This window comes from Mustela putorius, unplaced genomic scaffold, assembly GCF_011764305.1.
Source record: "Mustela putorius furo isolate JIRA1106 unplaced genomic scaffold, ASM1176430v1.1 tig00000056_pilon_pilon_pilon, whole genome shotgun sequence".
NCBI lineage: Eukaryota > Metazoa > Chordata > Mammalia > Carnivora > Mustelidae > Mustela > Mustela putorius.
The window spans coordinates 4858647-4930735 of NW_025421263.1; the positions used below are offsets into that span (position 1 = coordinate 4858647).

The 72089-nt window shown below is 37.5% G+C and overlaps 1 protein-coding gene across 1 annotated transcript; it reads left to right on the forward strand.

The window, feature by feature from the left end:
• The first annotated feature begins 23280 nt into the window (after positions 1–23280).
• Positions 23281–32394, forward strand: NPY2R (neuropeptide Y receptor Y2). The gene is made up of 2 exons (XM_004772026.2): positions 23281–24590; positions 29233–32394. Exon 2 carries the CDS (start codon positions 29261–29263, stop codon positions 30407–30409), a length of 1149 nt encoding a protein of 382 aa, XP_004772083.1. The 5' UTR covers positions 23281–24590; positions 29233–29260; the 3' UTR covers positions 30410–32394.
• The last annotated feature ends 39695 nt before the right edge of the window (positions 32395–72089 follow it).

The following is a 72089-nucleotide window of genomic DNA, read 5'->3' on the forward strand; positions in this document are numbered from 1 at the left end:
GTTTTCATTAGCTCTGAAAAACTGCCAGATATAATTTTTTCAAATATGTATGTATGTGTATGTGTATATGTGTATTATATACATACACATATTTTTATTCCCTTTGACTAGTTTTGCTCTTTAACCTCAAATTCACTGTTCTTCTCCAACCCCGCCCTACAGGGTCTAATTTGCTGGTAATTGCACCTAGCAAATTTTTTATTTCAAACACTGTATTTTTCATATCTAGAAGTGTTCTTTTTCACATATTCCATTTTCCTCTTAATTATGAAGATTAAGATGTGTCCAGTACATCCTTGAGAATATTCAGAACACCTAAAAAAACTATTAAGTAGGTTCTTGTTTGCTAATTCTAACGTATTTGCCATTTCTGTGTCTGTTTCTATTATCTGATTTTTCTACTGGTTATGAGCCACATTTTCCTACCTCTTTGATTGTTTACTTATTTTTTACTGGATGCCTGATATTAACAATTTTTATGTTGTTGAGTGCCTGATTTTATTGTATTCCTTTTACTCCTGTTGGCATTTGTCCTAGTAGGTAGCTGAGTAACTTGTGGGACAAGCTTGTTTTTAAGTGTTTTGTTTTTGTTTTTGTTTTTCAGGGTGGCTTTTCTAGCTTTTCTAGTATCCTCTACCCTTGCGTTATTTTCCCACTTCTTAGCCATAACCATTTTTTGAATCTCAATTGATGGCCCTATATGTCAAGTGAGTCCTCTCAACTCTAGGTACTGAGAACTCAAATCATTCTCAGCCCCTGTATGAGCTCTGGGGAGTTTTTGTATTACAGTTTTCTAGTAATTCTTCTTTCCAAGAGTGTTGTTTTTCTCTAGTCTCATGAGGTCTCACCCTATGCATGCACAGATTACTGTTCAATCAAAGACCCAAAAGACAGATTATATAACTCTTTCACTTAAAGGTTCTCTTTTTTTGATATTCTGTCCTGTAAATTCTTGATCACATTACCTCCCCAAATTTCAATCACTGTCTTCTCAGGTCAGTGAGACTAATGGGCCATGTTTAGAATTTTATTTTATACCTTTCTACAGTCTTGAAGTTTTCTCTAGGAAGAAAACTGGTGGAACTATAGAGCACACCTCATGTGTTTATTTTCTACCAGGGCCAAGGTCCTGTCCTATCTTCTAATCTATAAGTACAATTGTTTTCTGTTTTGTTCAATTTTCTACTTGTTTACAGCCTCAGGGTAATTTCAAACGCTGTTACTTCCACACAAAAGTGGAAATGCTGCTATCAGTAATTTTAAAAATAACATGTCCTCCATGATTTTTCTTTTATTTTTTATAAGCCCCACATATGCAATTAGGGAAGTGTTTTTTCTTTTAACACAAAAAGTGCTCACATCCACTTGTCATAAAAATTTGCTTGAATGCAGTTCATTACACAGATGATTTTCTATGTTTTTCCTCATCTTGAAACAATATAATTGCTCAGTGGAATAGATGGAATGATTTTATTTGGATTTTTTTTCATTGTTGTATTTGTCATACAGCTGGCAAATTAATTTTTCAGCAATTTGTGTGTCTTATAAAGTTTGTGATTCTTTGCATTATTTTGTAAGAAACAATGAAAGCTTTATCCTAATGCCTAGGTTATTCTTAATATTCTAGGGAAAAAACAGTCTTCCTTTAAATCTGGGGACTCTAATACACATATTTTTTCTTTGCAAAATGAAGCTTTTTGTTTTCAGAGTTCCTATCTAAAAGTGGGAATGTAGTAACTGTCCATTTTTATATAAAATTAGAAAACCCCATATTAAATATTGACTTGAATATTAACATTTTGAAATATGTAATATAGATAGAAGCCTTTGTAGATGAATTACATTCTTGTGACATAACACCTACAAATTTGAACTAATAAAATTAGTTTATGGATAATTCAAATAAAATAAATACACTATGAGTGATGAGATTTACCAAAATGGTGAAAAACTCTTAGTAAGGTTAAGGACAGAAACAAATTACAGTATCCCCTCAATTTGTATGTCTCTGTATTGCTACAAAAATCAGAATTTTTAAAACTATACAAAAAATAATTTGTACTTCTTATATGACAAAGAGGTAATTCCCAGGCTCAACTCAATTTTCCCATACACAATTACACTCAAGAATTATATGGCACACAGGATATTTATAGTGAGGATCTGTCTTGGTACTTCAAGATGCCTAGAATCCTTTAACCTTGCTTGCTAAATGGAAGTAGTACCCTCCCAATCCCCATCCTTGTGGTCTCCAAAAAAGTCCTCACAAATTTTTTAAGTGTATCCTCTAGAACGGTGTCTCTAGCAGTGTGAAATACTATTCAAAAAGTTAAGGAGAAATAAATGTTGGCATGTATTTATAACACATCAACCATTCATTTGTTCCTTTAAGTATCTTCCCTGAAAGAGAATACAGAACATTCTCTTCACCAGGTCACTGAAGAAAATCATTGGTAAAAACAGCACAAACCTTCTTGAGAAACATGGTGGTGACTATTTGTAGAGCAGATATAAGCACGGAGAGGCTGCCATTAAAATGGGCTTCCTGATAGCCATAGGAGATGATGGGGTCCCCAGTGGAAAAAGCCAAACAATAGAATTTAACTGTTAGAGGAAAGATGAGTGTGGATTCCATAATAGACATTTTCCCTAGAAGAGCAAGCAGAATGTTTTGATCCATCTAATAACTAATGGCTAATCAGCTCTGGGATCCCTAAGACTGAAAGATTTGTCATCCCTCTAGATTATTACCTAAAATAAATTGTATAACTTCTTATTCTCTGCCACATTGCTCTGCTTCCCACTCCCATCATAAAAAGAAAAGAAGGAGAAAAAGAAAACTAGAACTTCATGGAGTTACCATGAGGGAAAGCCATGGGCTCTAACTCAACTCTTGGGTCTGAGTCAGTTCACAGACCCCTAACTGTTCAGTGAGAAGAAAGTTAGTAATTCCTGGGTCTCAGAAGCTAGAAACCATTGCTCTCCATTAATCACAGTCAAGGTTAATTAGAATGATTTGGTTTAAGGAGTTTGGGTCATAATCTTTGACTCCAGAGTGTGCAAATCATCCCAATTTCTGAACGTCTGGTTGGTGTTGATCTACTCGCCGACTCTCATGGCCTCCACATTGCTTATCTCTTCTGTGAAATGAGAAACATCGTGAAGTATCAAGTAATGTCTGTGGAGCCCTCTTTCCTTGCCAAAAATGAAGAAAACGATGTCTTAGGAAATCACAGATATTAGTGCCACCATCAAACACCAAAGCAGTGATTCTGTGTTTCAGATTCTGTGTTTCAAAATTCAGAAGCAGTGATTCTTCTATTTCCCCCACTTTCTCCTTTATTTAGTCTCTACAGACATTGTATAATTTAGTGGCAATAATTGCCACTAAAGGTGGTTAAGGTGTATTCCATTAACTATTTGGTTAACTAGAGTAAACCAAAACAGCTCTTAGGACCTGGAATTCAGCTTTGGACATCACATATTTTACAATTTAACCACAGTACGTAGGGATTACCAGAACTTTGCTTCTTTCTAGCAGCTACAGCCATATCCCATCACTCTCCTACATCTCAGGACTGTCAGGTCCCTAACTTTGTACCAAAGTAAATCAATGGAAACTTTGATTATTGCAGCATACCCAAGGATTAAGTATGTGCTCACATCATGGGACCTGCTGAGAAGAAGCATCAAGCACCCTAAATTTTCCATCAAGAATAAGAAATAAATCCTATGAAAATTCAAGATCTGTTACTTTAGTCATGCTTTGGTGGCCCCATGGTCTTAGTTATGTAGAAATACCTCTTTAGAATGTAAGATTAATTGCATTGACTACCCCTAAAAGTGATATACATTGGTCACTTGGTAGATATCTTTGGATTTTAGGAGCAACAGAAAACTACCTTTGGTCATATTCCACCAACCAACTTATCATGAATCTAGGAACTGTTACATTTGAATAGAGCCCAGAGAAAGAGAAGCATTCGTGACTGGATGACAGAAGTGTAAACTGATGTCACTTGGCCCTTTTGATCCAACTAATCTAATAAGTCTTTATATGTCTATGTTCTGCAATACCTCTCCCAGGGCTCAGCAGGGAAGTCACAAATATCTAGTCCCTCAGACTTCAAAGCAAAGTCTTCTTGGCCAAAAACATTATGTTGAGATACTGCTGTTAGTTTTCAATAGAAACTTTTAAGAGAGTGACGGCCTGTCCACGGGACACTGAGAAAACATACAATCTGAGCTTTTCCCATCATGGACTGTTTGGTTTTGACTATTCTATGAAGCCCTAAACCTGGGTACTCCTAGTGGCACTCCAACAACAAATACATGTATTAAAAACAATTCCATGGCTTGAACGAGTGAAGAATCTACAAGTTACAGAAGCAACTGGCTCGCATTAATGTGTTGTGCCTACTTTGATAATGGATGCCTCTTTTTCAGGACAGATACAAGACCTCTAGGGGGAGGACTGTGACACTCCATAGTGTCATCACTACAACAAAGTGATGAAAATATGAGTTTAATTTCCAAATCCTTCTGCATCTTAAGTTGGCTCCCTCCAGGAGTGAAAAGCCATAGGATTCATCAGCAAAGGGGTGGTCCCGAAAGATGGTCTGGAAGGAACGACTTCAAGTGGGGCATAATTTTAAATGGCACTTCTGGTTTTCACAAATTTTTCTGGAAGACAAGATGGCCAGAAGTATGGGTCCACAAACATTTATAGGAAATTTCCAGTGACTTCTTGAAGTCATTAGAGCAATAGCGGGAATGAGACTTGCAGGGGGAAGGGATTGGTGGGTATCTGAGAAAAGACCTAGAGAGATGACACTTGTGAACCACATGAATGTTTACTCAAACACTGAAAGCACTCAATGAGAAGATGGCCTGCTCTGCAGAGTGAATTCTTACTGGGTGCATGAGCAAAACTCCCACAGAGATGGGATGGAAGTTACCCAGGAACTCAACAACATGAACTGCCTTTGCAAACCACTTTACCCCTAAAGCCCCCAACTACATCCAAACTCACATTCTGAACAAGCCAACAGGCCATCTACTTCATAATTAAAATAACTCGAAGGTATATCCTTAATAAATTCCATCCTCTCCCCTACCTACAAATGTATCTATGTTAACCTTCTTCCTCCTGTGCTTCCCCTCCAGTCTCAGGTTAAAAGTCATCCCTCTAATTTAGGAATGACACCTCTCTTTGCACTTGATTATATCTTGTTCTATTTTATTTAGAGTCTGGCTTCATCCATTATCCTTTTAACGCTTTTTTTAGGTCTTCCCAGTCACAATCAAGTTCCACCTATCTTTACAAAGAATCTTCTTCTTTGACACCGCACCCCACTTCTAGCCGCCAATGAATATTTCTCCTTCCATCCCTAGCTAAGTCCCATGACAGAGTGCCCTAACCTGGCTGTTCCCACATTCTCAAGTCTCCCTTACCCAGCAAATCCAAAGGTCATCCTTAAATCTAATCTTACTGGATTAGAGCCATGCAGTATTGAGTAATGCCTGATGCCAAAGGAATAATTTCTACTTGGAAATGTGTTAGGGTATCTCACATTGGACTTTGAAAACCCCTTGCTATTTGCTTTCATTTCAAGGCTAAGGAACAAAGCCCAGGAAAATTTCTCAACCAATGAATAAATTTGAGTGACTTTCTTCCTACTATAGATCCTACAGTGCATACTTCCAGGAATGACTTTCATTAAACTGTGAAGCTTAGGGACCCCCTAAACCATAAAAGAGGTACAAGATCTGCATTACTCTATTGGTTCTGTAGGTATTGGTTCTACATACATACGTACAATCCTTACTTTAACTGTTGGCCCTGCCAAACTTGAATAAATGAGATCCATTCTCAAAGGTTGTACTGTATGATGACCTTCATTAAAGAAGCAACTTGTCCAATCGAGCCCTGGTAAAATGTGGGACAGATCGTTATTAAGCCTATGTAAATAACTGTATTGCCTTAAAGAGTAAGGAGACTTAGTCAAAATATTTGTTTCTAAATTCTGAGGGGTCAGTGAAAGTCAGATACCATTTTTAAAAATTTATTATTTATTTGAAATAGGAAGAGAGAGAGAGAGAGAGCACAGAGGCAGGGAGGAGGGTCAGAAAGATAGGGAGAAGTCACTCTCCACTGAGTAGGGAGCCTGATGTGAGACTTGATCCCACGGCTCTGGGATCATGACCTGAATCAAAGGCAGATGCTTTACCAACTGAGCCACGCAGGCTCCCTGTCAGATACAGTTTTAAAACATATTTCATTTTACCAATATTTAGTTTAAAATTCAGTCTCCAAATACATAGTCTTCTAAATTGAGGGCTAGAGAAAGCTTAAGGAGAAGGAAACAAGGCCTCTTCATGTATTCCTTAGAAGACAAAACATTAAACATGGTATCAGCAATATTCCAAATAAATAATCAAAATGAAACATCATTTATCAGGGTTTTTTTTCAGTTCTGTGCAATTTATTTTTGAATCACCATATCTTGGGTCAGTCCTCTGCTCTCATGAAGTTGTGTGCTTCTTCATTAAAAAAAATAAGCTCTGGAAATCCTAACTCAGTTCCCTGGCACAATCTCAAAGACAAACAAGGCAAATCAGCCTGGAAATCTGAATGCGAGAGCATATTCTTCTTCTTCTTCTTCTTCTTCTTCTTTTTTTTTTTTTTTTAAGATTCTATTCATTTATTTGATAGAGAGAGTGAGCACAATCAAGGGGAGCTACAGAGGGAGTGAGAGAAGCAAGCTCCCCACTGATCAGGAAGCCCAATGCAGGGCTTGAGCCCAGGACTCTGTGACCATGATCTGAGCCAAAGGCAGACACTTAACCGACTGAGACACCCAGGCACCTTGATAGCATATACCCTGAAATAGCAATTGTTGAGTATCTCTTAGGATCCTCTCCTGGAGGCTTAGAAATTGTTTTGACTAAAGACAAAGATTCTAATCTGAGTTTATATCAACACTTTAAACCTCAAAGTAAATCTCGTGCTACAAAAATGACATAATGACGATAGTTAATTTATTGTCAAACCAACAATATCAGGAGGGGAGACCATCAAATCTGCTACTATAATTTTTTATAAGAATTTCTTTGATGTTTCCCCTGAACCTGAAGACACGTGGTCAGCGAGATTGTTAAAACACCTTTGGCTTCCAGTCCATCTTTTATCTTTGAAAAATTTATATTAGTAACATTTTACCAGTACAAAATTATTCTTTAACAACTCTGCTCAGGGAAATCTTACAACTACTGTTGGAGCTAATTAAGAAACATGGAGCATAATAAAAAGACTTAATTATTTCTAGATCCTTTTTTAATAATGCAAATAAATGAATCTCATCTCCTGTTGTTTTCTTAAGTAATCGAGGGCATGAAACAGTCAATCTGGAGCACAAGAAAATTATTCCAGATTATTGGTTATCTGGGCGGATTGCATAGAAGGTAAAGCAAACAAATAATTTACGGTATCTTATTATGAGCAGACTAAGTACTCTAAGCAAAGTTATCCTACTGGAAAGAAAACCATGTTCTAGATGCATTCACGCAATATCTGGGAATAAAAAAACTGTAAGCTCCTTAAAAAAATACCATCTGAACAAGCCCATCAGTCTGGGTGAACTTTGCCAAGAGTTTAACACAAATCTTTTGTATCTCAGGTAATATAAACCAAAGCACATAAATTTTACTCCTCTCAAACCTTCAGCTTGCTGTACAAAATCAAGTTTTGCTCTTCACCATGTTCTTTCGTATTTTTCAGATAGTCTTGTATTTTATTTTAGGGCAAAACTTTTCCTTTGCAAACAAGAGAAAGCCTCATATTTCATACACTTCTGTTTCGTATACATATATGCTCCTGCCATAGGTTCAAATAACCCATAAAAACTATACCATTTAATCAAATTAGCTAACTTCTATTTAACTGGGAAATACATAATCTAGGATTGTTTATCACACACCAGTGATGGAGAAGACAAAACTCACCCACCAGAGCCTCACACATCATTTGTATGTCTCTGAAAAGTGACAAAAATAACAGGCTATATTCATTAACAAGACCTGAAGGGTAGCCACTCTATAATATAGTAGACTAATGATAAAAGTGATGTATAATAAAAAGTACATTTCATGAGCTAGGTATCAGTGTTCTTTCTTACTTAAAAAGCTATCAAGGGGGGCACCTAGGTGGCTCAGTGGGTTAAGCCTCTGTCTTCGGCTCAGGTCATGATCTCAGGGTCCTGGGATCGAGCCCTGCATTGGGCTCTCTGCTCGGCAGGGAGCCTGCTTCCCCCTCTCCCTCTGCCTTCCTCTCTGCCTACCTGTGATCTCTCTCTCTCTCTGTCAAATAAATAAATAAAATCTTAAAGAAAAAAAAAAGCTATCCAGGGATCCAAAGATTATTTATTAACTAGGTTTAATATTAGTCCAAGGTTGTAAAGTTAACCAAGGATCTTGGATATTGTATTTTAAACTGACACATTAGAAAACATGATTAGTGCTGATACAAAACAATTTGTCAGCCCTGTGATCCAGTTTAGAGTAACACAATTTTACCTTACCCATAATTATAAATATTTTGTTAGTTGAGCACTAAAACAGTGTTAGAAATCTAGGCAGTTTAGATGAGCTAGTATCAATTGGGATCAAAACAAACACAGATATGATAATCTCATCAAGGAAAAGTTGTATAGAGGTGCTTTTAAATAAAATTTATTTAAGTAATCCAAATTGTATCAGGATTTACTGTAATCATATGAACCTGGAGTCTTACATAAAAATATAACTTCACTCTCTCAGTGAAAAGGAATTTTTTTCTTAAAAGCTTAGCACATGGAAATATGAATTCCATGAATATGAGTTCACCTTCCTTATTTTGTACAAACACGGAGAAATATGAGATTTATATTAGTCTTATTAGCCTCTATAAACCAGTTACAACAAAGCTCCTTTAATCAGAGGAACTTCAAAATCTAATTAATTAGTACCTAATGGGAATAGGAAATATTTTACACTCATACAAAAGAAAAAGGCTTTGCTTTATTACAGATATGCGGGCACACAGCTTGCAACCTCATTTCCATAAACTCAGCTAGGATAATAAACACTGAAACAGAAAAATTCACTATTCCAGACCTCAAAAAGATGGTTTCCACTCTAGTGGGCACAGAATGATTCCCTTAATTGATTTGTGTACAGAAATAGAGAAATGATCACAAAATAATAAGAAAGTGAATTCCCTGTCACTTATCACTGCAACAGAGAATAGATCCTTTACCATCTTTGGAGGGGTCGTCAAATGGCCAGATCATAAAACCAGTTTTCTGGTCATTGTTGCCATTTTTTTGAGGAACAACTCTTGCTATGTACAAACTGGAACAAGAATTTAACTTGGTGATCTAACAAATCACCAAGTTCCAGATAAGAACCAGAAATGAACAAGAAATCATTATAAATAATAAAACCTAGTGAATCAGAGAGTCAGCCAAGGTAAAGTTTGATTGCAAATTAAAATAATTTCAGAAGGAGAGAAGGGGAGGGAGGGAGAGAGCGTGAAAAACCTCTTGGTTGGTTAGTACAGTGTTATGACTCACACAGATATAAACAACACGTGTCAAATATTTTAGTATATGTGCTACCGCAGTGAGCACGTGTCAAATATTTTATTCAACTTATTATAAGATGACAGAAACAGTGAGATGATAGGTGTGATTCAGAAAGAATTTGAGGATGTAGTTATTTATAGTCAACTTGATGAAGAAGTATTAACATAAGATTGTTAATTTAGTTATCAAAGTGCTTAATGTCCTACAACAAAATAAACTGCAAACTTCGGGTTATCTCTTATACCAGAAAATCATTTGCAACTCTATTGGTCAAAAATATATAAGTTAACATGTAACCTCACTAAGTCTGGGAACTTTAATCAGTTGTAAGAGTGAGTTGAACAAAGAGCATTTTCCGAGATAATAAAATAAACCTCTAGAGGATCTGCTAAACAATGCTACTCCATATCTCTGAAAACACATGGTATTCACTTCTTTCTTTCTTTCTTTCTTTCTTTCTTTCTTTCTTTCTCTTTGGCCATATTTCACAGTTGTAAATACTATTTCATAATATACCCTATATGTACATCAACTCTAACAGATCTAAAACTAACTCCATTGTCATTCTTTCAAAATGGGTGTTTTTTTTTTTTGACTTATTATTTTGGCTAAAGCCATCATTATATACTCAATCACCAAGTTCAAGGCTTGATAATCAAGCTATCCCCTCCCTAACAAAACCAGTACCTCTATAATCACCTGCTGTTGTAGATATTTCTTTTCCGAAGTTTTTGAGATCTGTCCTTGAAGTTTCATCCTTGCCATTTTTTGTATGTATTCCCTAAAGTCTCTGAGTGAGTGTTTTCAAACCCAAATGACTATCAGAATCACATGGAGTTTGTCATAAGACAGACTTAAAGGTATCCCCTAATTTCCCCTCAATCCTAGCATTCAAGATTTTGTGTGGGCACCATGTGGATTATTCCTTACCAATAGAGGAAGGCAAAGGTGATGGAAAGTCTCCTTCAAGATTATGTTACCTAAAACTGTAACTTCTGTCTTGCTAGTAGACTCTCTCCCTTGCTGGCCTTGATGAAGTAAGCCTCCTTGTAGGGAGAGCCTTATAAGAAGAGAAGTGGGGGGGCATCTTCCAGGCAACAGCTAGCAAGAAGCTATGCTCTCAGTCCATCAACCCACAAGTAACCAAATCCTACTCACAGCCATCCAAGCTTAGAAGCAGATCCTGACCCAGGAGAGCCTCAGCGGAGACCTTAGTCTTAGCCACCATCTTGATTGTAGCCTTGGGAGAGATCTGAAAGCAGAAAACCTGGTTAAAGTGCCTTACAGTTCTTTACCCACAGAAACTCTGAGATGTTTACTATTTTAGCTGAAAAGTTTGTGGTAATTTGTTATATAGCAATATGTAACTAATAAGGGGGCTTTTAAAAAAATATAGAACCTAGTCCTATGTGATTTTTTTTTAAGGTTGGGGTGGGAACAAGAATATTTTGAAATTCTTCATTTACAATCTGTCTTGATTGTAAATCACTGCTCTAGGTCATACTCCACTCCCAAAAAATTCTCTCATCACTACCAGAATATTCTTAAACAAAACTCAAAAAACAAAACTAAACTAAACACCTTTCCCATGCTTTAAATCCCTTGGTGACTATGGATTACCAATAAAATAAAATGCAACTATCTAGAGTAGAGTACAACACCTTCAATTATCTGACTATTATGTATCTCCCAGTATTATTTCCCAGCTGCTCTTGCAAAAAAGCATCCTAAACCTGCAGCTGGTTCTCACGTCAGATCCTTTCATATCTCAGTAGGCTTGCTACTGTTTCACCTGCTTAGAATTGCCACCCTCTATCCCAGCCTCCATCAAATAGAAAGCTATTCAGCTGCAGGATACAAATAAAAGGATCTCTATGAATCACATATTTGTCATAGGATTTACCACCTTGTGATATAATTAACTTCAAAACTTCTCTCTTGGGCACCAGACTGTAGGCTTTTGCATGACTTAGGCCCAATCTCATTAATCTCTGTTTACAACAACATCGTGAAAGATTAGATAGCCATCATATGCACACAGTAAATTCATGCCACAAAGTTGTTGGTCAGTGTAGTACAAAATGAATAAAAAAATCTGTGTTCAATCCTAGTTGCTCACAAACTACCATACAACCCATGTTGCTGTTGCCCTTATCTTTAACATATGTCTTTTTCCTGTTAATTCAATTTTTTATAAATCAAATAATGTGTTTCACTTTCACTGATTCTGTAGCAAATATTTTGTTAAGCAAAGAATCCTTTTGAGAGCATAAGGTAATTATTATTTACTTTATACAAAAATTTCACAGGATACATTTGAATTCAAATAAACACCTTAAAAATCCATATTTCAAGTCATAGAAAAAGCCATCTTTATAGTGCTCCTCAGAGGGAAAGTACCTAATAGATTACAGATTCTAGTCCTTACGGGGGGCTTAGATGCCCATTGTCAAAGTATGACACCCTTTAAGTGAAAGGGTCGAGAACATGGCTCTTCAGAGTTTTAAACTTTTAAGAAAAGCAACATGTTGATGACATATTTTGTAGTCATGAAGTAGACTAAATAAATGAGAGAATACTCAAGAACAAACAAGGAACAAACAGGGAACAGGTTCACTGCCACTTTCCTGTTATTTTTTGGCCTTTCCCTGCCCCTGTTTACAATTGGGGAAGAAGGGACAGATCAAGCTAAATCAAATGAGGATGCTTGTCCTATATTCTTGTTCCTTCCTTAGATACTCTTTTGTGATTTTTAAATTAAATCCCTGCAACTTGTGCTATCTGTACAAAAGAATAAACAGTTTAGGAATTGAGAAAATGTAAATAAACATTCCATGCACAATTCACCCAGAAATTAATTTAAATAACCTAAATCAGGATTGCTAAATATCAATGACAATTTACCCAGAGTTTAACCTGAATATTCAGACTTTAAGATACAAGGTTCTCTCTACGTTGATCAAATGAACAAGCAGCAGATGGCTTAATATCCAGGCCTCTTATCAGGAAGGAAATGAAGGAAAGTGGTAATTTCTTTTCCATTTCAATTCTCTTGTTTGTACACAAAAAGCACTAAAAAGTTACTGTTGTTGGATTTTGTTTCTCTTGGGGTCTGAAGTTGGGAAGAGAGGTGTTCATCAGGTAGTGAAATTGTCACACAAAATGTAAAACCGGAAATATTATGTGTTGAAGAGAGACACAGGGGGCTCACAGCTCTCTGACAGAGATATTTGACCTGCTAGGCTTGGTGCGGGACTATTTCCTATAGGAAGTAACTTCTCGTTAGTGACTTCTAACTCAAAAATTAATTAGGTGAAGAGATGTATCACCAAGAATTGATGTTGGATAATTTATACCTAAAAATCTCTATGGAAACAAGAGGTACTGTAACATTAAATCTGTGGGAGCGATGGGAAATGAATTGCTCAGCAATTTCTGAAGAACTGAAAACATTGGGATAATTCAGGTATTTTTTCTCACACCCTCTGCCATTATCCCTCATTCATTTATTTGCTCCCTTATTTATTGGTGTATTAGCAGGACACCCCCTTGATGAGCACTGGTCAAAACTAGATACACATTCACATGATCTGGGAAGCTTGCTAATGTTGCAGATGCCATCTCTCTCTCTCCTAAGAGTTTCCATGGCTTCGGACCAACCGGGGGTCTTGGAATCTGCATTACTATGAGGGACCTCAGGTGTACTTGATAATGGGAAGCCTAACACCATGGTTTGATAAATGTAGCCCTGGTTTATGGAACTGTATTCCTCATTCATATTTTCTCTGCTACACTTATCTAGATATAATCTTGTATTATACCTAGGATACAATACATAATCCACTGAACAGAAGGCAATATTTACATTTTCTGTATGCCTTCCCTGTGACAGGCAACTTAATTAATTGGCATCTCCAAACAACACAATTTCTTTATCAGATTTGATGTGTTAGCCAAGAACAAGATGAATGAATCAGTCAAAACCCTTATTAGAGCTATTTTTTTATACTGCCAAAAAAGAGAAGAAAATGGCTAGAAGAGTATCACACTTTTTAATATTTGTTTTTACTTAATAGTATTGAGAGAATTACTCAGTGATGATAAGGAAAATATAGACTAAATGCCAGGAAATGGAATTTTCATTCAAGTGTGGTCTAGATGTTAAAGGATTAAATTGAACATCTCAGTAATTATTTTGAAGAGTCAACAAAATTCCTGAGCATATCACCCATGTGTGACAATGAGGTTTTCAGAGGGTTCGGAGGTTCAGCAGCTAAAATCCCGACGTAGAAACAGAACCAGAAGTACATCCCTTCTACATAATGGCTGGTGCCAATCATTCCACAGTTAGAACCCCTCTCTCTCAGGTTCACTTTTCTGGTAAGATTCCTCCCATAGCAGGCAACTCACATGAATTACCACGAAGGCTTTCCTGAGAAGAGGCTATGATGGAAAGAAAGAGAAGGGGAAAAAAAGAGAGAGAGAGAGAACATCCACATACTTTACCTTTTAAATTTTTAAGGGCTTATTCAAAGAGGAAAGGAAGATGGTGAAGAGAATGGACATACAGTAACGTAACGATCTCGGACAGAAGTGGCATCATCGTGGACTCAAAGAATGAAACTGAGGGAGATTATAGAAAGAATTCAGTGAAAGTAAATAAGAGTCTGAGAGAAAGGTGTCTATATCCTTTGAACGTGTGATTTTACTTGTGTCTTGATTTGAATTTGGAATAATAGTTTGAATTAGGGAAGAGACAAAGGTAACCAAAAAACATACCAGTATGGGCATAGGGAAAGGTTGTAGGTGCTTCAAGGTGGGGAGACTCTGAGTTGAGAATGGGGAGGACAGAATCACATGTGGGCACTCAAGTTCCTTCCAGTGCTACAGAATCAGACCCTCTCAGTTGTGTCATGTGTAACTCTAACATGGACCCCGATTTGGAAGAGCTACCCCGGCTCTGGGGTTTGAGGAACGAACTATGTGGCTAAAACAATAAATCTCCTATTCATTTTAAGAGATTTCATGAATATCTGAATAATGGATTCAGTACACTTTTATATGATATTTATTATTTTCTTTAGTCAAAATAAAAGGTGAGCTTAAGAAAGCTTGAGAAGAAAGATGAAAGAACAAAATCACAGTTCGCAGAGCATAAATATAGTTAGCTTTAAAGGATATTTCCCTCCTGGTCATTTTTCAGAATCTTATTTAAAATTATGTGGTTATATTAAACATACAGTTTTTGCATTTAGAAATGAATATTCTATTGTACTAACATCTTCTGCATTCGATAGTTTTCCTAGTAATGATTTTAGTAGAGCTACAACACTACTACAATAAAATAGAATATATACATATTTCTGATTTATGCTAGTAAGTGTCCCCTCTCTTCTTTCCCTCATGGGCCTCTATGACCCTTCCCACCCTCCTTCCTACTTTCCAATCTAGGAGGAACTCAGTTGTCCATGCTAGGCTGGGACAAAGCAGAAGAGTTCACAGAGTTCTGTAAAATACAGGCAGTGTATGCCTGCCTATGCACACGAGATTTCATTGAATCCTCTTTCTGTAACTATTTCTAATATAGGTTCCCCAGAGTGTCTTTCACTAAAAATATATTTTCAAATCAAAAATTTCAATTCCAATTAAAAATCTCCCATGATTAACCCAATGAAACAAACTCTTCTTACGTGAACAAAATGTGATTCCCAGTTAGATATGGCCTGAGGGCATACATGTCATGATGACTTGGAGGCCAAATCATAACTAAAAAACAGTGCCATTTATCAAGGAGTTGGGTACAAATAACTTCATAAGCACGTATGTCCTTAAAGTTTAATTTCCACTTGAAAAAACGATTTCAACATAAATTGATAAATAAATAATGTAATGTGTTTTCATTCTTAAATAGAGGGCTGCTTACTAATGGGATATATGTGTGTCTCTGGGGCCCTGCACAACTCCACATGTTTTGAAATCAATTTGGAAATGACTACTCTCATTTCCTTTACTCAGTGACTTTTCACACAGTGATTGTTTCTTATCTTGGCAGCCACTAAAAACCCAGCTTCCCAAAAATATGAGGTCATTGGGAGGCTTGTAGTATAACTTAATGTTGAAACTGTGAACTAAATTCCAGTGGTACTTTGTGCAGCATCTAATAGACACCAAGTATCTAACATATTAAATATGGTTGTGATTTCTTCGAAATTTAAAATATCACACGAGCTCCCATGTGAATTTGTTGTGGCAGCCTGGGCTTCCTCGGTGTATGGTTTGGGAACAATCGGCTTAGGGGCATCTGAAAATGTTCACTTCTGTGTTTCAGAGTCTATACCTAAAGAAAACATCACATAGTATGGGCACGTGTCAATAACTCTTCTTTCAGAGAGGGCAAATCAATCACCAAATTATCAAATGTCATGATTAATTTACTACAACAAGCTGATTTTAAATCATGTAATATTCCTTTGATATGAAGTAATATAAATGATGTTTTAAAAGATTTTATTTATTTATCTGAGTGAAAGAGAGAAAGAGCGAGAGCAGGGGAGGAGGGTAGAGGGAGAGGGAGAAGCAGACTCTCTGCTGGGCAGGGAGCCCGATGGGGGATTGGACTCCAGGACCCTGAGATCATGACTTGACCTGAGGTTGGATGCTTACCTGACTTTAACTGACTGAACCATTCAGGTATCTTTGTTTTTTTTTGTTTGTTTATTTGTTTTGTTTTTAGTTGGGAAAAAGCTAAGTAATTTCATTGACTTTCACTGTCAGATGCCCTTAGAAATTTCAATACATGCTTTTTCCCACCCCTCATTTTTCTTAAAGAGTTTTCAAGATTAATCTAAAACTATTACTGTGCTGTTCAAAATACTTGAGGCCATTTAATTATGGTTCTGTTTTGAGGGCCCTTAAGAAAACAGAATATGGATAATAAATTAAGAAAAAGCTAGGGAGAGATATCAGAAGTAATGAGATACAGGAAATATTTTGAAGATTTCCAAAGCCAACCTGTGGAATTTTGAGAACTAAGACTGTGTTCTTATTCTAAAGTATTAAGAACATACTTCTTATTTTATAGTTGGAGAAACTGAGGCTCAGAAAGATCAAATGACATTTCCAAATCATACAGCAAACAAACCAGATTCCGTGCAGTGCCCCAGATCCTGTGAGACCAACTTCTGGGCATTACTCAGCAATAACACATGGATAGAGCAGATCTTTCCACTGTTCCTCCTGGGCTCTACTACTCAATGAAAGTTGTGTTGAGAATGGTGTACTTAAATATTGGAATTGGCTATCAGGCAATATTATGTTGTCATCTTACCTGGGGTTTCTAAGAACCAGTTTAAGTACTATTCACTTTAAGTAAGTCATCATGGGAGAAACCTACCTAAAGTTGTTTATTTGCACCTATCACAATCACTGTGTTCACCGAAGTGCAGATATTAGAAACACCCCTTCTATTTTCCTCATGTATTCTTGCCCCAGGGTCTCCATGGACAGCGAAGATCTTAGATTTTGCAGTCTCTGGCCCTGATAATTTTATAGATTGCAAGCCAAAGCGGAAAAATTCACTGTGGAATTTCTGAGGCTACTGTTCTTTTCCCAGAAGAGTCCCTCTTTAATGGATGTATTACACACACACACACACACACACACACACACACACAGAGATACATCCAAAATACATATAAGGCAAAGGGATGACGTTGCTCTCCGGTCACTATCAGTTCCTTTCCTCCCCCTGCACACATGCCCTACTCCCCTGCAGAGGTAGAACATATTCATCTTCTCCCATTTCATAAGCTGAGCTGAGAGTCTTGCTTCACCCAAAGAATGTAGCTGAAGAAATGTTCTGGAACTTGGGAGATTTGATCATAAGAAGCCTTGCTATCCTTGCTTGGGTGTCTTAGAATACTCTTTTGAAAATTCTTTCTAGGGGAAGCCAAAAGCCATGCAGTAAGTCTGACTGCTCTGAGTTTTCCGTGTGTGAAGAGAGATAAATACGCATCCTCCAGCTACCACGGAGAAGCCAGCCCAGACCCACGCATGTGCGTGAAGGTACATCCCAGAAGAGACTCACGCAGCTCCACCCCTCCCGCTGAGGTCACACGGATTCGAGATGAAATCACCTAACTAAGCGGTGCACACATTTCTGACCCACCATGAGCAGCATGAAATCACTGTTTTATGCTACTCATTTTGGGGATGGTTTATCAAGCAACAATTTAAAAAAAAAAAAAAAAAAAAAAAACACCAGCGTGGGCATCGTATGCTTTTCTATGTCAGATGGGAGCACTGCCTTATGAGCCTAAGTATCAGTGGACTTGCCAGGAGACGGAAGCTTACTTAATTTGGTGTATCACTTACCATTGGTGAGAACCCAGTCTCTGTAAGTTTGAAGCAAGCTTAGAGAAAATTAAGTTTGGTTATTTTCCAGGCGAGATGCAGATGGTTTCTGTAATTTATGGCTTTTTGCTTATCAAGCTATCAACCAATGTTATATGTAAGGTCTCAGTTCTATGCAAGATTCTTTCTTATGTTGACTAGCTATAGGTATCTGCCTTTGGCATCCTGCTATTGTGCCAGTGCCCTTAGTACTGAATTAAATATTGGTTATGTACTTACTATACATTTTGTTTGTAAATAATGGTTTTGACTTTGAAAAATTTACTTTGACATATGTAGATGATGGTTCTTCCCCAGAGGATTCTACATTGTCTTGCTATCACACATCCCGGTCAATGCAATGGAGAAGAAAACGGTATGCCTATGCTGGGGAAAGCCAAAAAATGGTCTCTAGCTAACTTTATACTGAGTTGTGTTACTTTCCCCAAAAAGCATTTCCCCGATTCTCCCAACACACACCACTCACAAAAAACAGACAAACAAAAAACTAACCATCTCTTCCTTGTGACCCCAAACTTATTATGTTAGAGTCCACTAGAGAATCTTAATCTGTTTGTGGTACTTCTTTACTTTGAAATGTATAAGACATTAATGGATCAGAGACAATCAGTGTCAGGTCTGTGTGTAATTCATGGTTACATGGATATTGTCTGGCACAGCACGTGTAACAAATTAGACACTGAATAAAGATTTGTTGGGAAGAGTTGTGAGCAGTAAAACATTCATATAGATTTTACACAATTCTTTTTTATAACAAAGAATAGTGAGTCCTGAATTAAATCCTACTAGCATTATTTAATTAATGTCTTAAAAAAATTTTACTTCAATAAGCTATTTTACCATCTCCAAAGTGATATGTAAAAATTATATATAAATCCTTAACTTCTCATCTCTCGAGAAGTACCCATAGTAATTTCACGAGAGAGAGCTTTGATTTCGCTTGCATTTGTTTGAGAAAAATTAAAAATTAAATTAGCTTTGAGTATGATTCAAAAAATATATATCAAATTATGTCTCTATATGCTGCAAGGATAAACACTTATTAAATAAAATTGAAATTTCTAAAAGGGTGCGTGTTTCCTCTTTAGCCATGGGCCTTCTGTGCATGTTTCAGATAATCAAATGAAAATTTGCATTGATTAAATTCTGAATTCCACATAAAAATGTCCCTTCCTTTGTTCGATGTTAAAATTTGAACTGTGAATCATTTGCATTTCAATATCGTTTTAGATTTGGTTCCTTACCAGTCTCAATATCCATTTGGATGATCACCGAAAGAGAAAAATCTCAGCAAAATGTTGCATATAGTGCTTACAATCCTGCTTAATCACTTTGAATCTGCAATTAAAAATCCAAAACAAAAATAAAAACTCCAAATCCAGAGAGAAAAATCATAGCAAATGATATTTATGCTCAATTTAGGATTTAGCATCTATTTCACTTGGAATGACTAGTTGCTTTTCCTTAGTGAGACACCTGTCTTCATAACATACTGCTGCCTACAAAATTTTAAAGAAAATCTAGCCAATCAGCTTCATGAAATGGATTATTTGATGACCGTTTTTTGCACATTCACACATTTACTGGCTCGCTTGCTATAAATGAGCCAAGGTTGCAAGGGTGTTGAAGGAAGCATTACTTTTTCATCTCAAGTGTGATTAGACCGTCCAGTTTTTAAAAACTGAGTTGATCTTAAATAAAGATTTGTTTAAAAAGTTAAAACACCTGTAGCTCCATTCATATAAACCAGTCTCTTTTTTCTGTGTCTACTTGATGCAAGTTCCACCATATCTGTTCGGATATTAACTTCCACTGTGCCTTTTCCTGCCTGAAAGGAAAGGTAGACACACATCCCATCAGAAATATACTTACAACCAACTGAGAATCAATATTATAACTAAATAGCCAAATTACCATTAGGATATCTAGGTTCTATAATTTTTACTAAAGGGAGTGCTATTGAAACTTTAACATGAATTCCTGTAAGTAGGACTTAATAAACCTAAGAATAAATAAATAATTGAATTTGTTGAACACTTAAATAAAGCAAGACAGAATCAGTTTAAATATCCTAAACACTGTAACTGTTAAGCTAATTTGATTATTAAAATTTCCTAACTAGCTATTAAGCTTCTTTTGTTTAGTCAGAGTTAAGTTCATTATTTTATTAGCATCACTGAGCTTTTCTTACATTACTGGGGTTTAGAGAATTCTTTGGGCTTGTTGCTCTCTCATTTGGTGCTCTGGAGCTTACTTTTTTCTCCTTCTGGAATCAGCTTCCACACTCCAGCTGCACTACAGTATTTTGTTTTGAACAGGATTTAATTCAGTTTGGTATGACTTGAGAGTTATTTAATAGTCTTTCAGGGAGAGCAAGGGACGCCTGGGTGACTCAGTTGGCTGAAGGTCTGACTCTTGGTTTCAGATCAGGTCATGATCTCAGGGTTGTGGGGCTGAGCCCCAAGTTGAGCTTGCTCTCCTCACTCAGCAGGGAGTCTGCTTGAGACTCTCTCTTCCCCTCCCTCTGAACCCCATGCCCCCCACCCCGGCTCTCTCACTCACTCTCTCTCTTTCCCTCAAATAAATAAATAAAAATATTTTAAAATAAAAAGTCTTTCAGGAAAACTTGACATTAAGGTGAGGAAAAAAAAAAAAAAAGCTTGCTTTCTGGCAGGAGTGACCCTAGGAAGAATTTCCATTAGGAATTAAAACACACTTTTTGTTTTTGGTGCTTTTAAAAAAGTTAAGTTTAAAATTCAGTTTCCTTTCACTAGCCATATTTCAAGTGTTCAAAAGCCAAAGGCCCAAAAGTAGCTGCGTGGTTACTTTATTGGACAATACAGATAGAGAACATTACCATCATTACAGAAAGTTCTATTGGACAGCAATGTTTTATAGATCATGTGTATTTCTTTCTATGTTTTTTTCCCCTGTTTTTGATTTTTATAATGGTTGTAAGTTACTTTAAACAATAAAATTATTTATGCCATGGGGTGGTGTATTTTGCTTTCAAAATAAATTTAGACTGAAGGAAATCCATATCATGATGTACTTCATCTAAAAAAAAAAAGCATCATAAATAGTCTTCTATACTAATGTTATCTAACTTTGTCTTTTCTAACAAAGAGTTTGTCTGAAATTTCTTCATCTTAACAACATAAAATACTGATCGTTCAGTTATTCGCCAAGTCATTTACTTTGGAGTCTCACTGAGAATACCTATTCAACCCAAAGTGGAAAAGAAAGTTACTTATTTGGCAATTAAGCTATGGTTGTATTACTTTTATATTTATGAGCACTGAGGAATGGTTTGTGGGGGAGGGGAAATGGTGATTGAGCCATGTCTGATGTGCTTGAGGAGGTCCGTCAAACATCACATGCTCATATCAGAGGCGGCACTATTGGAGGCCCACCGACAAGACTGTGGGTTATTTACCCATCTCTATTTTGGCCTCCATAGATCTGACCTGCTTAGGGACTTTACTTTTCAAGAATTAATTTCTTTCCTTGAAAATTCGAAAGATATTTAAGAACATGAATTTTTGTTCTCTTAAAATGTCAGATCTGACAATATTGAATTTAAATTTTTACAAGGAAACTCAGTGGAATTAGCAGCCTCCTCCTTCAGAAAAGGCATGTACTTTTGTGCTTTCAACGGTATTGTTAACACCCACCACTCCCCACTGTCTCCCACAGCTTAGCTGGTGTATGCATTTATGTCATTGGCCCTAGTCTGGTAGGCATCTGAATTGGAGTCCACATCCTATTTGAGGAACAGTGGACATCTATTCTTCTAAGCTGCTGAACTGCCTGAGGAGCTTAATGATTTGACACCAGAGAAATCAGGCAGCACCAATCCTGGCCTATTTCAATTTGTATTAATCTGCATTTCACTATTGCTTCCACAAACTTATATCAGCATCTCAATAGGGTTTATTGGCACTCATCAGAGTGGTTCCTGTTCCCATAGCACAGAGCATATGCACATCAAAAGGTATCAGTTAGACCTTAATGCACAAAAATATCATGACTTAACTGCCAAAACTATCCTTGATAATAAGACAAGCGATAAAGCAACTTTAACTTCAATAGATCAGTGTTTCATTCGGTTCTGTACTTTACTGGAAGAGAGTTAAAGAGATCATTTAATCTTCTCAGAGTTGCTGAGAAGATGTTTGTGGAACTATGTGTTTCCTAAAAGCGCACATGTCTGTATGGGAATAATTATGATAAATATTTGTATAAGAGTCCTAGGCAGCTTTTGAAAGCCAGTTGTAATGGAGGCAAAAATGTTCATAGAATCAATGTCAGTCAAGTCAGTTCAGCTCTCCAAAGCAATTAATCTGATTGCTTGTCTGTTTTCTTGCATGTTTTTGCGGTTGTTATTTCAAGGCATTCCTAGTCTTCCAAAATTTCAACTCCTTGGTACAGAGTTCACTCTTCACAGCAAATATATTAGGAAGTGCTGAATCTGTTGCATAAAACACATGTATGAACAAGGAATATTTCCCCAAGGTAAGTATATCTGCCAACATATTTTAAGTACAACTATGTAGAACATCCTGGATATTATTTGCAGTTCTGTTTAGTTTTGTTTCTTGGTAATTGAAAAGCCCAAATGGCTTCCTTTTATACAGAAATATGCTCCTGTGGCATAACTCTACATTAACCAGATGATCAATTTCAGATTACACAGTGTAAAGATCCTTACATACACAGTATTACTAGGATGTGAGCAAGCCCAGATAAGACTGAAAATCTAATCCTTTACAGGGGATGCCATAACTAATATTTTTGAAGAGGGTACTTTTGTCTTTTCTTTTTTCTTTTTCTCTGTTGACCATCCTCACTTCAGAAATGAAGAGACTGAGGCACAGAGGGAAAGTATTTAGTGCAAAACCTCAACACAGGATAGTTAGGAAAGACTGTGGTTTCCAATTTCTGGCTTTCCTTTTTTTAACATGGCATGCTCTGCTGCCCCCTCTAAAAATGAGCAAGGGAAAGAAAGACTGGTCGTAAATTTCTCTAAGGAATGGCTCTAAATAGAGCTTCTCGGGAGGAATCTCGAGGAAACAGACTCTGCAGCGTTGTGGACTGACGCAACCGTCCTGTTCTGCTCTGATCCGCTACCTCAGCTCATTGGGCTCAAGGCATTAGCAGAGGGCTTCTCCAAAAGAAGAATTCCAGAGGCTCGCACTCAGTGGCACAAGTGGCTTTGGTCATGATCGAAGAGCAAAGGATGTGGAAATCAACTAACTGGAGAAAGAGACTGTGATTCGTTTGTCACCCATTGTGTTCTCTTCCTATAGAGCTTTTGCCGGGAGCCGGAGCACACTGCCCCCAGATTGCCCGCGGGCTTTTGAATCTGAACCCGCAATACCTAACTTGTAAAACTGTCAGCAGACACCTGTGAAAGGAATTGCCCTCGGTGGGCAAAAGCACGTGAACTCGCTTTACCTTCTCGCGGGAGCACAGCGTCCGCCCAGTTAGAGGAGCACCAGCGCCCCGCGCTCCAGCCCCGGGCGAGGTTACCCAGGGTTTGTCCTTGGCACAACTGTGTGGCGTTTTTCTGTGGTTCTGCGCGGGTCCAGCTCCCCACCTCTGCTCCTGTGAGCAAATAAACAAACAAAAGAAGAAACAACTCCTGGTCGAAGTTGTGGGATTTTCTCAGCCCTTCCAAGGTGGAGAGCTTCTACCTCGGCATCGGCCCCCTGCAAGCCCGAGGTCTCCTCTTGCTCGCTGCACCAGGGACCGCTGCACCCTCGTCCGAGGCTGGGTGGGCGCCCCACAGTCGCTTTCGCCTTCGACTTTTCCCTGGCCAGTTTGGTGAACCCCGACTCCAGGAGCTTCTTACCGCGAAACTGAGGAGCGGAGAGCAAAGGGAGGGGTTTGTGGAAGGGAAAGGAGGTTGGGGTGCTGCACACGCCCAGAGTATCTCACTTGGGGTCACCTGGGAAGTGGGCTGAAAAGTAGAAGTTTGCAGGTGTTAGTAGGGTGGGGATCCGCGAGGGGGCGCCGCGCTGAGTAGGGTCCCGCCGCGCGGGCTTCCAAACCCGGAGGCAGAGGCTACACTGTGGACACTGTCCCCCTCTTTCGCCACGGAAACTTCCGTCCAGCCCTTGGCGCTGCGGAACTGTCGCCCCCCTCCTTCTGCACCTGTTTCTCTTCCTTCCAGGGAAGAGTTGCCGCACCCTCCACCCCCGTGCCTCCGCCCCCCACCGGCCTGGCATCCTCACTCGCTCACCCTGCTGCCGTGCGCGGCGCAGTGCGGTGCCCCAGCGCGCCTGGCCGCAGAGGTCCGCGGCAGAGCTGAGCAGCGCCAGCTCCCGGCGGCTCGGGTGCCTAGCGGACGCCGCGCTGCCGCCCCTCTCCGCGTGTCTCCCCGCGGCGCTGACGGTCCTGCACCGTCGGGAAGGACGCAGCGCAACTGGACTTGCCCCTGGGGACCTTCCAGTGGCCTCTTCGGATCCCAGGGCTGGTTAATCATCGCACGGACCGGCTGTGCACGTCTGGCTTCCACGTCTCAGCAGAAACGCCCTCGCCGGGGAAGTAAGTGTAAGTTCTAACTCTGATTCACATTCTGGGAAGAATACCCACAAAAGAGCTCTAGTCCTATGAAGAAGGTATGGGGGAGGTCCTCATTAGTGTGCGGACTCCCCCCACCCCACTCTCCTTTAGCCTGAAGGTAGGGGTTGGGGTGGTACCATCACCATTTTCTACTTTAGCTAGAATTTTCCTTTTCTGCTGAAGGTTTTTACTCTTTTTTTGACCTATTTAGAGAGAGGTCATCATCTTTCCAGAGCAGCAAGTTGTTACGGTTTCTGTTCCCCACCCCTTTTTAATCAAACACCTGTCTAAAGCAGAAGGTCATATTGGATTCGCTAAAGCTGTTCAAGAATAAGTACATTTATTTAAGCATTCATTGGTTTTGCACCAGAAGGGCTCACCCACTGGTAGGAGCATATGGTGCACGAGGAGGAGGCAAAAGTAAAAGCTTTAAGACGTTTTGTAGTGGGGCACATCATTTAAAGTCAGTGACATGAAATAGACAATGCTGTTGGCAAGCAAAGGCCAGAAGTTCAAACACAAAGAAAGTGATCCATTACCAGACCTTTAGGTGAATAGTTTCAACTTTCTGCTTATGAAGCAAAGAATCATGCCTTGTATGTAACATTCTTGGAGTCCACTCCCCTCTCTCTAGGACTAACAAGTATGGGCTGTAAGGCAGGATTCCTGGGAACTTTTTGCCTGAGAAACACTCCTGGAAGGTTTTGTGATTGACAAGATGTTAAGTTTTATTAAGCCACCTGTGGTAATAAGAGTACTGATGCAAAAAGCCCCGCAAAAAAAAAAAAAAAAAAAGAAAAGAAAAGAAAAGAAAAGAAAGAAAATTTTAAAAAGCCTTAACTCATTTTCCTATCCTATAAAGAAATATTTCTTCAACAGATACTGAAGATTCAGTTATTCAAGAAAACTCTACCATTCACAGTTCTAAAATGATTTGACCCAAGTGAATGCTTTCCATTGCCTTGTTTCAAATAAAGTGTTTTTACCCTCATCGACTCATCTTTTAATTGTTGTGCTTTTGAGTTTTGAATCAGTGAACTCCCTCTATGGACTCCGTTTTCCTCTTCCACTTTTCTGGAAGCCCAACCCTAAAATGATACATTTGTGGGAGTGCTCTGATCTGGCTGAACGCCAGATGTGTGCTTGAAAACAGTGATTAGTGCCCATATGCAAATTGCCTGTAGATCAATAACCATTTCTGTAGAGAAGCTTTAAGTAAAGGGCTCTGAAATAAAGAAAATGGAACTGAAAAGAAAAACCAAAATAAGTCAATAAACTAATATTCTTCTCTCTCAGGCTTACTCTCAATTTAGCTCATGGCAAACCTCAAACTCAGACCTCATGGAGTCTTGCTATTCCTGTTAATGAGTTGTCAGGATTGACTAATTGTGCTCTGTAAAGTCTCCTTTAGGTTCAGGGAAGTGGTGCAGCCTACCAAATACAAACTTGAAGATTTAGATAATGAGTTTCACTTTTTTCCCCCTAATTTCTAGAGAATGGAGGCAAATACAAAAGAGGGTCTAGGAACACATTATTTGAAATTTATGCAGACAGAACTAGAACATGTCAATGAAGCAAATATATATGAGTATATAGAAATCTCTCTCTCCCTCTCTCTCTGCAGTAAGACTCCAAAAGGGTGTGTGTGTGTGTGTGTGTGTGTGTGTGTGTGAGAGAGAGAGAGAGAGAGAGAGAGGCCCCTGAGATAGGAAGTTTCCTTATGGTGTATGCTGACTGGAACTTTTAATGCTCTAATCAGAGATTGATTTAAGTGGGACCTTGGAACAAGTCTTGCAGGGGTGGTTACCTGAGTGAGAGCCAGAAAATAAGCACGAGAAAGCAAAGGGATTCCGTATAAGCAATTATCTTAAGGAAAGGAAAAACATTATTACTTTGAATTTTGTTGACTTCAAGTGTTTGGTAAAATTATGCTTTCCTTTACCTTCACGTTTGTTTTACCAAATTATTGAATACCATCAATGTGTTAGGTAGTGTGCTAAGGATTAAACAATGGATGGAAAAGATCCATTTTGTGTCCTGAAAGAGATGGCTAGGTGAGGAAATAATTGCATTATGGCTTATGCTTCTTGCAGTATTAGAAGTGGACACAGATTTCTGGGGTAACTGAGAGGCTTCCCAGTTCAGAATGGAGAAAGTAGAGAGGCATGAGAAAAGCTATGCATTGCTGGAATTGGAAACAGTTTAGTATGAGTAAAGCATAACATATGCATTTTATATGTCAGGAGGGATGAAGCCAGAAGATAGGCAGGAATTCATTCAAGAAAAGTGCTGAATGTCATATAATGGAGTTAGGATTATCTTTTATAGGCCAGTGGTATCAACGTACACGTCAAGAACCATTAGTGGGAGAGCAAATTAATGACATCATATATGCATGGTAACAGCAGATTATGCAAAACAGAACCTGTTCGAGAATGTGAGGGAGGGGAAATTAAATGCAGATAATTGATTCCACAAGTGATAAGCCGAACAGAGGCTATTGAGGCCACTCAAGGATTAGCACGAGCAAAGAGTCATTATTATCCCCAGCCAGAGGGACGCAGAGAGTAGGTGGTGTGACCAAAGCCCAGGGACCAGGGCCATCCACGGGAAATAGAATCACTATGGACTAATCCTTTGGGAACCAGAGGCACAGAGGGGCTACTGAAGCACTGCCCAGAGGAGAGAGGGACAGAGAAGAAGACAGGGGCTTCTCCCTTCTTCTGTCCTCTAAATATCTGCCAGTGCCTCCTGTGATCATACTCAGCCAGCATCCCAGTGACGTGGGAGCCTGAAAATACAGTCTGCAAGAGTTAACCCTCCAGAGGAAGGGTAAGGAGTGGAGGCTGGGGGCCCACCCAGGCATTGTCTGTGGGCTGAATAAATATGACTCACCTGCCAAAGTAGGTAGATGTCATTATGATTAGTAAAAAACCAAATTTATTTGAAAGAAGTTCCGAATTAATTGTAGCAGCCTTTTTGTCATTATGACTACATTAAAAACTTACTATGATGTTGGGCTCTGGATGTTTTTATAAGCTTGAAAAGAGAATTTCACATTAGTAACCAATATGTTATTTTGTTTTAAGCAATCTGGAGACATGGGGGAAATGATATGATCACATTTGAATTTCAGAACAACACTTTTCATGTCAGAGTAGGCTCTTTCTTGTCAAAGGTAAGAGCCTGAGAGTGGAGATGCTGTCCTCTTGTCATTCCCCCCAGCACAAATCCTGGTTCCTGACATAAGTTTTCTTTTTCTTTTCTTTTCTTTTCTTTTCCTTTTTTTTTTTTTAAGGATTTTATTTATTTGACATAGAGAGATCACAAGTAGGCAGAGAGGCAAGCAGAGAGAGAGAGAGAGAGAGAGAGAGAGAGAGGAGGAAGCAGGCTGCCTGACGAGCAGAGAGCCCAATGTGGGACTCCATCCCAGGACCCTGAGATCATGACCTGAGCTGAAGGCAGAGGCTTAACCCACTGAGCCACCCAGGTGCCCCCTGACATAGGTTTTCAAATGCTAGCTGAATGGATGTTAGAGTAAGTGCAAGCATCACAAGGGTGGGTCCAGGCCTGGCATTTTGCAGATGCACAATTATTATTGTTAAGAATGAATGAATGAGTGAATGAATGAAAGTAGGAGAAGAGGAAGTGAGATAAGTCAGAAGAGTATTAGAGTAACAGTGGTAAGAACCTGAGAAGTACAAAGTCAATGTGGTAGAAATGATGAGTATTGAGAGAGATATACCAGATCAGTCTGAGGGCCTTCTTATATGTGGGGGCTAAAGGAGTTGACAAAGCCTAGAATAGTTGTCTGCTTTTTAACTGTACCTGGTGTAATCCATGGGGATAGCATTGACTGAAGTAGGGCAAGCAGAAGGAAAAGCTTTGGGTGGGGTGCGACTGGGGAAGAGAAGTGTGAAAACTTTGGTATTTAGAGGTTAGAGAGAGATTATACTTAAGATTTAGACAAATTTTCTCTGTAGATCCTGGGTGGGATTCTACTGTATGTCAGTAGGAAGTTGATTCCAAATCATCAAAAACTGCAACTATTGAAAAAAATGCAACTATTTTATACAGTCTACCTATTTTTAACACTAATCCAAACACTTGAAGTCATGGTTATGGAGTGGAATCTGCTCAGTTTATCTTAAATACGTTATACTCCCGAAGTCCAGGCACCATGCAAAGTGTTTCAATAGTCTTCTCTTTCTGTGTAATTTGTTGCTATATTTATATATTTAAAGCAGTCAAGATATTGAAGGCCATTTTCCTTGTCAGAAATTTGATGAATTTGATGAATTTGTCAGAGTTATAAAATTAATTGATAAGGTTTCTAACATTCATCCCACTTAAAATAGGTTGAATCCATTTGATAGCATTCGTGAAATTATGTCTATACTAGAGGTATTACATTTTACCACTGGTAATACATGTTTCAGGGAACTGGTTTAACACATCAGTATTTGTGAATAGACTTATTATTGGGCCTGCTTTCTTAAAATGGTATACTCTGTGAAATTTTAGGGATCAGGGGATAGGCATTTTGAGCCTCAGCAAAATAAAGCCAGTCCATTTGTGATGCGTATTTTCCTTGTTCCATATATCTTCTACATATTTTTTTTTTTTTTAGTTGTAGATTCGTTTTCTGGTAGCTGAAAATGGGCCCTGTAGGTGCAGAAGCTGATGAGAACCAGACAGTGGAAGAAATGAAGGTAGAGAAATATCATCCAAGGCAAACCACTCCCAGAGGTGAGCTGGCCCACGACCCTGAGCCAGAGCTGATAGACAGCACCATGCTGATTGAGGTACGGATTATCCTCATATTAGCCTACTGCTCCATCATCTTGCTTGGGGTCATTGGAAACTCTCTGGTGATTCATGTGGTGATCAAATTCAAGAGCATGCGCACTGTAACCAACTTTTTCATTGCCAATCTGGCGGTGGCAGATCTTCTGGTAAACACCTTGTGCTTGCCATTCACTCTGACCTACACCTTAATGGGGGAGTGGAAAATGGGTCTCGTCTTATGCCACCTGGTACCCTATGCCCAGGGCCTGGCAGTACAAGTGTCCACCATCACCTTGACAGTAATTGCCCTGGACCGACACCGTTGCATTGTCTACCACCTGGAGAGCAAGATCTCCAAGAGAATTAGCTTCCTGATTATCGGCCTGGCCTGGGGCATCAGCGCCCTGCTGGCCAGCCCCCTGGCCATCTTCCGTGAGTATTCACTGATTGAAATTATTCCCGACTTTGAGATCATGGTCTGTACAGAGAAGTGGCCCGGCGAGGAGAAGAACATCTATGGCACGGTCTACAGTCTTTCTTCCTTGTTAATCCTGTATCTTTTGCCTCTGGGCATCATCTCCTTCTCCTACACTCGTATCTGGAGTAAACTTAAGAACCACGTGAGCCCTGGAGCTGCCAATGACCACTACCACCAGCGAAGGCAGAAAACCACCAAGATGCTGGTGTGTGTGGTCGTGGTGTTTGCGGTCAGCTGGTTGCCTCTCCACGCGTTCCAGCTTGCTGTGGACATTGACAACCAAGTCCTCGACCTGAAGGAGTACAAGCTCATCTTCACCGTGTTCCACATCATTGCCATGTGCTCCACCTTTGCCAACCCCCTCCTCTATGGCTGGATGAACAGCAACTATAGAAAGGCTTTCCTCGCAGCCTTCCGCTGTGAGCAGAGGCTGGATGCCATCCACTCTGAGGTGTCCGTGACATGCAAGACTAAAAAGAATCTGGAAGTGAAAAAGAACATTGGCCCCCATGACTCTTTCACGGAGGCTACCAACGTTTAAGGAAGCTCTGATGTGAAAATCTGTAGATGAGTTCTGCCCAGAGCTATAAATCTGGTTGAGGAGGGCTCTTGGGTGCATCCTGATTTCCCACTCTAAGGAAGAAAAGGAGAATCAGAATTTCTGATGGTGCAGTGGAATTTATGGAAATCTGGTTGGCAGTGCCTGGGTAAAGATACTGATATTCAAAGATACAAGACACGGTTTGCCTAAATTGTTTGGATGGTAGGTCAAAGTCTGGGTAAAAGCAGAGGCAAACGCTTTTGACTGTTTCCCTGAATGAAGGAAACCTGAATGAGGTTGGGATTATTAGCATTGGGATTATTGGGATTATTAGCATTGCTAAAAAGTTGTGGCTGAATAATTTGTCTTTCAAATCATATTAGGGTGTTGACGGGGTTGGGGGGTGATGCTGTTCACTGTCCCCTCATCTGATGGAAAGACCACCCAAAACCACTTTCCCTAGGTTGCTGCAGGCTCTTCTTTATTGTATTTTTTTTTTTTTAAGAATTATTCTTCCTACGCACTAATCCTTCAGGGAGCATTGAACTACAGTCATTCAACTATTTGAACGACTTCCAGGAAATAAGCTGAAATTTGCTATGTAATTAGTATTTGGGCCAGTGATAGGGGAACTCTTTAACACTCAGTTAGCCTGTTGTTCTTAAGACCAAATGTACATTTAGTGAAAACTTTCTTCAACTAGGAAGGGAAGGATGAACTTCTCAGAATTATAGAAATGTAAACCATCATTCAACTTCTCATTTCAAGTTGTGCTGCTTTATATAGATGCTATTTACATAACAGATAAGCATACAACACAAAACTTTTAATCACTTCTAATTGTTATATCTTTTTGAACATCTATTATTTCTATGTTGGAACTGAGTTTGTCTCCACTAAAAATTAATTCAGATTAAGAAATAATTTTTGTGGTGTTTTGCAACATTTTATGGTTATTTGTAAATAGTTTTAGCACAGATACATAGCTCTAATGTGTTTACAGAATACTGCAGTGTTATTTTTGAAATTCATCTTCCATGGACCCATTCAGAATTAATAAAACAATATAATTTCATCAAAATGAAACCACCTAGTAAGAAATATTAAAAGCATTGCAAACATACTATTTGGACCAATTTAAACAAAAATTATCTTCCTCTCAAGATACCTAGCTTTGTATTTTGGATAACTTATGAATATATACATAATAAAATTTTACCTATAAATAATGGAGTGTAGATGTTAGAGTATATTTACTGAATAATTTTGTGAACACAATTTTTATTTCAAAGGCACCTGCCAAAGATGCTTAAAACCCTAGTATGTTTATGAAAGCTCACTGAGCTGTTAAAATATTTGTACTTCTTTGGATGCTGTTAAAGAAATTTTATTGTAATCACATTTTGTCAGTATGACTGAATTTGTGAATAGATTTCTTAAATTTTAAAAAGCTTCAATATGAATATTATGTTTAGTTACACACATTAAGTTTATAAACTGGAGAGTTTTATTTTATGGATATATTTAAAATTTATACCATGGCTCTTGTTGAATTATTTCCAGTGAAGAAGTAAAGCTTTTGATGTGGACTTGACATGGACTTCAGTGGAATACTGAAAAGAATGAAAACAGTGAAAGACTAAGAAATAAACCAAAAATAATATGTATGTAATATATCATGCAGTGAACAAATTGATTTTTCTGTTGGACTTGATGTAACTATCCAAAAAGAAGCTCTTTGTCCTGTAAACAGCAGTTTCTTTGCTTAGGATGTTAATAGATAATTGTGATTAAAAGGGTTTTCTTTTCCTCTTGGAGAATTCTTACCCTGTAGGAAATGTGTATGTTACTGTATCACAGTTGTAGTAGTATATTATTAGAATCCAATTAATGATCCAATTAACATATGTGATCTAATTAGTTCTGTTAACTCATTAGCAAAATAACCTTTTATGTAGTGATTTTATCTGTTCAAATAAAAAAATGCAGGAAATTAGAGAAAAATTGTGATATTTTATCTCAGACTTTCTGTCCAAGGTGAAATAGTAAGGTTTAACATAATTTAAAAAAAGTAATAATGATGATGATGACTCCTAGACAGTTTAGCTCTCTTTCCTTTCTGCACATGAATGTGAGTCAGTGTACTCACTCCTGTGGCTGCAACTACAATCCGTATTTTGACAGTGTTTGAATCTTTAAGACCAGAACTTTTTTCTACACTTCAAACCTATTTCCATCAGCTGACCTGACACATCTGCATGGTCAGCAGATTAAATCCAACATGTCTAAAACAGAACCTGCCATTTTGATCCACCCCTGCTTCACCTCTACTTTGTTTTCCTGTATTTCTTTTCTAATCATGATGATTCTATTCATCTAGTTCCCTAAAGCCTTACACTTTGGAGTCACCCTTCACTCTTATGTCTTTTTATCACCATGTCCAATTCCCACATTTTGTTCCCATTCCTGGATGTTGCTTGAATTAGTTTATTTTTCTTCCTCTTTATGCTCCCCACCATGGTTCAGGCTGTGATTATCTTCCCAGCCCTGTACTCTCTCATCTGGTTTAATGTTGCAGCTTCCTGATTTGTCTCTCTACATCCAGTCATCTTCCTATCCAATTCACCTTTTACCCACTTGCCAGAGTGATTTTTCAAAAACTAAAATTTTATCAAATCACTCCTCTGATGAAAACTCTTCAATGTCTCCTCATCATTCTTATGGTAAAGTCAAAATCTTTCTGTGATTTGGAAGACTCCTTAGTACCTGACTCTACTTATATGTTCTATCCCTTGCAAATTCTCTTTCTATAGTCTTTGCTGTTAGATTTTAAGCATATGAGGGAGGGGGACAGGGGTTCTTTTAATCATTGTGGTAGTGCAGGTACTTGTGGCTTCTGGCACCAATTAGTGATCAATAAATATCCATTAAGGAAACTGAGTCAATGAGTCAAGTAAATATTAAAGCCAAGATTTGGAGGTAGATCTGTAAGATTGTAAACCATAGACTTGTCCTAGTTTTGTTATGCAGGTTGTAGGAAAGTCAGGTTTTAGCCATCCAGGCTTCAAGAAAAGATATGCATTTGTTCAGGATTAAAGTTTTTACTGAAGGCCTTAAGTATAGACACTTGCATAATTGGAAAGGGCTCTATACATATATTCCATTTTGGGTTCACTCAAAATTTTCTAGACCCTTGCACAAGGGAAGCATGGAAAGGCTTGTACACTCTATTAGTCATGATTCAGATAACTAAAAAGAAGCCATGCTAGGTATGTCCAGCAAAAATTCATTTAATACAGGAAATTAAAATCTTGCAAAATCACTCAAAGAACTGGAGAAGTGAAGGTAAGGAAAAGCTGCCATTGGCATTGACGAAACCAGGAAATACAAGATTACATGAAACCTCTATGAATGCCTACAACAGAGAGTGGACGATGCACAGGAAAGAGTACAGGTTTATCTATTAAAATCTCATTGTCTTTTAACGTCTATTGATAGATTAATGGACACACACACAAATGCACACAGTGGAATATTACTCAGCCATAACAAATAATGAGGTTTTGCCATATGTGATAACATGGACGGACCCAATATGGATGGGTATGATGCCTAGTGAAATAAGTTCAGACAGAGGAAGACGAATACCATATTATTTTACTTGTAAAGGGAATCTAAGAAATAGAACAGAAAAAGCAGGAGCAAGCTCATAAATACAGAGAACAAACTGATGGTTGCCAGAGTGGAGGATGGTGGGACATGGGCAAAAATGGGTGAAGGGGAATGGGAGGTACAGGCTTCCAGTTATGGAATGAATAAGTCAAGGAGATAAAAAGTAGAGTTCAGGGAATATAGTCAATGGTTTTGTAATCACTTTGTATGGTGGCAAATAGTAACTACACTTGTGGTGAACACAGCAGAACCTATGGACTTGTCCAAACACTGTATTGTACATCCGAAACTAATATATGTGTCAACTAGATTTCGACCGAAAAAATCTTATTGCCTCCTGCTAAGCCCATAATGGGCTCCTGCCCACTTCCCCTGCCATAGACTAAACAATGCCTTTTGCTTCTCTTTTGCTTTTAAAAATTCATGTGAATATCTCCCATCTGTGGACTATAACTCTAGTCTTGCTGGCAGGGATTTGGGGAAATGCAAACCACTCTCAGTTCTTAGGTTTCTATCCCCTAAGATACAGGGAGAACATGTAAGGGAGAATATGTTCTCTAATTGCTTTCAGACAATTTGACAATCTTGAGATTTGCCCAAATGGTGTAATTTCTGGTTTCAGCCCGATCCTCTCCTTCTGAGTGCTTTTTTGGAGTTTTCAGTTTACAATGATGCAGGTTCACTTATCCTTTTTTTTTTTTTTTTATTTCCCTTTTCTGGTTTCAAGGCCAGTGTGTTCAAGATACTCTTTAAAACTGGCCCATTAGGACAGAGGGACTGAGGAATAAATCATAAGGGAAGAATTTCTTCCCCCATTATAGGTTGATTGGAATGGAGGAAGAAGTAATTATATCAAGACTTAATGATCAAGGGGTACCTGGGTGGCTCAGTCAGTAAAGCGTCTACCTTTGGTGTAGGTCATGATGCCAGAGTCCTGGGATCAAGTCCCACATCAGGCTTCCTGCTGAGAAGAGTCTGCTTCTCCCTCTCCCTCTGCTTCCCCACTGTTGCTCACCTCTCACTCTCTCTCTCAAATAAATTAAATCAATCTTTTATAAAAGGACCTAATGATCTAAAAATCACAGAATATAAATTCTGGATTAACATCCTAGGATGAGCAAAGGAAATGATACCTCAGGATGAATATAGTCTATAGTTTTCAAGTTGATAAGGGATAAAATATGAATGTATAAAGATTGATTTGTGAGGATTTATAAAAGACACTTGTTAGATCATTGACCTTTTTTCCACAGTGGTACATTAGTCCGATGTCCACAGACTTCACAGGTTTTCCTAGATATGGGTGAGGTTATAGGGAAGATGGACTGTGGGTTAGATAGTTCACAAGTTATTTGTAACCTCAACTCTTTCTTGTTAGTCCATGAATATGTCACTGAATCGAAGTAAATGAAAATGACTAACTCTAAATCTACTCTCCTTTGTAAATCATTGCCAAGTTTTACCACTTTAACAAATTACTTGCCAAAAAGCACACAGCAGATCATGATAGGCACATAGTATCGCATTAAAGTTAAAAAATGCTGCATTATCTTCACACAAAAAAAGAAAGGAAAAAATAACAAGTGAATATTTTTTGTCATTATATTCAAAGATAGCATGAAACAGATGATTAAAGTCATGAGTATTATACTTAAACAACAACAACAGGTCCCAACAGCAATTTTTTTAGTGGATATAATTAGAGAGTATGGATGGTATTTTGGAACTGTCAATATTATGATGTGGTGCTACTTTTATGCAAAACACTGTTGAGCATATACTTTGAGCAGTTTTGCGACTCATGCTACTCATTTGTACCGATGCATATTCACCATGCCTTAAAAAGTACAGTTCGCCCACAGCACCTTCTTAAAGATAGTTAGTTGCATGACTGTGCAATTATGTCACCCTTGCAGAGAACTCATGGTATTAAACAAATGAACATCATTTCTTTTTCTTTTTCTTTTTTAAGATTTTATTTATTTGACAGAGAGAGAGACAGCACAAGCAGGGGGAGCAGGAGAGGGAGAAGCAGGCTTCCTGCTGAACAGGGAGTCCAAGTGGGGCTCCATCCCAGGACCCTGGTACCATGACCTGAGTCAAAGGCAGATGCTGAGCCACCCAGGCACCCCTTAAGAGCATTTCTTAAACAGGTTGTTTTAGTCCCAAGCCTGTGTCCTTCCCACAGTTTCTTTCTCCTATCATCTTCCTCCCCAGTTCTCTTTTCCACTGCCAGAGACTGGCTGGAAGGACACACGATGCACGTGGGTTCCAAGGAGCAGATAATATATTCCATAATGCATGAGAGGCCCACAGGTGAATCTATAGCAGCCAAGGCTTAGAGCTGAGGTGAGGAAGCTGAAGTGAGACAACAGCCAAGTCTAAGGGAGCAGTGTCTTAAAGGGATCATGGAACCAAGTGACAGCATCTGGGTGGGGACTGGGTCAAATCAGGAACCAGGAATGCTGAAATGTGAGGCAAGGAGGAGCAAAGTAGCGGCTGCACCACTGGTTCTTCAATGCTGAACGACAATTCTGGAGCAAGATGGAAAATCTTAGATAGGCATCTCCTTACATGGATTTTATAAACTTAGGAGACCAACACTAACTCTTTAATTAAAATCACCTGCAAGCTCTCATAACTCTCTAAAAGGAAACATTTTAATTTAATTATTGATGTTTTAATAGCTGGGAGTTCATTCAGTAAATCATTACCTAAAGTGTATTAAAATAGTAATTTCTTGTGCTGATTGTTTCCTAATTTTTACCAGCTAGGGTTGAGGTAGATGTATGTTTGGGAGTGCTCTACCAAACGTTTGTTGTTGTTGTCATTTTTGTTTTTATTCCCTGTGGGGAGAAGGAGACATGGAGGGGAAACTAAGCATGGAGGGGAAAGGGCAGCAACATTCTAAAGAAATGGGGCAGAAGTCCTCCAGTATTCTCGCTGGTCTGCATTCCGTCGATCGCATGGGTACCGCCAACTCACTGGAAGATTCCCTGAATTTCTGTAGTCTTGCTGAAACCTCAATCAGCCCCAGAACTCAGAACCAACCCCCTTCGATTTTATATTTTAATTAAAATAAAATTTGCAATTACATGCACAGATTTATATATAATTCTATGAGTTTTCACAAGGGTATACACATATGTGATTATTTACCTCAGTCAAGAGGTAGACTAGACTTTTCATCAACTTCATGTCCTCTTCCAGTCAATCTCCACCCCACCCTCATAGCAACTATTATGCTGATTTTTGTTGCCGTCGATTAATTTTGTCTCTCCTTCAACTTTGTACACTTGGAGCCACAGAATATGTATTGTTTTGTATCTGCCATCCTTTGCATAAAACAGTGATTTGGAGATTTATCCAGGTTGGTGCATGTATCATAATTCATTCAGATCTTATTGCTGGGTCACATTCATTTGTGTGAGTACAGCACAATTTATCCATTCTCTTGATCTATGTTTGGATTATTTCAAGTTTTTGGCTTTTATGATTAAACTTGCTATAAATATTCTTTCCTAAGTCCTTTTGTAGAGATATTGTTTATGTTGCTTAAGAAAGTAGAAAAGTAGTTGAATACTAGGTCATAAAATAGATATATAGTGAACTTTATGAGAAAGAGCCAATGCATTTCCCAAATGGTTACTCTCCCACTTAAGATGTCCAAGAGATACAAGTTGTTTCACACTTTGTACCATTTGGTTACAAATGTTACTGTTTTTAATTTTTTCCATTGCAGTAGAAATCCTATAGTGGTTTTTATTAGCATTTCTCTGTTAACTAATGATGTTAATCACTTCTTATACATATTCATCATTCATATATCTTCTTTATAGAAGTGTCTGTTTATATCAATTGTCATTATGTAAAATTGGATTTAATAGTCTTTGCTGCTGTTGTTTTTTATTGAACTGTAGTGGGTCTTTCTAAATTGTGTGTGTGTGGGGGGGTGTCTATATTATATTTAATGAAAAACCAACCTTACATTCCTGGTATAACTCTCACATGAGTTTGATGTATTAGTATTTTAATGTATTCTTCAAACCACTTTGCTAATACTGGGTTGAAGATTTTTACATCTATGTTCATAAGGAATATTAGTCCATATAACCATTTTCTTGTGAACTCTGTCAAGGCTGCATATCAGCATTAAGGTCTTAAGTATTAAGGCCTAATAAAACATTTTGGTTAGTGTTTCCTTCTCTTCTATTTTATGAAGGAGTTCATATTACTTCTTTCTTAACTCTTTGATAGAATTCACCAATGGAGTCATTTAGTCTTAGAGTTCTCATTGTGAGAAGATTTTCCTTTCTTTAAATTTCAAATTCTGTCTGTAGTAAATACTGGACTATACTTTTATTTTCTCTTTGATTGGTTTTAGTATATATCTTTCAAGGAATTTATTCCTTTCATCTAAGCTGTTGAATTTTCTTACATTGAACTGACTGTAGTATTCCTTTAACCTTTTTATTTCTATTAGCTATATATTGATATCCTTTCTTTAATTCTTCATTTTGATAATTAGGTTTCTCTTTTCCTTCTCCTTGATTATTTCTGCCAAAGTTTTACTAATTTTATTAATCTTCAAAAATCTAACCTTTGGCTTTGATACTTTTTTCTACTTTTTCATGGTTTTTTTTGATACATGCCATTATTTTATTATTTCTATTTGCTTTGGCTTTAACTGGAAATTTTTGTACCTTCTCAAAACCAAAGCTTAAATTAACTATTTTGTGTCTTAATTTTAAGTAAATTTTTACATATATAAATTTACCTTTAAATCCCTTCTAGCAATATTCCTTTTCTAAATTTTGGTATTTAGTAGTTTTGCTGTTATTCAGTTAAATTATTTTCTATTTTCTTTTGTGATTTCTTCTAGACCTGTGGATCTGAGGGAGTGTGTTAATTTTCAAATATTTGGAACTTTCCTAGACATATTATTACTGTTGACTTCTAATATAATACCTTAGTTATCAGAAAATATATTCTATATGATTTCAATTGTTTACCCTGCATGTTAGTTAATAATCCCTGAGAGTTAGGGGAGAAAACCTTAAGATTAGAACTAGAATTTTCCCTGATTTCTGTCCTTAGAAAATCCCCAGGTTTCAGCATATAGGAAGGGAACACAGATAGAATCCAGTAGAATCTTTGAATTCAGGAAATAAAGTTCGAGGAGAAAAAGGAGGATAGAATTTGCAGGTCAGATTATAAGAAAGAAGAAAACGTCACAGAAAAGACCTACAGAGACCCACAGAGGGTTTCCTTTTGAGTATATATCAAAGTATGGAGCTACCTGTATGTTAAGAAAATATCCATGATTGAAAAAAATTACCTTGAAGTACTAAAGTATAGTATCCAGAGAACACCCACTAGCTACAATGAAAAACCTTGTAATTCACTGGGCATTGTGTAGAGTACCAGAATGTTCTTGCCTCAGTAATGAGAAATCATTAACAAAATTCTTCTCTGGGTCTTCTCAAGAAATCTTAAAAGCAAAACCTGAAAGGAACAAAGTATTTCCAAATAGCTTAACTGTATTAAAAATGCAGCTCAAAAATGTTTATAGCTATACAAAATATATACAGGACTCCACAGGGCAAAACAAAGAAATTCTTTCTTCTGATCAAGATTGCCAGTTATATGGGGTGCCTGGGTGGCTCAGTGGTTTAAAGCCTTTGCCTTCAGCTCAGGTCATGATCCCAGGATCCTGGGATAGAGCCCCACATCAATCTCTCTGCTCAGCAGGGAGCCTGCTTTCCCCTCTCTCTCTGCCTGCCTCTCTGCCTACTTGTGATCTCTGTCTGTCAAATAAATAAATACAATCTTTAAAAAAAAAAAAAGATTACCAGGCATATAAAAAGCAAAGATATATGACCCCTAATAAGATGAAAAATAAATCAAACTAGACTGACTCAGAAACAACATATATATTAGAATCAGCAGATAAAGACATCAAAACACTTATAACTATTGTATATATTCAATATTTTTGTTTAAAGATGTGAAAGTATAAAAAATTATCCAAACCAAATTTCTGGAGATGAAAATTCCAATGTCTGGGATAATAGAAGGCCAGTTAAGAACTGCAGCAGAAAATAGTGAACTTGAAAACATAACAATAGGAATTATCCAAAAGGAAACACAAAAAGAAAAAAGGAACTTATAGTCATGTAAAGAACATCAGTGATGAGTGGGACAACTTCAGGCAGCCTTCTATCTGTGTAATTGAAGTCAGCAAAAGAATGGAGAAAAGACTTAGTTGATGTAGTGGCTGAAAACTTTCCAAAAGTTATAGATACTAATCCAACAAAGGAGGTAATATGGATTCACAAAAATACTCAAGAATCCAAAACGTGACAATTTAGAAAAGAGAAACAAAACCATATGGGAAAAATACAAAACAAATAGCAAATTAACTTCCATCTAATCTCATCAGCAGTCATGTTAAAAGTAAATAATCTAAAGACTCCAATTTAAAAGACAGAGATTGTCAGATTGGATATAAAAGCAAGACCTAACTGTATGATATGAAATTCTTTTAAATACAGAAACAACTCTACAAAATGTAAAAACTATGATTAGAGTTCAGAATGCAAATATTATAACTCTTTTAATATAGATATTATTCTAAGATACAAAATTTAGGAGAGGATGTAAAGGCAAGGTAGAAGAAACTGGAAGTGCACTAATTAATTTTATTATAATAATAGCTCAATTGATGCTCTCAAAAGCTACTAAATCAACCTATAAAAGTTCAAATATAATAATTAAATATACAAATAAAATTAGAATAAATTTGACCAAATTTCAGTGTGTATATGTCTCTGGTGCTTTCTAAAATATTTATTCTTAGATCTTATTTCAACAGATTCTGACTCTGGTTTTTGGTCGGGGCTCAGGAGTATGCTTTTTAAACAATTGTCTGTGGTATAACTGGGATGTAGGTGGTATCTTTGTATCACACTAAAAAATAGTATGCAGTTTTGATAATAAACTAGCTATATGTAGTAGTGGGGAAAGATGGAAGGTGGGAGTAAGAATAAGTCTTTTAAAAGTAAACTACAGATTAATACCCTCCATGAGGGTAAACAAATTTTTTCTAAACAAAACTTTAGCAATAGAATACAATAATTTATAAAAAAGAAAATACATTATGGTTTTGTGGGATTTATTAATTTCACAATAGATAATCACTAAATATTATTTACTATATCAACAAACTAAAAAAGAATCTTAACAGACACATATAAAATGTGTGACAAAATAAAATAGTAATTTCTGATAAAAATCAATATTATGAAGTATATAATTTTTATTTTCTACTTTTTATTTTACTTACTTTACATCTCACTGATTGAGAGAATTAAATTAAAAATTTCCTGTGAACATTTTATGACTAATTTTTATCTAGAGCTCTTGAATATTTTATAGATTTTTCAAAATTAATTTTGATATTACTATACTTTGTGCTGCCCCCCATTATAACTGAATCTCTGTTTTTGCCTTGAATTTGCTTTATCAGGTTTAATATTATCAGGTCATAATATTACAAAACTTGTTTTCATTAAATTTGCATTTTCTTTTTTTTTCTATTTTGCTTTATTTTTTTTTAAATTAACATATTATGTATTATTTGTTTCAGGGGCATAGTCTGTGAATCATCAGTCTTACACAATTCACAGCACTCGCCATAACACATACCCTCCCCAATGTCCATCACCCAGCCACCTAATTCCTCCCACCTTCCCTCCAGCAGCTCTCAGTTTGTTTCCTGAGCATAAGAGTCTCTTTTGTTTTGTCTCCCTCCCCAGTCCCATCTTGTTCATTTTTCCCTCCCTTCCCCCAACAAACTCCTGCCCTGCCTCTCAAATTCCTCATATCAGAGAGAGCATATGATAATTGTCTTTGTCTGATTGACTTACTTCACATAGCATACCCTCTGGTTCTATCCACGTCATTGCGAATAGCAAGATTTTCATTTTTTGATGGCTGCATAGTAGTCCGCTGTATATACATATACACCACGTCTTTATCCATTCATCTGTTGATGAACATCTAGGATCTTTCCATTGTTTGGCTATTGTGGACATTGCTGCTATAAACTTTCAGGTGCACATGCCCCTTGGGATCACTACATTTGTATCTTTAGGGTAAATACCCAGTAGTGCGATTGCTGGGTCATAGGGTAGCTCTATTTTCAACTTTTTGAGGAACCTCTATACCGTTTTCCAGAGTGGCTGTACCAGCTTGCATTCCCACAAACAGTGTAGGGGGGTTCCCCTTCCTCCACATCCTCTCCAACATCTGTCATTTCTTGATTTGTTAATTTTAGCCATTCTGACTGGTGTGAGGTGGTATCTCATTGTGCTTTTCATTTGTATTTCCCTGATGCTGAATGATGTTGAGCACTTGTACATGTTTCTGTTGGCCATTTGGATGTCTTCTTTGCAGAAATGTCTGTTCATGTCTTCTGCCCATTTCTTGTTTGGATTATTTGTTCTTTAGATGTTGAGTTTGACAAGTTCTTTATAGATTTTGGATACTGGCCCTTTATCTGATATGTCATTTGCAAATATCTTCTCCCATTCTCTTGGTTGTCTTTTGTTTTTTTCTACTGTTTCCTTTGCTGTGCAAAAGCTTTTTATCTTGATGAAGTTCCAATAGCTCTTTTTTGCCTTTTCTCCTTTTCCTTTGGAGATGCATCTATGAAGAAGCTGCTGTGGCCAAGGTCACAAAGGTTGCTGCCTGTGTTCTCCTCTAGGATTCTGATGGATTCCTGTTTCACATTTAGGTCTTTCATCCATTTTGAAACTATTTTTGTGCCTGGTGTAAGGAAATGGTCCAGTTTCATTCTTCTGCATGTGGCTGTCCCATTTTCCCAATACCATTTGTTGAAGAGACTTTTTTTTTTCTTTCTTTCCATCTGATAGTCTTTCCTGCTTTCTTGAAGGTAGTTGACCAGAGAGTTGAGTGTCCATTTCTGGATTTTCTGTTCTGTTCCATTGATCTATGTGTCTGTTTTTGTGCCAATACCATACAATCTTTTAAAAATTATTATTATGTTGGGGCGCCTGGGTGGCTTAGTGGGTTAAATCCTCTGCCTTCGGCTCAGGTCATGATCTCAGAGTCCTGAGATTGAGCCCCACATCGGGCTCTCTGCACAGCTGGGAGCCTGCTTCCTCATCTCTCTCTGCCTGCCTCTCTGCCTACTTGTGATCTCTCTCTTTCAAATAAATAAATAAAATCTTTAAAAAAATTATTATTATGTTATATTAGTCACCACACAGTAAATAATTACTTTTTGATGTAGTGTTCCAAGATTCATTGTTTTCATATAACACCCAAACCATACTGTCTTGATGATTACAGCTTTGTAAATAGAAATGTGATGCCATCAGCTTTGGTTTTCCTTTTCAATATTCCTTTCACTATTTGGGGTCTTTCATGGTTCCATACAATTTTAGGATTATTTATTCCAGTTCTGTGGAAAAAAGTTGATGGTATTTTGATTGGGATTGCTTTCAATGTGTAGATTGCTCTAGGTAGCATAGGCATATTAGCAATGTTTGTTCTTCCAATCCATGAGCATGGAAGTTTTTCCATTTGGGGGGGACTTCCTCAATTTCTTTCATGAGTACTGTATAGTTTTCTGAGTACAGATTCTTTACATCTTTCGGTTAGGTTTATTCCTAGGTGTCTTATGGTTTGGGGTATAATTGTAAATGGAATTGACTCCTTAATTTCTCTTTCTTCTGTCTCATTGTAGTATATAGAAATGCAACTGAGTTCTGTGCATTTATTTTATATCCTGCCACTTTGCTGTATGAGTTCTAGCAATTTTGAAGTGGAATCTTTTGGGTTTTCCACATACAGTATCATGTCATCTGTGAAGAGTGGGAGTTTGACTTCTTCCTTTTATCCAATTTGGATGCCTTTTATTTCTTTTTGTTGTCTGACTACTGAGGCTAGGACTTCTAGGACCGTCTTGAACTGCAGTGGTGATAGTGGACATCTCTGCCATGTTCCTGACCTTAGGGGAAAAGTTCTCTGTTTTCCCTGTTGAGAATGATATTCTTTGTGGGCTTTTTGTAGATGGCTTTTACGATATCGAGGTGTGTTTTATCCCTACACCGTGGAGAGCTTTAGTCAAGAAAGGAGGCTGTACTATCAAACAAGACAGCATCTTGATGATCTGGAAAGCTCAAGTAGAAGTAGGGTATACATGATTTATAAAGCCAATGGAATTAAATAAGCAAATTTTTTGATAATGGTTATAATTACATTAATTTAACCAAATAACTAATTTATGTTTCTTCATATACTCCCTAAAAAGAGTTTGATATTTGTAAACATTTCCTCAAATGCAAGGAAATGCTTTGCTAATAGAATTTCTTGCAAAATGAAGGTTGCTATAACCTGGATTGTAAAGGTCAATGATACAGCAAGACTTGACCTATTCAAATAATCAAGATGCTGTCAGATCTGTCGCATCAGAACCATTGGGAAAAAAAATCATTCAATTCCCTTGGCTTTGTAAATCATGTATGCCCTACTTCTACATGTGAAAAAGATACCTGAACTATAGACTATCAAAGAAAGTTAATTTTTAAAAAGGATTTTATTCAGAATTTGTTTTATAGTAGTGTGTTTAAGGATTAAGTAGTGTTGGAAGGGGCAAATTAATATATGTACCTAGTAGCTGAATTAGAAATCACTGTTTCTTGCAGTTATGCTATCTATTGACCCAAATATCTCTGTAACACAATCTAGTAATGCGTTTTGGGCAGCTGAAGTCAATTGTTAAGTTAGAGAGTATTTTATGTACTAAACAGGTATCAGTACCAATTTATAAGATTAATAAGGAATTGCTAATAAGAAAGTGAGTCTTTCATAAGTAGTTCAAGGATTTAAAAACTTTATACTTGTAGTAATGAAAGAAAATTAAAATTGTATGGAAATATACATAGCCCAGATTGGGCATGGTGTTGAGATCAGATCATTTTACAGTGTAAGGCACTGAAAATGAGTAAAACCAGAGATTAACAAAATGCTAAAATGGGGTAAAGAGAAAATCACTGTAACAGAGATTTAGCATGGAGCCAAGAAAACTCTAGATTATCAGGACCTCTTATGCAAGATTTTATAAGGAGCAGCATGTTTCCTAATGATATGTCAAAATTACATTTATTAAACATTTTTTAAAGGGACTGGATTTTGACGTTTATAGAACGTTTCAGTCATTAGAAGTCAGATGGTTCTATGTGACTTCCTAAGATTTTCTTGCTTTAATGTCTACAATGTGATAATTAATCCAAAACAATCAAGCACCACATGGTGAGCTGAGGCCTCTTGAGTCCTTGGAGTTATTTCAAGAGGTCTGTGACTCCATATGTACACTAATCATTGTTGATTGAATAAATAATAAATAATGCATGCATACACAAATGCAATCTTCTATTTTAAGTGCATGATATTTTGTTTTGGTTAATAAAGATTCAGGATAACATTTTGTCATTAGACATTTTATCAACACATTCCAAAAGCATAATTTTACTCCAGTGAGATCCATAATTTTGTTTAGATCATATGAAAGAATCTTTACGCATAAGATGGCTAGAAACCATGCCTTCAAAGTTAACCATTTTCTATCAGGTTCTAACTAATGACATTCTACCTTCAAATAACCAGTTTTGTCAGACTTGATTATGAAACGACTAATCAACCTCAGCTAGGTGTAATGGTTTGTGATAGGCACCAAAGATACAAATTGGTACAAGATACCCAGAGGTGGCACAGAAAAGTTCCAAATTTTGTCAAAATTTCTTCTTCCTCTCGAGAAATTAAAAACTTCACAAGTCTTTTTGTCTTGGTTGTATTTTCTATAGTGTTTAAGTGTAGTAGCACTCAACTTCTAGCTCAGACTATAGAGTTATCTTGGATTCTCCCATCTTCTACAATAAAAATCCTTCCAAGAGTCCATCTATTTTCATCACTACCACCTCTGCTTCAGTTTGTGCTTAGGTGAGGAGCATTGAAACTCCTTCCTAAGTGGACTTTTATTTCTAGCCTTGCCCCACTCTAATGCATGTTCCATACTTGGCCAAGATAGTGTTAGAGTAACCAGACTAAGGTCAGAAATGGAGTCACCCAAATTTAGCCCTATATAAGCAGAGGATCTCTTCAAGATTCTAAATTCAATTATTTTGAATAAATACCCAGGAATGGTATTGCTGGATCCTAGAAACTCCACAAAAAGACTGTTAGAATAAATAAATGAATTCAGTAAAGTTGCAGGATACAACATCAACATACAAAAAATCAGTTGTGTTTCTACACGTTAAAAATGAATTATTTGAAAAATAAATTATAAAAAAATCCCGGGATGCCTGGGTGGCTCAGTTGGTTAAGCAGCTGCCTTCAGCTCAGGTCCTGATCCCAGGGTCCTGGGATCGAGTCCCACATCGGGCTCCTTGCTCGGCAGGGAGCCTGCTTCTCCCTCTGCCTCTGCCTGCCTCTCTGTCTGCCTGTGCTTGCTCACTCTCTCTCCCTCTGTCTCTGACAAATAAATAAAAATCTTTAAAAAAAAATCCCACTTACAATAGCATCACCAGAGAATAAAATATTTAAGTGTAAACTTAACTGAAGAGATAAAACATGCATACACTGAAAACTACAAATCATTGATGAACTAAATTAAAGACACAAGGAAATGGAAGAATATTTCATGCTTGTGAACTGGAGGATTTATTGTTGTTAAAATATCCACAATACTAGCGGGATCAATCTACAGATTCAGTGCAATCCTTATCTAAACCACAATAGCATTTTTTACAGAAATAGGAAAAACCATTCTAAAATTCACATGGAACTACAAAGGACCCTAAAGAGTCAAAACAATCTTGAAAAAAGAAGAACAAAGCTAGATGCATCACATTTCCTGGTTTCATAATATCTTACAAAGCTACAGTAATTAAAAGAATATGATATTGGTGTGAAGGCAAATTTATAGATCAATAGAACAGAATAGAGAGCCAGAAATAAACCCATGCATATACAATGAACTGACCTTCCTAATGGTGCCAAGAATACATAACAGGGAAAGATTGGTGTCCTCAACAAATCGGCCTGAGAAAACTGGATATCTGCATTTAAAAAAAGAGAAAAAGAAAAAAAAAATTGGACTATTTTCTTACACCCTTCACAAAAATAAACTCTGTATGAACATAAGACTTGAACATAAGACCCGAAAGTATAAAGCTCTTAGAAGAAACCACAGGGTAAAAGCTTTATAACACTGGCTTAGGCAATAAATTCTTAAATATGACACAAAGGTACAGGCAACAAAAGCAAATTACTTAATATAATATACATAGCTCTTTATAATCTTTTACCGCACTGTTTAAACATCATATTCAATCCTTTTCTTCACAATCTTCCTGCCATTCCAAGTTAGAGGTGTTTTTTATGTGTATCATCTTGATTCATGCTTTAGGCATACATGGTTTGTTCCAACAACTATAGTCTCTATAACTCTTACCATAAGTATCAATTTTGTTCTGGTATTCACCTTCTAGAGATATGGGGTCACGGGAAAGAGACTATCCCCTCCATCTTTAGCCACTGTTTATGTAAGATTCAAAAAGATAATATGGTGCCATTTATTGGCAGCTTCAAAGTTCTTAGTTTGCCAATTCCTTCTTTGTCCTAATAGAATTCTGCTCTATCATCCTTACTTTCCTTTTTTAAAATAATGTTCTTGGGAAGTTTCTAAGCCTGGTTGGTTGTCCGTATTCAGATACCATGTGATAGGATAACCATCTGTCTGTTACATGTCCTCTGTGCTTGTCATCTCAACAAATCACTGAAAGATTTATACCAAGGCCTTAGCAAGGTGAACCTATGCTGGTTTTGTCTGGCCAGGAGTTGTCAATTGTGCCGACCATTATCCTGAACCACTTTCTGAATATCAATGATAAGCAGCACTCCCCTCCCAACATTGAAGGCACTTGAGATAAGCAGGTTGGACTTTGGATGTGACCACCCTGAGGGGACGGGGTGGGGGGGGGCAGCGGAGCACGGGGTACTGGTGATTTGCATCATCATTGGGACACTTTGCCACTTCATTGGCCTCATTTGCTGAACTCCAGGGCCAGGTTCCAAATGAGATCCATCTCTACACATCCCCTGCATAATTTCTACAATGCTTTGACAATCTTCAATAGGGTTTAGTACCAATTCCAAAGCAGTGGTGGAGTGCTAGGTTGACCACACCAAGAAGCAATTCTTTGACACCAGCTGAGTATCCTAGAATTCAAATCAGTTCTGATATTTACCTGGAGATAGCATCAGATTCCACAGGTGAAGGGCTCAGTTTTACAAGACTGTCCGCACCACCCCCTTTAGATGCCAATCACAAGCCCAGGTTATTCCCTATACTTTGGACCTATGGGGTGTAAAGCAAATGTTCCTATGACTCTCTCCTTGACTTCCATTAATTTGCCGAAGTGGCTCACAGAACTCAGGGAAACATTTTACTTACTAGATTCCTGGTTTATTATAAAAGGGTATAACTCTGGCTGCAAGCCCCAGTCGATACTCCATATAGGGCTACTGCACAGAGAATGTTTCCTTACCAACATTCTAGGTTCTATTTCAGACCATGTGAGCTCAGAAAGTCTGATGAGTTCTCATTTAGCATGTTCAGTTAATATGGCATGAAGGGCTGATTTACATGCCTTCTGTTTTACAATACTAGGTAGGGGAAATGTTCTCTAGTCAGATGCAGTGTCTAGCCCCCAAATACAATCAGGTAAAAAAAGAAGCAACCGTTCCACATAAAATCTGTTCAAACAAATCTTAGTTTAACCTTGATTTTTAAGGAGCCCAGCTAGCTCAGTCGGTAGAGCATGAGACTCTTAACCTTGATTTTTATTATCCATTTTATTATTTATTTTTATTATCCATATTATTCCTAACTATAGCTTTCTTTGGACTTCAACAGGTTTTGGTTTTCTAATAGTAGGTAGGGGGAAATGTTCCCTGGGGCCAGATATAATACCAATTTCCATAAAACATTCAGGTAGAGGAAACAACTTCTTCACATAAAACCTGCTTAAACAGTCCAATTTTTATAATCCTATTAACCATTACATTTTTTTTCTTTCGATTTAAGTGTAGTCCAAGTTAGGACTTCAGCAATGGATTTTGATAACACTTCATGGGATTCACATATCAAAGCATCCTGGAAACTTCTCCCCCCAGTGACCATTTGACTCACACTTGTGCAAAAGTCTTTGTGTCACCAGTAAGGGGTGGAACCAAGAGACACTGGCCCTTTTGACAGTCTTTTACTTGATTAATCTGCCCGACTACTGCCTCAAGATATTATTGGTCAAGTTTTTCATAAACATCTCTATTTTCTGGCTTTTTAAATTTCTCCAAACAGAACAGACTTGTTTGGGGCTTTTTAATGCTGGGGAAACAATAAGGATCCTTTCACCCACCCAACTACAGGTCGTGTTGTACTAATGATACCTTTGTTTTAAACCCGTCAATGATCATTTTATTCATTCCATCCATGAAGCATCTCAAGATTTCTGTCCTGCTGGGACAAGTCCTGTGATGTCTCCCTCTCTGTTTCCTCTTTCTTTATTTGTTTAAAATTTATTTTAAAAATTGTTTAAAAATTCCCACCTTGCTTGGACAAGTCTCTTGACTCTCCCCTCTGTCTGTTCCCATTCTCTTATTAATTAACTGGTTCTTTGGTTAGCATTTGTAAGACCCATGAAGGCAATCTGAGACAGCAGATTCCATAAAGCTTCCAGAACTAGTTTTTGGTTTAGCAACAATGAAGTTATATGGGGTGCCTATGTGAAAAGAACTTCCTTAACCATAGCATTTACCATGGCCTGGGTGATGAGTCATGCTCTGAGGGTGAGTATCCCATCACCATAAAGCCAGTCCCACAAGGCTGGCAGACAAAGCGTATCAGCTGTTTCATTTGGCATTCATGAAGGACAGTTCCGCTTCTCAGAGTAAGCAGCCCTTACAGTGAGTGGCTTTTCTTCAGTCCATCAGGCTAGCTGTTCCCTGAGGAACACAAATAGCCATTTACGATTATTCCACAGTGAGCTGTGTGTCCTCCAGCAACCCAAATATGCTCTCACTCTGCAGCATTTAAAACCAGACATTCCTCCCAAATGAGCCACTCCTATAATTCATCTCAGTAAAGGTTTCTCAGGAAACTGGTGATACTGATCCACAAAATGAAACAACTCCTTCATGCTAGATCCTCTTATTTCAACAGTTTCTTGGTTTTGCTCTTTCCCCATATTTATTATCTTCTTTGTGACCAGAGGTCTTGGAGGTACTTTCTCTTATCGCTGTACAATATTCCTTTTCTAGGCAGCTTTGAGGCTAGTAGCCAAAGCTCAGACTGACCCAAATGTTACCATCATTTAGTATCAAGGCCCAACCCAGCACTTTCTTTCACTTTCATTTTAGTAATTACAGATAGCAATAATCAAGGAATTGTATATTTTACCTTTTTCTTATTATTGTGTGTTTGTTTCCTTATGCATCCAGTGAACCAACTCTCTGAATTCCATTGGTAAATTCTACCTTTAGTAACTGAGTGCAGCTTAGTAGCTGCTCCATACCATGGGTGATGACCCGGCCACCCAGGAATCAAAGGTTCTTCATATCCCCCACTTTGATCCTTTCTCTTCCCGAATCACATGTTTTCATGAGCAAGGACTATGCTAGCAAATCCCACTTCTCTAACACCAACTAAATGTGTTCTGGTACCAATTCCAATGTGAGGGAGTGTCCCCACACTGACAAGTTATTCTGTGGCAGCAGCTAAGTGTCTTACAATTCAAGTCCATTCTGACTCCCCGGAGATAGCTCCACATTCCCCAAGATGAAGGCTTGGTTCTATAAGACTGTTTCCTCCCCACATCAGGTACCAGTAATAAGCCCAAGTTGTCATCTGTGCTTCTGACAGCCTATAGATCAGAGGTTCCCAGGACTCCCTCTTCAGGTTCAATTAATCTGCTTGAGGGGCTTCCAAAACTCAGAGGAGTATTTTATTTTCTAGATTACGAGTTGATTATAAAAAGATGTGATATGATGGACACTGGGTGTTATATCCACTGATAAATTATTGAACACTATAGCTGAAACTAAGTGTGTACTATATGGTGGTTAATTGAATTTAAGTTAAAAAAATAAAGATTTAAAAAAGATACAACTCGGGAACAGTAAGATGGAAGAAATACATAGGGCAAGGTATGAGGAAAGGACACAGAGTTTCCATGCTTTCTCTTAGCACTCTACTCTCCCTGAATCTCCACATGTTCACTAACACAGAAGCTCTCCAAACCCTGTCCTTTTGGGGTTTTATGGAGGCTTCATTACAGTGGCCGAGTTGATTAAATCATGGGCCATTGGTGATTAAACTCACTCTCTAACTCCTTTCTCCTCCAAGGAGGTGGGAGAGTGGGGGACTGAAATTTCCAACCCTCTGATCACTTGGTTGATTCTCCTCTAAACCAACATCTATAATTAGGTGGAATCCAAAAGTTACCTCATTAACATAATATATACCTATCTATATACCAATATATATCTATTAATTGTTATTATCTTAAATGAAAATATGAAAAGTGAGGCTTAGTCAGGTTAAGAAATTTACCTCACAGCTGGAAAATAGAATAGCTGGGATTTCAATCACTTTGGCCAAACCTGAAGCCTCTGGTCATATAATGGCTATGCTGAACTAACATCCTTGCTTCAGTCTTCCCCGTTCCTCACAGATATCAACCATGTCTCCTTCACTATCTTTTTATACTTACTCTCCACAAAGCAGTCAGTGGTAATGGCAATGTGGCTGACAGGCCAGTCTATCCTCCCGAACTGTGTATACAGAGGGTCTCTGTGGCACCAGACAGAGGTACAAGTCAGGTTGCAGACTGAACACTTTGGTGATGTGCAAGACAAAACCTTGTTTCTTAAAATTAAGTGAGATACCTCTATATCCTTATCATAAAGATATTTTTACTTGGGCTAATTTGGATAGATTTTCATTTCTTATGATTTCTTAATTTCCCACTCTCTATATTATTTATTGCTATGTAATAATCTACCCCAAAATGTAACGGCTTAAAATGACAATTTGGTATTATTCCATCACACAATTCTTTTGCTCAGAAATTTAAACAAGACACACAAGAGTGTGGCGGTCTCTGTCGTGTTACCTCTGGGTCCTGAGTTGCATTGACACGAAGGCTGGTGTCCGGAACAGCTGAGAGCCTTCTTCGTACTAGATCTTTCAGCATTTGTTCCCCTATTACACTTCCTTTGTCTTACTTTTGTCTCACTAAGATTTTTTTATGATTCCATCTTATATTTAGCATTGATTTATTATTTATGTCCTAGAATTTACAATATAATTCCTTAAATAATTAGAGAAATTCAAATATTTTACCACTTAGCATGTAGCATGAAGAGCTCACAACATTGTATTCCCACTTCTTCTCTCCCATCCTTTGTGTTTTTAAGGTCATTTATCTTATTTTTTGTTTGCTGCAGGTACAAACTACATTGCTTTTATTTCTGCTATATGCTGTTACTTTTAGCATTTGTTTAACCTAAGAAATAAAAGTGTAATTTACTTTATTCTAGGCCAGTCTTCTACATTTTTTTTTTGTAGGTCCAACTTCCTGTCCCAGCATGTTTCTTCTCCTTGGAAGACTTTATTAAACATTTTTAAATATTTATTATGTATGTATGTATGTATGTATGTATTTGACAGAGAGACACAGCAAGAGAGGAAACACAAGCAGGGCAGTGGGAGAGGGAGAAGCAGGCTCCCCACTGAGCAGGGAGCCCAATGCGGGGCTTGATTCCAGGACCCTGGTATCATGAACTGAGCCAAAGGCAGATGCTTAACCAACTGAGGCACCCAGGTGCCCCTATTAAATATTTCTTTTATTGTATGTCTGCTGGTGATGAATTCTCTCAGTTATATATCATATATATATATATATATATATATATATATATATATAATCTCCTTTCTCTTTGAAAGATATTTTTACTGACTGTAGAAACTTGGATTAATAGCTTTGTTTTATTCTTCAGTACATAAAGATATATTGCTGCAGTTTTTTCATGGTTTCTCATAAAAATTCAGGGGCTTTTCCAACTTTTTTCAACTTTCAACTTTGTTCCTCTGTATCTAATGTGTCATTTATTTCTGTCACCAAAATTTTCACTCTAACTTTTGCTTTCACTCATTTGAATATGGTAGCCCTATGCATGTGGTTATAATTTGTTTTGTTTGCTTTTTGTCTTTTGGTATTTTCCTGCTAATTGGGTCTCCGAGTTTTTGGATCTGCTGTTTGGTGTGTGTCAATTTTAGAAAATTCTTGACCATTATTTAAAAACAGTATTTCTTTTGCCAAGTTCTCTCTTTTCCACCTGGATTCCAACTATGCATATGTGATACTGTTTGATGCTGTCCTAGTGCATAGATGCTCCATTCTATTTTTGTTTCACTCTTTTTTCTCTTTGTGCTTCAGTTTGGATAATTTCTGTTTCCATATCTTCAAGTTCACTTATATCTTCTTTGGATACATTGAATGTACTCATGAGCACATGAAAGGTGGTTTTTATTGTTATTGCTATTTTTCTCATTTACAGTATTTCCATTTAATCATGTCTTAATGTTCCATGTCTCTGCTGAAATTAACCGCTTAACTTTGCAGACTGTCTACCATTTTCATTAAAGTCATAAACATTAGTCAGAGTTATTTTAAATTCCCTGCCCCGTAGTTCCAACATCTCTGTCATATCTGAGTTTGGTTCTGATGATTGCTTTGTTTCTTGAGAGTATTTTTTTCATACATATTGATTGGGCCTGGAAATGGGCACATTTTTCCATCTGCTAGGTCTTTCATATATAGGTTTGAGTTAGAAGTTGGGTTGAATTGGAGACTTTCTGTTGCTGTGGTTAAATTAAACTCACATTTGAATTCCTATAGTGATACCTTGTGTTTAGAATGAGAATTGATTCACTGCAGTACCCATGTGACTCTCAGCTTGAGGTATCCCCTTGTCACAGTATCTCAAGAGAAGGTCTCTTTGCACACTATTGGTACTTGAAGCTTGTTTATTTTTTGGTGGTGAGTGAGAGCTCTTCTCTGTTCTGATGAAGCCTCAGCCTTAGGCTAGTGCCTTATCCCTGGGTGTCAGAGGTGGTGGCCTTCTCAGTTCTTCTGCCCACATTCTGGCTGTGTGGGCCCCTGCATGCACTCCTGCGTCTAGAAGGAGTTTGGTTTTTCTGTTTCCCTTCCCTCATCTGTATTTTAAGAGTGAAAGTGTTTGTTTGTTTCCCTTCCTCCTACAGATCTTCGTTTCTTTTTTTTTTTTCCAAAGTAATTTAATTTTTTTAAAATTTCTTTTCAGTGTTCCAGAATTTCTTGTTTATGCACCACACCCAGTGCTCCATGCAATATGTGCCCTCCACTATACCCACCACCAGGCTCAGCCACCCCCCACCCATTTCCTCTCCAAAACCCTCAGTTTGTTTCTCAGAGTCCACAGTCTCTCATGGTTCATCTACCCCTCCGTTTCCCCCAACTCACTTCTTTTCTCCATCTCCCCATGTCCTCTGTGTCATTCCTTACGCTCCACAAATAAGTGAAATCATATGATAAGTGACTCTCTGCTTGACTTATTTCACTCAGCATAATCTCTTCCAGTCCCGTCCATGTTGTTACAAAAGTTGGGTATTCATCTTTTCTGATGAAGACATAATACTCCATTGTATATGTGGACCACATCTTCTTTATTCATTCATCCGTTGAAGGGCATCTTGGTTTTTTCCACAGTTTGGCTACCATGGCCATTGCTGCTATGAACATTGAGGTACAGATGGTTCTTCTTTTCACTACATCTGCATCTTTGGGATAAATACCCAGTAGTGCAATTGCAGGGTCATAAGGTAGCTCCATTTTTAATTTCTTAAGGAATCTCCACACTGTTTTCCAAAGTGGCTGTACCAACTTGCATTCCCACCAACAGGGTAAGAGATCTTTGTTTCTTAAGAGGAGATGGGGATAAGGATCAGTGGAGTTCCCTAGCTATCCTGCAGGGTGGCTCTTCCCCTCTCCATGGCTCTGCACCAAAACCAATATTTTTGACTCTCTGATCTTTTTTTGTGATTATACATTGGGATGCATGGAGAAAATCTTGCAAGAGGGTGTGTACTCCTCTAGTTTTTAAGTCCCATGGGTCCCACACTCTCCTATAAGTCTGCCCTGGGCCTTCACCAAGATGTCAACTCTTGTAGCTTTGTTCTTATTAACTTCTAGTTACTTGGTGAGTGCATGTTCATGTCTCTTCTCTCTTTGAAGTTTCCCATCTTTCTTTGGTGTTTGGATAGGTGGCCGCTCTGGAACCTCAGTTCTGCAATAGATTCTAAAAGAGTCATGAATTGGAAGTTACTCCAGCTATTTTTTGTTTTTTGTTTTAATTTTTTTAAAATATTTTATTTATTTATTTGACAGAGATCACAAGTAGACAGAGAGGCAGGCAGAGAGCAAGAGGGGGAAGCAGGTTCCCCTCTGAGCAGAGAGCCTGATGTGGGGCTCGATCCCAGGACCCTGAGATCATGACCTGAGCCAAAGGCAAAGGCTTTAACTCACTGAGCCACCCAACGACTCCAAGCTATTTTTTAAATAAAGGTGGAATTGATGTTCTTTCCTGCTCTTTACACTTTAGGAAGAGTACTAGAAGACCTTAATGAGATATTTTTTGTTCTTTTTTTTAAATAACAGGTCTTCAAATATTGGTGTGAATTTTTCACTTAGGTCATATCTCAATTTGGATTAGCCATATATTTTTTTAAGATTTTATTTATTTATTTGAGAAAGAGAGAGGGAGAGAGAGCATGGGAGGGAGGAGGGTCAGAAGGAGAGGTGGGCTCCCCACTGAGCCAGGAGCCTGACGTGAGGGTTGATCCCAGGACTCTGAGATCATGACCTGAGTCGAAGACAGAGGCTTAGCTGACTGAGCCACCCAGGCGCTTCAGGATTAGCTGTATTTGAAGACCACAATAGCCACATGCAGTTAGGGACTTCCATATCAGACAGTCTTAAATTATAGCTATTGAATATCTTGCACATAATAATCATGATACGGGGGCACTGGGTGGCTCAGTGGGTTAAAGCCTCTACCTGCTCAGGTCATGATCCCAGGGTCCTGGGATCGAGCCCCACATCAGGCTTTCTGCTCAGTGGGGAGCCTGCTTCCCCCTCTCTCTCTGCCTGCCTCTCTGCCTACTTGTGATTTCTGTCTGTCAAATAAATAAATAAAATCTTTAAAAAAAAATCATGATACGACTATTTTAAAATTAATGTTATTGGACTGCATCTTACCATCAGTGAAAAGTTTTCATTTCTTCTTCAGGTTTTTTGTTAGTGTTCTTAGTATTTTCCAAGTGTGCATTTGATCAGAGCATAGAAGAAAACCCAATGTATATTATTTTAAATGTATACCTTACCTCCATTACTTTTTTTTATAAGCCTGATGATATTCAGAATATTCCCATAATATAGTTGAGATAAAAATTTGATCAATAGAGCATTTTTTAGCACATATTTTGGTACTTATCTTTAAGCCTAACTTCAGTTTCTCCATGCTGAGATCCTTATTACTATTCAATGCCAAAATAACAATATTGCTTTTTGTCCACCAGAAGCAAGTTGTAAGTTATTATGAATCAACTCGTTTGCTCAAATAGCAACACCAATCAAATATCCTTTTACAAATGCATCAGTTTTGACTTGTGCCAGATGTATAAATAAGAATTTGAATGCCTAATGTAGAATCCAAATGAGAATATTGAGGGAATCTATAATGGCAGAAATGTAAGATGTCTTACAGTTTATTTTATTAAATTCATTAGTTTCCAAATAAAGTACATTTTTCAGGCTATTTGTTTATATAACATTTGTAACTCTGATCTTAAAGCCTATCGATTTTAATACAATTTTGTTCATTTTGCTTCATATACTGTACTGTTTTCTGCCTTCATCTGTTTCAGTATAAGAGAAACCAATTGAGATAAACAGTTTCAGAAAATCGGTTCTAAGATTCTCTCTCTCTCTTCCCCCCAAAACCTACAATGTGTTCTAGATTCTGCTGTTTTGGTGGTCAATAATGACGTCTTTTTTTATTTCTCATATTTGCAATGATCTGATAAAGATGATAGCATATTTATTTCACAAATAACCCTAAATGCAGTATAATTGAAGAATCAATCAATTAAAGTTTTGAGATAGCTGTGAATCATTGAAAGGTCTGAAATAAGCCAACAGAGAAGGGACACAGATTATAAATGTCCATGCTAGCTCTGGTTCCTAACACGTACATCCCCAAAGAGCTCAGATAGAAAGTCAATCAACATGAATTCACATGAAAGGTTTAGGTGGCTAGTTTAAATAACAGTTAATTAACATGATGATGTTTTTGTGACTAAAGGCTTCAATTTCTTCTAAGCCTGCTCTTGTGTTTCCTAGGCCCACCATACCAATCAACTTTGTTGATTATGGTAACTTATTATTGGTGGAATGGTGCGGGTCTGATTGGAATGAATTTTTAAAAAGAGAAATAAAAGGGACATTGGAGGAAAAAAGTACGAATAGCTCTTTTGAGGAATTTTCCTAAAACCAAACAAAAAAAAAAAAAAAAGAAAGAAAAAGAAAAATATAGTAGTAGCCATGGGGCAAAATATGGTCAAGAGTTCTCTACCTAAACATGGGAGAAGAAAGACCATCTTTGTACACTAATGGGGATAAAACACAAAGAGAGTGATGGTGGAAGACAGACAGAGGAGGGTTACTGCAGAAGTTGAGAGCAGATGGAATCAGGTACACATGTGGATGGACCAGCTTGAAGATGCTTGGATAGTATAATCAGGCTAATGGCAGGGGGATAGAAGATGTGGGTCCTGAAGCTGGCAGGTGGGTAGGGAAGTACAGTCTGGGGACACCAGAACTTATCTTCTGATTGTTTCCTTTTCCTTAATGACTCAGAAACAAGGATGTCAGCTGAGAAGAGGGATAGGGAAGATAGCTAAAGGGGTAGGGGTGAAAATAAAGGGAAAAGGATGAAATAGACATCCAGGAAAGAAGAAGACAAAATGGATAAGGGATGATTTATAATATTAGAGGACTTTAGCACTAAAGCCCATATCCATTTCAACTCTAAGCCCTGTACATTTTAACTAATAAATCATTCCCAAATCCATCCACTTCTCTCCATTCCACTACAGCCCCAGTCCAAACTACCACTGCCCCCTGCCTAAACTATGATGTCGGCTTCCTCACTGGCTTACCCACATCCACTCCTGCTCCTCACGAAGACATTCTAAACATTGCAACTGGGATCATCTTTTCAAATGAGGTTTGTTCATGTTACCACGCTGTTTAAAACTCTCCAAGGACTTGGGTGTAGAAACAGCCCGTCCAAGGGCAATGTCACCTCAACTCCTTGTTTCTGCTTCCTCTTAGCAGTCAAGAACAATGGCTTTTCTCAGTTGTTCTAAGGAACAGTGCCTCCTCATTAAGCAGGGCACTGTGAATGCTGCCTAGAAAATCCTCTTCTGGCCTTACTTATTTTATTCCCAATTTTTCTTCATATTTCAGTTGAATCATCACTTTCTCGAGGAATGTGTCCTTGTTCTTTAATTAATTCAGCTTCCCTTTTATATGCTTCTAGAATACCATGTAGTTTTCATAGTCATAATTTTGAATTTAATTGTGGAATTATTTGATTATGCCCTTTTTAGACTGGGAAGCTCTAAGAGGTTTAGCATTATGTTTGCCTTTTTTAAAAAAAAATACAAACTACATTTGCTTTTGCTCACCAGTTTATCTCTAAATAGTTAGCACATATTGTCTAGCATAAAAGACTTCAATAAATATTTGTCAGATATTTAATATAGTGATTCAGCATTTCCATACAACAACCAGTGCTCATCATGACAAGTGCACTCTTTCATTCCTATCACCTATTTCACTCGTCCCCCACCCCTTTCCCTTCTAGTAACCATTATTTTGTTCTCTACAGTTAAGAGTCTGTTTCTTGGTTTGCCTCTCTTCTTGTTTTTTTATTTTCCCCCTCTCTTTTGCTTTCTTGTTTTGCTTCTTAAATTCCACATATGAATGAAATCATATGGTATTTGTCTTTCTCTGACTGATTTATTTTCCTTAGCGTAATACTTTCTAGCTTCATCCATGTCATTGCAAGTGGCAAGATTTCATTTTTTTTATGGCTGAATAATATTATATATATATATACCACATTTTCTTTTTTTTTTAAGATTTTATTTGTTTATTTGACAGACTGAGATCACAAGTAAGCAGAGATGCAGGCAGAGAAAGAGAGAGGGGAAAGCAGGCTCCCTGCTGAGCAGAGAGCCCGATGCGGGGCTCGATCCCAGAACCCTGGAATCATGACCTGAGCCAAAGGCAGAGGCTTTAACCCACTGAGCCACACAGGAGCCCCATATACCACATTTTCTTTATCCATTCATTAGTTGATGGGCCTGGGTTATTTCTATAATTAAGATATTGTAGATAATGCTGCTGTCAACATCAGGGTGCATGTATCTGTATGAATTAGTATTTTTATATTCCTTGGATAAATACCCAGTAGTGCAATTGATGGATTATAAGGTAGTTCTATTTTCAACTTTTTGAGGAAGATCTATACTATTTTCCAGAGCAGCTATACTAGTTTCCATTCCCATCAACAGAGCAAGAGGGTTTCCCTTTCTCCACATCTTTGCCAACACATGTTGTTTCTTGGGCTTTTGATTTTAACCATTTTGACAGGTGTGAAGTAAGATCTCATTTTTGTTTTAATTTGTGTTTTCCTGATGATCAGCATTGAGAATTTCTCATGTGTCTGCTGGCCATTTGTATGACTTCTTTGGAAAAATATCTGTTCATCTGAAGACACCGAGTCTTAAGGAAATAAATTCTCCAGAGTTATGCAGCTGATATGTAAGCCAGACAGATCTGACTCTAAAGCACGTCCTATTACTCTGAATTGTGATTTTTACCAACTTGTTCATTTGTTGCTTTTGTGTCTTCCTTTCAGCCTAAATAGATTTATGTTTATTTTGAAAAGACTTCAACTTGTGAAATACACCCAGTTAACTCAAAATAATTTGCTTTACAGGTACATGTTATAGGGACATACTATTTTCAAAAGATGCATATGTCTTTCTTGGCATGATGTTCTGGGTTTTGTTTGTATTAGAATATATTTTTATTCTGTACATCTATTTCTGTGATAGAATATTTAGACTATAAATGAAATAAAAGCCAGAAAACCATTAGTGTTAATAGACTTCATTCATTATCCCAACACAAAGTGAAAAAAGTAGAAAAGTAATGTTTCAGGTTTTATATTGTAGGTAAGTGAATAGTAATGCTAAAATTTAAAGTTACATATTACTGCAAAAAACCTGTGTTTTATCTCTAATATAATTTTACGATACTAGTTTGTTATCAATGAATGGGGTTTTCAGCTCTCAATGTACCTGTCAACTATTTAAAGCAAGAGAACATTAAAGTACTGGCTCAATAATTTATATTCTTAATTTTGAAGTTATCAAGCCAATAAATTCCTCCTAGGCCACTTTACTTGGAAAATACCATTCTTTATGCATTTTTAAAGACTTAGTAAATTCCAAGTAATTTAGAGAACTGCATGCTACCCACAGAATACTATTGTGAGCAAACCCTCCTTTTCTTGTACTAAGAACATAACAGAGTCACCTTTTGCAACCACTAATTACCCCAGGCAGCAGCAGTCAGAAAATTTGTGACTGAAGCTGCTTTCACTACCAGAATCTATAGCATTGTATTTTCATGAAGGTGAATTCTGATTAAGTTGTGTGAATTCCCATTACAGGCACGTATCAGGACTGAGAGGTACCCTGCCTATAAGTCTTCTGAAATTCATTATTAAGGGAAGCAGCAGTAAGTAAACACTTGACCACATTGGGTTCTATTAGATATATTTTTGGGTGAATGGAGCCACAGGGATATTGCATTAGCTGTAATGATAGGTCTTGGCTAAGTAACCTCAGTCCACATTTCCCAAATGGTTAATTGCTCTTACATAGTCATTTCATAAATGCTCATTGACTTATTTCCCTCACAAAGAGCACACTGAGTTTCCCCTTTTTGATTTTGCATGCATACTCATAAATTTGTGATTCTGTTCACAAGCCATTGCCTCAGATCTGAAAGGGAAACCCCATGACTTATAGAAAATGCAATATTTCATCAAGGATATGAGACATGTTCCTGGATGGATTTCTGACACCCCATGCCAGGCTGACCACAAGTCACTGCCCTGAGTTCTTTGTGCCAGTGTGAAAGCCAAAGTAAAATATTATCTTCGGAAAAATAACGCTCTATTGAACATTTTTTTAAAAGATTTATTTATTTATTTGAAAGAGAGGAGGGGGAGGGGCAAAGGAGAGGGAGAGAGAGAATCCCCAAACAGAGTCCCCATTGAGTGTGGAGCCCAAAGTCAGTCTCCATCCCAGGACCCTGGGATCATGACCTGGGCCAAAATAAAGAGTCTGACGCTTAAGTAACTGAGCCACCCAGGCGCCCCTCCATTGAGCTTAATACTCTTACTAATAAAATCTGTTTGCACAGTTATAATTTAAATGTCTAGATTTCCTCACTGTTTAAGCCATATGCAGTTGCAAGGAGCCAGTTAGGATGTGTATTAACCCCTTTAGCTCACATAGATGGTTCTTTGTTCTTTTGCAGACTTTGTATACCTGGCGATTGTCACAGGAGACCTAAGGCAATCAAAGGCCAGTCTTTGGTATTCAAAATGTGTTTTGTTTTGTTTTAAATCTCTCAAGTTAAAACCAAAACACTTTAATCCTTCAGATGTGCTCCCAGAGTAATGAGGTACAGTCTCTGGTTGATGGTGTGCCCCATAGTCTGCTGTGCTCACCCAGCTATCACCCAAAAAATTGAAAAATAAGGGGACATGTGTCTTCTCACTGGCCTATCCTTCCTAAATCTCTTCTAGTTCTCTAGCCTAGGACTACCCATTTGCTGTTTAAGTCAAGAGTTAGAGAGGGGTGCCTGGACGGTATAGTCTGTTAAGCCTCTGACTCTTGATTGGGTCAGATCATGATCTCAGAGTCTTGAGATCAAGCCCCTCATTGGCTTCATGCTCAGTGTGGAGCCAGCTTTAGATTGCTTCTCTCCCCATCTCTCCCCTTCCCCCCATGCCATGCATGCTCTCATTCTCTCTAAATAAGTAAATAAATAAAATCTTTAAACAGTTAGGTGAGCTGTTTCTGATTCACTGCAAAGAGTGGAAAAGTCATTTGGTTTTGAGCCAATATTTTATTTTCCAATGCTTCTGTAAATAACAGAATTGATGCAAGACTACGTTTAGGAAATACAAAATAATCATTTAGAAAAGTATGGTCAGAGAAGAGAAATCATTAAGTACTACCTCTGTGGCTGGGCTACATACCTCATTGTGGGCAAAACAGCGATTCACTTTTTACCATCATTTTGAGTGAGAGAAACTACCAGGTTTTTTTCTCCCTAAGAAAAAAGTTTATCCTCACTCATCTATCCAGTAAATGAACATTCTCTGGTTGGTTGGTTGGTTGGTTTTGTTTCTGTTTTTTTTTTTTTTTTCTTTTTCATGTTTGCCTCTCTCACAGCAATCCTTGCGTGTTGTCTTTATGTCTTTCACCATAACATACTTCTCAACCTGTGTTTGGGTGTTTCTGAAAATATTCTAATGGGTCTAGGAGGGTTCTATGAGAAGTTTTACATTTTACTTTTTAATTATAAAAAATAAAGAATACATATAAAAATACCTTGAATCATCACAGTCATTTTATAACCTAACTGTGCCAAATATATATCTGCATTTACTTATACAAATGTGGTTGTTCCACATTAATTAAGACTAACTGATACATCACAATGTTCTGTACAAATAAAATTTTCAAAGGAGTTCAAATAGAGACAAGCAGTGAGAGAATTTGTCCTCACCCATTCTTGGGTCTAGAGGCATGTCAAATTAGAAACAGAAAGCCTGCACTGTGACAGGGCCATACTCACGTTGTGGGGGAATATATTTGACAGGTCCCATATTTATAGGTAGAAGGAGGTCTAAACAGTTTGTTTATAATCCATATTAAGCAACAAAAACTTATTTTTCACTTGATTTCTTTTTTTAAAATATATTTTATTTATTTGACAGAGAGAATGAGAGCACAAGCCAGGGGAAGAGCAGGAAGAGTCAGAGGGAGAAGCAGACTCCCCACTGAGCAGAAAGCCCCATGTGGGGCTCAATCCTGGGACCCTGTGATCATGACCTGAGCCAAAGGCAGACGCTAAACCAACTGAGCTACCTGGGTGCCCCTTAGCTCTAGATTTCAATGGTAATTGTTTTATATACTGTAGTAGGTGCTCCTGACTACCGATCTCGTATCTACAATTACTTCTCTTCCTCTTTCACAGAACTTGATTATGTCAGCCTCTTGTCCCCCTGGTTGGCTGTGCTCCAATTCATACCCCTTTCACCATAAACATATAAAAATCACAAATACTGAAGTACCACATCTTGAAGTTAATTTGATGCTTTGTCCTATACTTTAAAATAACAGTAATTGATTTAGAAAATAAACACTTGTGGGGACGCCTGGGTGGCTCAGTGGTTTAAAGCCTCTGCCTTCAGCTCAGGTCATGATCTCAGGGTCCTGGGATGGAGCCCCACATCGCGTTCTCTGGTCAGCAGGGAGACTGCTTCCTCCTCTCTCTCTGCCTGCCTCCCTGCCTACTTGTGATCTCTGTCTGTCAAATAAATAATTAATTAATTTAAAAAATTAAAAAAAAAAAGAAAACAAACACTTGAAGTTAAGCATACCAATTCTTATAATATACTACTCATGTGAGTAGTCAATCTCTACAGGAATATTATTAAAGCAGACTTGGATTACATTGTTCTACTTACTACTATAGCCAACTTTGATTTTAGGTTAAGCAAAATGATGTAATCTTTTATATTAAATTCATGGTGTTAATACCAATTTCTTTGGCATCATTATTGTGCTTGTATTTGTTCATTAGTTTTGGTTTTGAAATTATACAAATCCCATACACAAAATGACTTTAAGCTTATTTAAGCAATTGTTAAGCTTAACTGACAATCTATCTAGTCTAAATCACACGGATTTCTCTTAGAAAATATACTATGATGGTTCATGATGTAGAATGTAGAGGGAGATACATTTATCTGAATCCTAACTTCACCACATGAGAATTGTGTGACACTCGGAAAGTGTATCAACTCCTCTAAGAAAAGAGACTAATAAATACCAGCACTCCCTTCATTTGTTATTAGAATTGCTTGAGTTGATAGGCAGGAAGGACTTAAAACAGTACTTGGCTCGTGGTACATGCAAGTGTTAGTTTTACTCTTATCGTTGTTATTATTATTATTATTATTATTATTTATTCTCTCATTTTTTGAGCAGTGATTGGGATGGATATTTACCAAAGGCGATGGTCTTGAACTGATAACTATAAAGCAACAATTTTAAAAATTGGATGTTTGCAATTTTATACCTCAAGAAGCTACTTTAAGACCAATCATTCTGCTGTGATCCTCAGGCACTCATTGTCCTAGTCTGTTCAGCCTGCTTGTAACAAAATGCTACCAACTGGGTGGCTTATAAACAACAGACACTTATTTCTCACAGTTCTGGAGTCTGGAAGTCCAAGTTCAAGGCACCAGCATATTCCAGTGAAGACCTTTTCCTGGGTTGCAGATTTCTTGTTTTGTTCTCATATAGAAGAAGATGCTGGGAGCTTTTAAGGGTCTCTTATAATAGTACTAATCCCATTTATGAAGCCTTCTCCCCATTACCTAAGAATCTTCCAAAAGCTTCACTTCTTAATACCATCACATTAAACATTAGGATTTCAACACATGAATTTTGGAAGGGAAACAAACTTTTAAACTTAGCACTAGCCAAGTTTCCAATCTGTGTCTAAAACTACATGTATGGCCAACCATTAACTTACCTTCTCATAATTTTTTTTTTAACTAATTTCTGGTGCTTTGTCTTTGGCTTTTACCAAGGGTTATTTCGATAACCATATTTCTTTGCAATAAATGCTAGGTTATTTATGAGCTCTTATACTCCTACACTCCAGGGATTTTCCTGGAAGACATGATTCAAACTCATTTTTTAGAAAAATTAGAAATTTGTAGTTGAATCTATGAATAATTAATCCAGATTAGCTTTGGGGACCTTATACGTTAGTTTGGTCACCTGAGGATAACATCTCTTACAGCTCTGCTCTGCCCAGTGATTTATACAAACAACTTAAGTTTGAATTTATTTAAGTTTGAATCCCTGGAAATGGAAAGTGATCTACTACGCGGAAATGAAGGTCTCATTGGCATCTTTTTTGACTTAGCTTATATCAGTTCCTCTACAGATATTCACTGTAAAACTGAGAGCTGTCCATGGGGAAGACTTTCATTATCCTCTTCATCCAGTTCTTGCCCTTGTTTGGCTAGTTTTCAAAATGCCAGCCAGATAGATAATTGTTAAGAGACATTACTAAAACTTCTTCTGTCTATGCTATAAGATCACTATTTTTCTAAGTATTTTGAGGACCAAAATTAGTTGGTTCATGAGAAAACCTTATAAGGGTGCCTGGGTGGCTCTGTCCATTAAGCAGCTGACTTTCAATTTTGGCTCAGGTCATGATCTCAGGATGAGATCAAGCACTGTGTTGGGCTCCTCACTGGTGTGGAGCCTCCTTAAGATTCTCTAGCTTTCTGCCCCTCCCCCATTCACACCGTCTCTCTCTAAGAACAAAAACAAAAATTAAAAAATTAAAAAAAACAAGAAGTCCTTACAGCTGATATCTTAAAGTACAGTGAACATCGATTTCATTCAAATTAGGACCCTAGAGTTTTAATTGTGAGTAGTAATTTTATAATATTTCAGTGTTAAACTAAATTGATTTATAGTAGGAATCTTATTTGACTTGGAGAAATATTAAAGAAATCTGGGGAACCTGGGTGGCTCAGTTGGTTAAGCAGCAACCTTTGGCCAAGGTCATGATCATAAGGTCCTGGAAATGAGACCTGCATTGGGTTCATTGCTCAGCAAGAACCTGCTTCTCCCTCTCCCTCTGCCTGTCGCTTCCCCTGCTTGTTCTTTCTCTCTGTGTCAAATAAATAAATAAATAAATAAAGTCTTAAAAAATAGATTTAAAAAAAGAAATCTTAGGTGTTTCTTTAAAATTCAGTGGGAAAAATGTTAGTTTTTGTTCCCCAAATTCTTTGAGGTCAGGGACTGTAGTTTGAAGTGTGACTACAAAAAGTCGCCTTACTCACCTTTCTAACTATGCAAATTTCCCTTTTACATAGTTATTTGTTGATGACAATTTGCATAATTTCTACCTGAAGATGTCAGACATCCATTAAATAATTATTAATGAATTGCTGAGAAAAATTAACATCTATCTCTTATTTCTTATATGAATATTTCATGTAGACTATTGCTGTACTCTTAGTTCTTAATATTTTTGAACTCATTTTAATTGTGGAATTGCATTTGAGATTAAAAAAATAAGCTAAGTTGACTATTGAAAACAACTTAGATAATATGATCTATAAAAAGAGCTACCCTCTATTCTCCAAGAAGCATATCAGACAATTTTGTTATTTATACTAGGTCTTTTTTTTTAAAAAAAAGATTGTATTTATTTATTTGAGAGAGAGAGTAAAAGCATGAGAGAAAGGATGGGTAGTGGGAGGGGCAAAGGGAGAGGGAGAAAGAGACTCCTCGCTGAGCAGAGAGCCAGATGTGGGACCCAATCCCAAGACCCTGGGATCATGACTTGGACAGAAGGCAGCCGCTTAACCTACTGAGCCACCCAAGTGCTCTATACTAAGTCTTTTACAAAGGATTTGAAGTCATTTGTAGAATATGTGGATTTTATAAGGAATGATTAAGTAACGAAGGAGTTGGAGTGAAGGGAACTTCCAGCAAAATAAATGAGAGTGAGGAATAAAGTTGTCACCCAAATATTTATAGCATAATGGCCTTTAAAATTGCTAGAAGTGGTACTGGAGTATCTTTCTTTAGTGAGGGGGGTTAAATATTATGTATTATGAAACCAAAATCCAATCACAATATTCTTTCTCAATAAAACACTATGAAGATGAAACTATACATGATAACTTAAAATTATTAAGCTTCAAATAAACAGCATCCATCTCCACAAGAATATTGAAGAGACTCACACTGCTTACATGTTAATTCACTTATAAGGATTGGTATTGAACTGGTGACATAAGAATCTAGACTGAGAAAATGGTCTACTATATCCTATTCAGCTTTGCATCTTTAGTGAGCATCTATTGATAACTCAATAAACATTCATTGAAAGAATGAATGAATATAGGAATCAGTGAATTAAGAGAGGAATGAATAAAAGAAAATATAGGGCTCTTTGGGGATCCTGATGACTTCTTAAACTTTGGGTCACTGTGAAAAAAAAAAATCCAAAAGTGTTTTTCCAGCTGTTTCATGTTTTAATATGCAGAAATCTCAGAATCAGATTGTGAACTTAGATTAGTTGACAGTGGCTTATTCAGCATTTATCTTTCCTCCTACCTTTGTCCTTTAAAAAATAGCAGCTGTCATCAAAAACAAAATACAACAAACAAAAAACCCTCCTACTCTATGACAGGTGCTTTTCATTTATCTCACTCTCTTAGCTCAGGCTGCCATGACAAAATACCATAGACTGAATAGCTGGAACAACAGAAATGTATTTTCTCATGTTCTGGAGACTGGAGATCAGGGTGCCACCATGGTTGGCTTTTGGGGAGAGTTCTCTTCCTGGTTTGCAGACAGCTTCCATGTTGCTATCTGTTCCCATGACCTCTTCCTTGGGTGTACATGGGGAAAAAGAGCAAGCTCTCTGATGTCTCTTCTGTATGGGCACTAATTCCATCATTAGAACCCCACCCTTATGACTTCATCTAACCCAAATTATCTCCCAAAGTTCCCATTTCCAAATACCATCACGTCAGGGTGTAGGGTTTCAATGTGTATTTTGCAGGGATACAAACGTTCAGTCCCTAACAATTAATCTTCATGAGACCCTTCAAAGAGAATCTTACTGAAGAAAATGAGCATGAAGTTGGGATTTTATATATTTATATCATTCGTTTGCTTAACTATAATCGAGATTTTATTAGGAGCTGATGTGAACAGGCCCTAGAATGCAAATTTACTCTGAGCATACTCTCCAGCTTGATAAATATGTTAAACTAGAGTGTTAAATTAATATTTTGACATGAGACAACCAGAAAATACTTCCAGATACCGGTTTACTTCTTGTTACTCCCTGGGATGCCACACTATTTAAACAGCATTCTTTTCAATTGTACTTTAATTTCTGAAGAGTGAGTGGTTGATATTCAAATGGTAGATTATTTTAAGTTTCATTTTATCATTGGTTATTGGTAGTAGAGAGAAATATTATTTTTTATAAATAATATATAGTACTTTTATCATTTTATATTGTTGGCTAATTATCTTTCATTAGTGTAAATGTTTTTATGTTACAAGTAATGGATACTTTATCTCTTCACCTTTAACCTTTATAAGTCATTTAATTTCCTGACCAGTTCTGTTAAACAGTAGTGGTGATAAGGGGCATCATTATCTTACTTCAGACCTCAAAATAAATGTATTTAAATCTATATATTTGTTTAAACATATTTATAGAATTTTTTAGATAACTTTTATAAGCAGAAGAATATTCTTAACTAGTTTTTAAATTTTTAGACATTTTTATCAGTCTTGTTTTGGTCAGTAAAATGGAATTATTTTATTATTGTAATAAAGGTTTTTTTTCTTTAAGGAAATTAGACCAATATGAGTATAAAAAAAGCTGGGTGAGGGAAGAGTTGCAGTGGGAGGTCAAGGAGTCACTGAGGACTTCACTCTGAGGTGCTGAAATGAGTCTCCGGAGCAGTCTCTCAAGTTCGCCTAGAAATTCCAGTGATTGCTGCCTCAAGGTTTGGGTCTTGGTCTGTAGTAGCCAAGTAGGAACTTGTAAAGAAATCTTGAAGCCATGGTATTTGGCTGCTGCAACCTCCCTGGAATGAAAACCTCTTCTCCAGTTCATTTTCCAAATACTGTGCAAGATCTCCTTGGCAAGCTCTGGCCTAAAGCTATGTGGGGGAGAGGGTTCTGGAAAATGAGGTTCCTGGTATCTGCAATGCAGAATAATCCTTAGAAGAGAGGATAGTACACTCATGGTCCAATTGGCTGAAAAAATATAACTAAACTATTAAGTATGTATACCACACATAAATACTCTTTGGAAGAAATCTCAGAGGATGAATTCCACTAAGAAGGGTAGAAATTTAGGAGAAAGTTATGGGCTATGGGAAGTAAGAATAGGTAAAAGACTTAATAATAATTATCACTATAAGCATTAACAATGACAAGAGGTCATTGGCAAGGACAAGTGTTTAGCTATGGAAATTTTCATTCAAAATTCAAGACAACTTCCAATATTAATGTTTGTTTATTTAATACATTGCTACTTGTATAGTAGTTCTTACTTATCAGGCAAATATTAATTTAACTCATGACAATTTTTAACTCTTATGACTCTTATGATCATTTGAGGTAGGTAATACTATTATCCCCATTTTACAGATGAGAAAAGTAAGACCTAAAGAATGAATTGATATGTTCAAAGTCACAGATCTATGAACTGTGGAGCTGAGGTTTATACCCAGGCAGTTATTTCCATACAGCACCATTATTAACTACTGCTCTTCTACTTGAACGCCAAAATTGGGTGGAGGGAGAATGGAGAGACTAGAGGGATGGAGGGAGTACAGATTTGCAGAAGTTCTTGCTTTTGTGTATGGGAAAACATGGCAAAGGAAGCATCATAATTTTGCTCTTTAGATCAGACACTTACATGAGTGACATGATCGAATTTGACCACCGCACAGCTGCAGAACTGACAAATCATATTTCTGACCGCCCACCCACATTAACTTGCTATCATTATGATTTCAAATCTAGAGCTTATAGAAATCAATGTGCCCATGACAGGCTATGTGATTACTCTTGGTTTAGTGCACCGTAGTAAGTGAGAGAGACTCATGACTAGAAACACGTCTGGTGGAAATCAACCCCTTTTGAACTAGAGGGCAGTTCTCAAAGAATAGGATAATGTGATTTTGTCGCCAACCGCAGAACCTTTGATCAAAATGGCCAAATCCTAGTTGTTTTTGTGGCCTCACCTGGATTCTAAAATCTCTGAAACTAGAACTAGACCTTGCCGCAGGTACTCAGCGTGCCACCTTGCACGGGGTAAAGGAACTACAGCAGTGATAAAGCACTGGATTTCCAAAGTTCCAAGAATCTTCAAAGGAAGGATGATAAGGATGTTTCCATTTCTGGTTAAGTTATATAAAAGAGAATAACTCACACTGGAAAGAGAAGGACTCACCTCTCTTCAGGAGTGTTTTGTAGGAAACGCCACTAGGCCCAAGAATTATCTGGTCCATGAAATACCCAGGACTCAGACCCACAAGTTTTCCTTCAGTATGTGTGGGTGGGAACTGCTTTTCCAAGAGATTCTGACAGATGTGCTTCATAAATTTCACTGAGAAACTCCTGTCATCTAAGAAATGTCACCTTGCTTTCAGTTTTTACTGGATGGGGGTGGAAGGCGGTTGTTGTCTTTCCCCCAAACCCACTCAAGTCTACAAAACCTTTCCTCCTGCCTCAGGATAGTTACTTGTCAGAAGGTCTTCTGTAGAATACCTAGTGACGTGCTGATTGATATTCCTTTAAACTGACCCACATATTTATTCTTTTTGTTGCTCTTTATTCTTTTTGTGGTTATTTCCCCCAGATATATCTTGTGAATCTATTTATACTCGCTCCTTTTCTTTTGGTTGCTGTTCAAATTTTACCTTTTTAAATGCCTTTTTTCTTTTTTTGAATGTTAGACATCGTGTGTGAAAAACTGTAGAGTTAATTTGAGATGCTCTATGATCTCATTGTCCTCCAGAGACGATTAGCTTTTTTTGTCATTAAAATTAATTATATGAAATTCTGCCTTATGAAAGTAGGGACAGGATTTAATATAATATGGGATTGATCTGTTTGAAAGAGAAGCTTCGGTCTTTTTTTTTTTTTTTTTAAGATTTTGTTTATTTATTTGACAGAGAAGGAGAGCACAAATAGGAGGAGAAGCAGGCTGGAGAGGGAGAAGCAGGGAGCCCAACACCTAGGACCCTGGGATCATGACCTGAGCCGAAGGCAAACACTTAACTGAGCCACTCAGCGGCCCCATGAGAAGCTTCAGTCTTTTCAAGTCTTATCAATTCCGTTCCACTATTACTGTTACAAATTAGTTTTTTGTTGTGTCTCTGAAAGCCATTGTTCAGCTTCTTTGGCCCCAGTAATGTGTGATTGTTAAAAGCTTTGCTCAACTTCTAATATATATATATGTAATGTTAACTTCAGGAGGAAAGCAACACTATGTGTTGAGGTAACTACTGTGAACTTCCCTTCTTTCTGGAATCCTGGCCGCTTAGTCTTCGTTGCCTTACCAGGATTCTGGCAAGGAACTATGTGTTTTGTTTTATATTGCAAAGTGGATGGTTGCTGGTATTCTCTCTGTGCAATCTTTTGAGGGTTAGGATGAAAATGCCTTCCTACAAAGAAATTTACTTATTCTTTCTTACAGTTGTCTGGAAGTGCTACAATCCTAGTATCATTTATTTAGAATTATTTAGAATTACTTGATTGAGGTTTTTTTTTTTCCTGTCACAAATGAGGCCTGAAAATTCA

Bases quoted from the DNA above. Each gene is read 5' to 3' on its own strand.
- NPY2R (XM_004772026.2), top strand. From the start codon at position 29,261: ATGGGCCCTGTAGGTGCAGAAGCTGATGAGAACCAGACAGTGGAAGAA.